A 72,089-nucleotide genomic window follows, 5' to 3' on the forward strand; every position below is an offset into this window, starting at 1 on the left:
AGAGGAAGTGCAGAGGAACTTTGAAAGCTGGCTGCAAATGAAGAGCCTACTTTGATTTCAAAGAACCAGTGCTCTGCTTTTACACTTCTATTTTACACTTTATACACTTTACATTTTTATCTCCTTGTGGTTGCACATCATCTTGTACAGTATTTTTGGCATGGTTAGAGAGTGCACATATGGTGTATTCCTCAAAAGAAATATCTGTGCTAAGTGACAGCAGGAATTATTGGTTACCCATTACGGAAACCTTTTGATTAAAAATGTACATGCTTTGGCTGCTGTTTCTAGAAGTAAGGACCCTCAAGGGATTTGACTAAAAATGTCAATTGAGGTATGACAGATAGGTTGTAAAAACATTAGCAGTGTTTCATGTTCTACAACTGTTCATTATGTTTAAACTAAAACTCTACATAGATATTGCATGACACTCCACATAATATTTAAAGGTCATTCCCAAAATGTTGGAGATTAAATAATGTTTCTTTTAGGTAAATATGCTCTGAGATTTGTCATGTGATTGATATGGGAAAAAGATAGAAAAGGTGATGAAAACAAAGTTGGAAACTGACTAGGATTTCTCAAATGTATTTTTTCACTCATTACAGAATTAGTTTCTGTGATCCAAACACAGGATTTATTTCCTACTTGTATGCAAAAAGTATAAAGATGTTACTGAGAAGACAACTATTAAAAAAACCCCTGTTGTTGGAAGTCTCATAAGAAAGTCTAGTATGATTTTTTTTGTGTCCATATGTCAGAAGAGTAGAAAATTCTATTAACACCAACAATAATAAATAAATAAACAAACAATAATAAATAAAATCCACTGTTTATTTCTTTGAATAATTTCCCCTTGGAAAACTTTAGTATGTACAATATAAACTAAACTTACAACTGCAACACTGTCAGAACTACATTGAAATTTACACATTTGTGAACGAAATAAATACCAATTTAAAGAAAAAGAACCATGTCATAAGTAGAAGCATGAAAAAAAGTTGACAGCAAGGTCTACTATATTTATGGAATGGAACTCAAAACACTGAGTAATTCCAATACCAATCAGTTTACTCTTTGTACCCTGTCAAGACAAAATATGTCCCTTATAGTTTATATGTTCTTATTCAAATGTGACCTAATATTTTCATAGAACAACGCTACTAGGCCTCTTTCAAATTTGTGTCTAATTGTTCATCAACATCAAGGAAGGAAGGAAAGAAGGAAGGAGGGAAGGGAGATACACAGCTTCTTGCTTTATACCAGTTATCATTTAAACCAACAGACATATTTATACAGCAAGACTCAAACATATTTAATATCACTTTAGCTACTTCAGTGAAGTAGTTTTGAATTCAGAAAAATTGGAAGGATGAATTCTGGCTGTTCATGCCTCCAGTGATTACAGAGGAAATGTAAAATTATGTCCTTCTGTGGTGTACTGGTGGTTTTAACACTAATGGTTGTACATCTGATTTTCCTATGTTCTGAGTTGTTTAATGTCTAGGAATTTGAGCTGGTGGGCACCAGCATGAGTCTGGCATGAGTTCTGCAAATCTTAAAAGTTGAGCATTCACAAGGTAGAGGTTCTTTGCCCATATATTTAAAGCATATTGAAGTTGTGCCCATGTAAATCAGCTTCGCCACCCGAGTACAATTGCTTCATCAAATTTTAGACAGACTTTTCATTGTGTATGTGAAAAAGAGATGCTCTGCACACTTAGAGTCTGTTAGATAGAGTGAATATGAGTCCAAATTCCTATGCATATCTGACCTTTAAAAAGGTATTAATTTATGGGTCAAGAAAATGGACAGTTAAAGTCATCTAGTATCATTGGATAGACATTTGGAAAGAATTTTGATAATTAATATGAAAATTGTTCTTTTCACTAGAAAAAGTATCAAATCAAAACAGCTTTAATATTTTCATCCAGAAAAATTCTAATAACTAGCAAGTCTTGGTATACTTCTAATATAAATTTTATTTAGATTCTGTTCAATTTCCAGTTTTGTTTACTAGTCTAAAGAGCTCTGTATTATCAAATTTCTGTTTCCCCATGGCCCTTCAGTATTTCTTTCAATTTTGAATCTCAGAGTGGACACAATATTAATTCCCTCACTGCTTAAACTAAGATAATATAAACTTCTTATTCTTATATAGTTTACTTTGTCTACCCTAAGGGTGTCTATCTAAGAGTAACATTAACTCATTAGTCACAATGAGGCACTAAGGCAATTTCCAAATGATTATCCCTCATGGCTAAATGATATTATATTAAGTCATACAATTTTATATTAATACACATTACAAAGCAGGAATCTGATCCATTCTAAGTAAGGGTAGAAGAATTTTTTTATTTAAGAAGTCAAAAAATTTGACTTAATATATTGACCTGCAGAGTAAAATCTGACATCTTAGGGTCAGTCTCTGGTAATCAGATCATAACGATACAGAGGTAATTTAGTATTCATGTTTTTCATTAAACTGAGAAAACACATTTCTTTTTACAGCCAGATAAATGTCAGAAAATATGTTTCAGCTGAGAAAAAATTTGAAGTCCTTAAGGAACTGCTGACAAGAAACAAAGCCACCCAAAAACAAATGAATAGAGCTAACAAGATTAAAATAATTTGCTTACGAATAACAAAGCAGAACTGGTTGAAATGGTGGCAAATACAATTCTCTTTTATGTAAAAGGGCACAGCATAATGCAAGTGTATAATATTTACAACAGCTGTGTTGAATGGCCCACAAACAATTCTGTCCTCACCTCTTTTGTCAGTTCCTTTTCCACCTTTAGTTGAGCAAAGACCACAGAGGTCTGTTGTATGCCAAATCTGAGGGGTAAATGCAAACAAGCAAACAATCCTGGCAGAAAAACTGAAAGGAGAGTGTGAAATGAAAGAAATCTGTGATTCATATGCAACATGTTTTTCTTCTACCCTTTAAGTAGCTGTTATTTTATACAATAAATTTGGGAAATGCCTTAAGTAAGTTAAATAGAAGTCAAGAAGGCACTTTTTTTCTTAGATGTGTACTTGTAAGCAAGCACTTTGTTTTGAATCATCTTTAAGTCACTACTCCCAAGTATAAAAATATGATAGTATGTATTTTCAGAAATCCTCCTCCCCACTCCCTGCAAAGATATTTAATAAGACCACAAATTATTATTAAATACCCACATGCTGAAAACCATTTGTATTTTTATGGAAATTAACATATCTCTAAATAGTACAACATAGCCATTCTTGACTACCATCTCTGTCACTTCATATATTATTTAGCTTTCTCAGCATAAATACTTTTACACAGTTCTCCCATTAAACTATTTGAGCTTTCAAATTCCCAGATTCTTTGAAATTAATGACAAATCATAGAGAGTGTTTGACACCTACAAAATAAAAGCAAAAGCATTCCGGAAGTCTGCCTTATAAATTCAGACCATCTTTTGTATTGAAACTTAAAGAAAATAACTAGGGGAGACATGAACACTTCAAAGAATTTTCAGCTGGTTTGAGCCCACTCCTAGATCAGGAGAAAATCTGTCTGCATGCCCCCCAAAAATACGGCAGCTACGTGCTTTTGAGAAGATTATATCTATCCCATTGACACAGAATAATGGAGTGAGGACTGTTATATAAATTTCATCCTTTTCAAGTGGTTCTTTCCAATACTTCTTCTTCCAATTCTTCCAATATACATACTTTTTTACATCTGCTTATATTTCCTTTCTTTCACAAGCCTTTAGTTTACACACATAGGAATGACTGTGGAGCCCCAAGTGTAGCATTATAGGTTTCCTATTTTGTATATAGAAGACATTTATTAATTCTCTATACTGTGAATGTTTTTCACACACAATGCTTCTGAGTCACATCTACTGTTCAACTGAAATTGCTGGTCCTACACTTTCTCCTTCACCTGTATTCACAGCATAAGTTCTATTTACTATGCTTCAGGCAAAAGAGTAGGTGAATTTCAACCTATTGTAATATCTATTCAAATCACATTTGATGTGATACTAGAGTAATTGTGTATGCAAGAATACCAAAATAAAGTACAATTTTTTAACTATTATCACTGAAGTAAGTATCTCCAATTCCCGTAGTATTTGGTCCAATATGTAATAGACCATTATGATGGTGATTTTTATCCTAACTTGGCTCAAATCACAAAGAAAAGTCTCTGAATAATGTTTTCAGGTTTGGATTACAATAGTATACTCAATTCTTTTGCCTGAGGCAGTAAAATATCCCATAATACTACTGTGCTCTTACTTTCCTTGTTAGTCGGCCATTTGTGACAAAAATATTGACAAATTAGGTATGTTTAGAAACCAGATCTCTTGGCCTATTGCTCTAAAACAAGAGGCAAAAAATTTACAGCTATAACTCTGGAATGTGCTCATATTTACATCTGAAGAAGGTAGTTGTATTTTGAACTCATGACTTAATGCTGTTTTCACACATGAAAATGCAGATGTTGAGAAAAAGTAAATAGAAATTATTTTGACCACTGTTATTATTGCTGACATTATTTTATGGCATTGTGTTATTACAAGAGGACCTGCCAACCTTAGTTTTTTTCTAAAAAGAGGCCCTTTTTGGGGATTCCCTGGGGATGGTGGAATTTTTAAGACAAACTGTGCTCTATCAGTGATGTGCTCTTATCATGAGATTAAAACAGAAGGAAGGTCCAATTGTGTGCCTGCTGTGGTTGGTGATGTAAATGCCTACAAAAGCCCATCTTTGTTACCTGAATAGAAACTAAGCACGTGCAGGTCCCTTTCATGGTGTTATGTCTTGGTATGTCATAGTTGGTTTTATTGTCTCTTCCAGGTAAACACATGCTATCCAGATATAGAATTCTTTAGTTGCTGCCTGATATTCCTGTGTAAATATACAAAGCTTAAGGTGTTGTGCCTGATCCCTGTTTTACCCAAGAGTATGCTGCTTGAAAAGGTTAACTTTGGTCATCCTACCTTCCAATGAAGAAATTTTCCAGATGCCTCATTAGCTTGTGTTATGTCAATTTCCTTACTTCAGTTTGCACAGCAGCTCAAAAGGTCTCACTTTAACAGCACTTTACCTTTTATTAAAAGACTTGTAATATCATAAATATTATAAAAAAATTTTTCAGCATTTGTTTAAAATAGGGTTTCAGTTATTTGCTTTATTAAAATAGTTTCTTAAGTGCTTCCCTCATTTTTATCTGTTTTGTTTTTTCTTTTTCAGAATAGGTGAGAACATGGCACTAAGTATTTTATACGATCCATGTGTATTGTGTATTGTGGTGATTAGCATTATATCATCCAGTATACATCCTTTCCAGCTACCTACATCGTTCATGTTGTTGAAATGTAGGCCAGGTTCTACCCAGCTTACATGAGAAAATTTGAACTCTTAAAAATGGATCTCAAAAACCACAGAACTTTTAAACCCTCTCATGGTTTTCTTACTCTACCCCTCTCACTCTATGAGAGGAGTGCTATGTGAATAGAGAGACCTTAAATGTGCTTTTGGATATTTGTACTGAGGTTCAAAATGCCATAACAGAGAGCTCTGCTTACATACATGTTGGCACTACTGATGTCTTTGACTGACGCTGACTTAAGCCTGAGAAGGGAGTTGATAACAAAAACTTCAGTGAATATCTTGTCCTTTATTTACAGAGCTGAAAAATTCATAATGGATTGAAGAAGTTGCTACAAATTTGTGAATAACTGTGGGGTGGAATTCTGTAGTACATTGCTTATCCTAGTATGCGTTCTTGGAAAATCCTTGATGAGTAGACATGCAACAGTTCATCTTTTGCATAATAAAAAATATTTTAATTTTATTAAATCCACTGTTTGTATGAGACAGCCAATCATACAGCATACAAAAGCAATTGACAGGTTAATTATGCAAGGTTTGAGTATTTGAATCACATTTTCTTATACCAAGTTTAAAATATTTTCTCTTTAGGTAATCATGTTGGCAACTGAGTGTTTTAGGAAAAAATAATAAAGAAAATTTCATAGAGAGGTTTCTTAGAGAAACAAATAATTTAAAGAGTCATAATACTTCTATTATATATTGAAGTATGCTATTTGAGGTTAATGCATCCTGAACTTTTCTTCTCCTAGTGTGATTAACAGAAGAAAATAGTAGAGGCTTCATTGAAATGGCAGTAGAACAAGAGAAATGATCCAGTAGAGGTGTGGGGAATACAGTGATTTTTCTCATCTGCACAGTCAGATGCACACAGGAAAATTATATCATGTTACCCTCACGAAATACTACTTGAGTTATATAGCTGCCTGTGTTCTGAAATTTGTGCAACAAATGGTACCAAGATGACCATGACCTCATTCCACTGAGGTGAGGAAGTATCATTCCTATTTTATAGCTAGAAAAACTGAGACAAGTGTAGACAGAATGTGTTTTACCCAAGGTTATGGCAGAAGTGCATGCGAAAGGTAGGTATGGAAAGCAGATCTCTTCACAGTCCTATTTATAGTCCAGAAATCTCAGTTTATTCTTTTTTAACCATGTTCCTGTAACCTTCTACTGACATATATACAAAGTATTATTATCTGAACAAATAAAATAAACATATGCATTTATTCTATAGTGAGTTATTCCGGTCTTGGAAATATTGCCTGAAATTTTACCCTTAGTTGTCCTGTTATCTTTTTTAATATTTTCCAATTATTTTATAGACTCAGTCGATATCATCATTATTGGCACATAAAGGGACCTTTTTGTCTATATCATCAAGAGGTACCAAAGGAAAACATATATTTACAGTGGACAAGGCCTGTGGTTCTGCACATTTACTTGCAAAATGTCACTAGTTATCCTCTTTGAAAAAAAAAAAAAATTGTGAAATAGAACTTAAATATCAATTTTTGTCTGAAACCTAATTAGATTGACACAAACACTGAATGGTTTATAAGACCATTTCCTTGGCCACACAAAACTGTGTGGGGTGAAAATAAAGTATGGTGTAATTATGGCTATGAGCTATGGATCAAGTAGTGAAGTCCACACAGGTCCTTTCTGCTCAAATGTTCCAGATTCTGAAGCCTTAGTGACAATCTGGAGGTTAATTTTTCTATTAGTGTAATCAGAACTGTCTTTTCCTTGGGGTTTCAAGTTTATCCTGTATTTAAAAAAAAAAAAAAAAAAAAAAAAGTTGATAATTACATTAACTGTATAGGTTGCATGGCTGAATAGTATAAATACACGTGTACTGCACTTACAACATTTTATAGAGTGGAGAGTAATAAAAACAAGAATGAATTAGAGAATTTGTGAGTTAGAGACATGGACATTTGTTATGAATTGGCCTTTATATGTGTGTAGCTTGCAGAAAATAACTTAGTTACAATTTCTTTATGTGATGTTTAGGCAACTTTTTCACACGTCCTTAGACTGATAGCATAAAAATTGGTTTCTCGGGGGATGTATGAAGTTTTGTAATTGGTTTTAATGCTCTCAGGTTTGGTTGCATTTACTACATCGTATGTATACACCACAGGTTTTTCTCTGATTGGTTTATTTCCACAATAAATCCTTGGCACACATCAGAAAATAACTTACATTCTCTGCATTCATTTGTACACCTTTCTGGACATTTTATGAATTTCCTCTTTTTTCTTGAATGAGCAAATGCTACACACCATTCATTAGCTAGTAGGCTGTGTCAGAATGGTAACAGCTGCAACTGAGATGGAAAAACAATTTCCATTATAAGTCTCTATATTAAATTTTCTAATGAAATATTCTCGTAAACTGATTTTGCCATCTTTGGTACTTACTGGCAGATTTTTTTCCTTGAAGATAAGAAAGAGAAAAAGAGCCAAAAAACTGACTCAGTACATTTTTTGACATACATAAAGCTGCCAGTCAGTTAGACCTATTTCCTCAGATGTAGTATGAGAGTTTTATTGCTGATGTCTACATTAACAAATAATGAAACATAAACATCAACTGTTGTCCACAGCAGACACATTTCTAGTCCAAGGTAATATCTGCTGAAATGTGCCTGGACTGTGAAGCACTGTGATGAAAAAAAAAGTGGTGGCAATAGGGCTTCCTTCAATGATGCATCCCTCACCCAAACTAAACTGCAAATATAGGCACACTGTTCCTTTTCCCATACAAATTAAAAGCACCTTCTAATCTTGCATGTTTGAAAAATCTATCCAACTTCCCAAAAGGAGCAATTTAGCATCCTGAGTTAATCTGAGTATTTGTTGGCTAAAATAATTTTTGGCAAATGAAAAGCCAGTTGCATTTCAACTAATTTCAGCTCTCTTTTGTGCTATTGTTTTCTGTATGACAGCGATAGGATGTAGGTTTAGAGGATGTAGTACTAATTTGGCTTTTTACCTTCATTAGCTTCTATTTTACTTTGTTTTCCTGTACTGGATTTTGATCATGTTACTATCTCCATTCTCACCATTTTATCATGTCCTTTTCTCTACTTCTGCAGAGAAGTATCAGTGAGGTGCTGGGAATATTAACAGAGCTGCTGTAACAGACTGGGAGTGGGAAACAAAGATAAGGACAGGACTGATGGTTATTCTCAGGTGAAGATATCGAACCTGGTTTCTCCTCAGAAGAAAGGGGCATTTACAGGTGAATTAGTTAATCTCTTCCCTTCCTTGTTCTCCTAGGAGCAGCATAAATTTCAAAAGCACAAGTCCACATGAAGAAGTTTAATACCTCAAATAACATCCTGGAAAAGTCTTAAAAATTACACTACTGTTTGTAAAATGAACTTTAAGAAATGAAAAGAACATTAGTAGTGACTCCCTGAGGGTGTGAAATAATATCCTTGCCTTTCCAGGGAGAGAAGGGCTGGAAGGAGAAATGAGAGTATTAAGTCAAGCTGAATATAGCAGTCCTGTAGTCGTAAATAAAAAAAGAGCAAAAAATGCCTGGGTTTCTTTGAGTCCAGTCACTGAAAGCAAGAATAAGTTCTATTTCTTACACTGGTAAGCTCCATTACCAGCCTTTTTTTTTGATGATTACACACTGACTTAGTCTATGGTCTTACATGGGCAGATAGTGGGATAGATAGGTGAAAAGATGAAAATCATATCTGTTGGGCCAGTGGACACATGGGAATAATTTGTCACTGAACACCTTTGTACTAAATGTCACTTGATACTAGAACTGCTCAGGTGTCACTTAACAAAAACTGCCTTTATATATGTTTGCAGGACACATAAACAGGGTTTGCATTGTTTCAGTGCTGGGAAAGCCTGCCATGTGGAATCAACCTGCAGTTCACACCTTTGACCTTAACAGTATATTGCATAATTCTTCAATTACCACATGCCATATACATCTCTAAAGAACCTTCTTAATGTAGTTCTATATATATATATAACTGTATATATATATATGGGAGCCCCTGGTGGTCTAGTGGTAAAGGCGCCGCGCTATCACCGCGGAGACCCGGGTTCGATTCCCGGTCAGGGCCACTCCCGGGCAGGTGGGGCTCGTTAGCCCTTAAAGGCAACCCACCTACGTCCTAAGGACCTCGCTGCCACCGTCCAAGCTCGCTTGGCCCCGGCAGATGAACCTTAGGATTAAAGGGTGGGCTCAGTTCCGCGCACACTGTGTCTCATCTAAAAAATCCAATGCGCAGGCTGGAAGGTGGAAAGACCTTCCCCGGATCTTCGCTCGCGAAGACTGGCCATTATTATTATTATTATTATTATATATATATGTATATCACTATACTGTGTGTGCTGCAGTACTTGTATCAGTTATTCCTGTAAAATTTGTGATTGAGTCACATCCTCCAAAACTGAGTCTCTAATACAATCTTTCCCTGGTAGGTTTGGATATTCAGTTAGATCACAATACTCTTTACAAAACAAAATAATAATATCATGGAGGCCCTGTGTACTGTATATTCTTCATAGCATACCATATAAAATTGAAGTGTTTCACTGCAAACTAGAGGTCCTCTACATTACATTTCAAGCACAAACATGACCCATTGCCAGACATACTTTCAATAGTGTAGATAAGCCTAAATTTAAGAAAATTTTTTCAGTGCTTTGGAGAACATGAGGGGAGAAATCCTGGATCTGCAAAGCTTTTGGGGTATGTGCTTCAGCTTGTGCTATTTGTGATGTTCGGCCAGGTGCACCACTGTCTTTTCCATTTACATTGAGTGCTCTGATATGCCTGATGTTGGGTTGCTGTGACTCACCCCTGAAGTTGAGGATAACTGAGGTTCTTATTAATCCTTATTAAATCTTATTAAAAAGATCCCTTGTTGCAGGTTAGAGTGAAACAATGCTGAATGACCAGTGTGTGTGTGTGTGTGTATATATATATATGTGTGTGTGTGTGTGTGTGTGTGTGTGTATATGTGTATATATATGTATGTCAGGTTTACTTTAGAGCAACTTCATTGCAATGGAAAGAAGGTATGTAGTCATTTTGGTTATTATCTATATAAAGGCAACAATATAAAAGTATAAACATATCACTTAAGAAAATATAAAAGTAAAAGAAAGAAATTATAACAGTAGATGGTGGAGAGGAAAGATACCACCACCTGTGGATCCAGAAACGAGACCTGGTTGTTCCAATTTTTAAATCTATTGGCCAAAGTGATGATCACAGTCTTGATCCATCAGGTGTGAATTAAGCCCACAAAACACAAAGTTCAATGGGTTAATACACGTTCAGGTTCAGGAGCAAAAGCCCAGGTACCTCCCCTTGGGGAGAGGTTTTACACTGTAGGGTGGAACACTGTGGATCATGTGCAGTCTTGTGGTGGAAGGCTCCAGAAATGAGTCTGGGGGCACTTAGGGGCTCTTTGGTGGTTTATGACCCCTTCTAAGACATGACCATTGTTTCTCATGCTGGCATAGCTGAGCAGTTATGCGTTCTCAGAAGGGTGAATACCTTCAGGCCTACAGGTGAATGTGAGTGTCCTGATACCTCCCCCAGAGAGGAGTTTTACACTTGAGACTGCTGTGTAAGGGAGGACGTTTGCAGGATAAAATGCATTATCCCACCTTGACAGGATCTGTTTCCTATCAGCATCTCCATCATCTGGCTCAAAAACCAGCTTATTCCTAAACAAGGTTGGTTTGTCATGATCATCTTCTGATGGTGGGTGTATACCCCCTCCATCTTGTGCAGATCAGAGGTTTCACCACTACACACACAAATATCTTCCTCCTCTTCAACTGGGGGATGCAAACTTGGCCTCAGCAAAAAACACTCAGTTGCTGGCTGATTATTTGAGTCATTAACATTTCAATCTCTCAGAGAGGTGGATAAATAAATAAGCCCTGATTTTATCATGCAGCACAGCAGCATAGCTGATGTGATCTGTAAGTAGTCTGAGCCTCACCTGCCACTAGTTTGTAAGGAGAAACATTGGACACTGCAGATTGCATAGAGGAACAGTGAATGCAAACGTTGTGTCTACATTAGTAGTGCAACAGGACAAAGCAGTGTTGAACAAAGCAGTTAATGCTGGAGAATTGATAGGTATACTGTACACACTTAGGTGGATTTAATTTCATTTTACTCTAGTCCATTTCCAGGGACTGATGTCTATTAGCAGACAGAAAGCATTTAGGTGCGCTCATGGAACACATCTTCTGGTTTAATTTCATCAGGAAGGAACCTAGGTTGTGACCTCTGAACCCAAGCTAATTTATATGTGCAATAACAAGCAGTAAGTAGGATTATCATAAGAACTGAATGAAAACTGCAGTTCTGATTAAAATTAAAATGCTAATATATACAACAATATAACACTGTGAAAGAGGATGTACTGCTTTGAGAATTAATTACATTACATACAGATTTAGCCTAAAGGTCTAAGCAACTGGTGTTGATTATTCTGAGTGGTGTTAGGTAGACTGTGGATATCTGTGCATATCCATGTCTCACTATTCCTCATTAGAAGCCAGTGTGAGTACTCTATAATCAGACAGCATTAAGAAAGTCACAACACATATTTTGGGCATATTTTCACTTTTTCATTCCTGATTACAAAATGACAGCTAACACAACTTTTTGCCTTTTACTTTTCTCTGTCATTACTTTTAGTCCAGTGACTGTTACCTAATAAATGTCGGTTTTAAGGAAAGCAAAATTCTTTCAATGTTCTGGATTTTATTTTTTTCAATAACTTAATTTGTTACTTTCTCCTCTGACAACCTGAATGCAGGAAAATAACTCAATACAAAATTTAAGTGTCCATAATATTGTCTTCTGCTGAGATTACTGTGCACATATATACCAAAGAGTAGCACACTGAACTATCAGCTAGACTCCCTTATGAAAGGAGACCTTTGTGAATTCTTTTGTTCTTAACTGCAGGTGACTCTATCTCTGAAAAGATCCTGTGATCTGATAGCTGGTTTTTCTGTGATCATGGTCAGCTTGCATAATACAACAAAGGTGGAAGATTATTGCCTTCCCCAGGGTTGCTTAAAGTTACAGTCCTGATCTCTTGACCTTTAATTTCAGCAGGTTTGATTCCTCAGGGAACCCTGGTGTGTATACTTGGAGCTAATATAGCATTTTGCTGTTCAATTTGTTGTAAGTGCTTTTGCACTGACATAGTTTTAGAAGAGCAATAGTTTCTGGGGATCTCCTGCACATCATGGAGTTAAGGAATAAAGAGCAATTGACAGCACAAAATAACCCCTAGACTCAGAGTATGCCATGGGCAACAAAATATTCTGTTATGGATATTACAAATGCTGATGTGTCACAGAACAATGGTGAAAATGTCAGAGGCTGCTTGTGTTATACTCCCCCAGCAGGGAATAGTGCAAAGATAAGACCTAAGCAAAGGCCAGTAGAGCTCAGAGAAGCGAGCTCAGAATAGAGGTTAGGAATAAATTATAAATAAATAAATTACTTTCTCCTTTTTTTCTTTTTTCTTTTCAGGTGAATAAGGGAACACTAAAAACAACAAAAGACAAAAACAAAGCCTTGTTTGTTTTCTACATTTTTCCCAAGTAAAGTAAATTAAACCCCTTCCAGTTGAAAGTTTAGCAATACATGATGTTTAGTCTAAATATTTTGGCCTGACTTGTAGTAGAAACCAGAGAGTGAACCTGAGAATCCAGAATGTAAAATATTCTGAAAACCCCAAATTACATTTTTAAATATTTTTTTAAAAACATGTCACTACTACTCTTAATCTATTATTACCACAGTTATTAGCTAGGGAAATATTCACCAAATGACACTGTTTTCAGTCAGGAATCTCAGTGTCTGCACATTGGAATTTTGGTGACCCACCAAAAGATTGGCACTAACTACCAGTGGCTTACAGCAACAGAAGGACAAACTAGCTTTATTGAACAGAACTCAGAGAAAAGTTTTTCTCATATTAGACTACTGACAAAAATTAAATAAAATTCTAAGTTTAATCTGCAGTAATGATTGTGAAACATTCTTTTACTATGGTGCGGTAAAAATGCAGTAGAGTTACAAAGGAAAATACAACAGGACATAGAAAATGATATAAATAAGTAGCAAAGGCTACAATTATTTAAATTTTTTAAAGCAATTTGAACCAAAGAATGGTAACTGGAAACAATTGTGAGATTCACTTCAGAAGTCTTAATTCAGACTAAAGAATTTATGAAGACATACCCGCAAAGGCATTGAGATGAATGTTGTTCTGCTGCCCCATTAGGCATCCCTTCATTATGTGATGCTCCATGTACGAACCCTGAGAATCACTCAAGTCTGCATGACAATACCAGTTTGTCTAAATCATCCCAGCTTGCTACTGAGGGTCGAATTCGACCCAAAAGGAGATTGTTTCTGCAAACTAACTTGCACTATACTGTTTAGTATAGTTTGGCCACTACATAGGTACAGTGATTTAAAGCACTCAGCTATTCAAATAGTAACCAATGTCAATAACAATTATTTTAGCAATAATTTACTAAGATCAAACAGTGGAAATCTTGTTGAGGCTACGCAACCTGTCTGCCTCCTTCCTCTGTTCCTGGTGGACCTAAAGTCGTGAAGTTTCTCATGCATTCTAATAGAATAAAAAGATTGCACTTTGAGTTTTATTTATTTCACAGGTCTAATGTAGGTTTTCAATTTTATTCTTGTTCTTTTCCATTCTTTTTTTTTCCTCCTTTTTTTTTTTTTAATATATACTTTGGAGTCAATAAATTAGTTGTTAATCCAAGTTTTTATGTAAAAGTTAAAATTCTAGTCTTTATGGTTATGAGGCAAAAGTTGAAAACATGTTTTGAGTGCAGTTGCAAAACCTCAAAACCAGGTGCAAAGGAAAAAGCACAGCTTTTATTATTATGTGTGAAAAAAAATCTAATTGGGTTATCTGTCTTATTTATATCTCAATGAGGCAACGTGTCAAATAACTATCTACAAATACACACAGCAAAGTAATTCATTTTTGCAGGTGTTTACTTAGTCCCTTGTGCTTCTTAAGCAGATCCACATTTGTGAAGTTCAACAAGTTTCCGAACATTAATTTAATCAAATTATTCACAGTTTTATCTTACGCATTATACAAAATGAAAACTTGTTTGTGTTTGTTCTACAGGAATATGGTTTCTAAGAAGTAAAAAAAAAACCAAAATCCAAAAAAAAACCCCAAAACAAAACAAAACAAAACAAAACAAACCACAAAAACAAAATATCTCCCCCCCCAAAAAAAACAAACACAAAGAACCCTAAAAACAAACAAACAAACAAAAACCACCCAGACACCCAGGGTTTGAGTTTATCCTTTCACCAGTTTCTTTTCTATTTGTTTGGTGCTTTCAGTGGTCAGCAGAAACAGAATGATTTGTCCTGCAGTGGTAAATCAGTCTGTGTCTACTACTGCTCTCACTGTGTTATTCTTTTAATGTAGAACTAAGACTTTAAATCTTATCCATAATCCAGCTGCCGGCATGCTGGGATGCCAGCAGCACAAAGTGGAAGAAATACCAAGTTTTCTTGTGTGATTGGGAGTTTCCAACTGAATCCATATGTCAGATATATAAACTGGGACACTTGCTCAGACTTCAAAATCTTGCAGTGCTATTAGTTTTCTCAATGTGAGTTAGTTACGTCTGACTGAACAATGTCAGCTATCCTTATTTTACTTTCAGTGGAAATCTAATTACCTGGTGATCTTAATTCTGAATTTCTAGCATACCCTGAAAATTCCATTAAAGTCCTGACGTCAGAAGAAATTTTTATTTTGCTCACAGTGGAAAATGGCCAAAATGCCACCAGTACCTACATCCACTACTCATATTTATTGTAACCCAGGATGAAAGGATTGCATTATCATCTTGCATTATTCTCCTCTTATTTACCAGTTAATAAAAAACCCTCTACATTAAAAAGAAATAAATTGCAGCAGTGTTTTTATTGTTTTCCAGTGGTTCTGTATATCTCTGCCTGGTTCTGTCAGTGATGACAAACTGACTTGGGAGGGTCTGACTATCTGAAACAACCAATTAAGTCATCCTTGTGTTGTTTAATAAGGACAAAATCAATTTCAGAATAGCTTTTGAGAACAAATGCTGAAACACTGTGTTTGCTCTAGCAATAGACTTTCAAGTGTTGGAGCTGACAGAGAGTGATCTGTGGTAAGAAAAGTTTTTATCACGAACTGACATTTCTATTGTAGCACCCGAACATATCCAAATGTTCTTGTTATTGTATAAACATAGATATTTGACAATTCTTATCTCAGAGAACTTTAATCTTTTGTCAGGCACAAAACTTCTCATTTGATCGTTGGCCACTTTCTCTTACTTTATCTCTTCTGAAAAATACCCCTAACAATTTAAGAAAAAAAAATGCTATATGGAACTGAAGACAAGTAAGTGAGAGGCTTCTATGTTCAATATATTTGGTTAAGTTTAAAAGTATTGCCTGTAATGGGTTTTAAGTAAAATCTATAAGTATTTCTCTCGGTTGCCTTGAGAAAATGCTACAAAATGAATTAACCTGCAACATAATTTTAAAATCTTATTTTCAAAGTTCTTCCTAATTTAAAAAAAAAAATAATTTTCAAACAATATCAGTATACCTGACCTTTTTTTTTCAGAAGTGATTTAATTTAATCAGTTTCTTTCCAGAGATCTACTTAGCACTGATTTCAGTCACAAGAACCTGTCTCATTTAAGAGTTGATATTAAATTTCACTCAGAAATCACCACTTTTCAGTCTGACTAATCATATCACAGATCTGATGACTGCTTAGTCAGAAATTGTCTGAAAATGTAAGTTCTTGTGATTCATCCAATTGATCCATGACACTTAACTTTCTTTAGAGTTTAACATCCCTTGTCAGCTTCTCCATACAACTATAAATCACTAAACAGAAAATTTATTTGACTTATCAGTACACATTACTTAACTGTGTTATTCAAAACTGACATCAGCTGACATACGAGAGAAAAAATGCTTGTTAGTTCTTTTTCGTTTGTTCTCCTGTTGGAATTACTGAAGTCCACTACAAAAATAAATATATCAAGCAATGAGAAGTTTCCATATGTCTGGAGGAAATGAATACAGTAGTATAAGGATCTCATTGTTCAGAAGATTTTAATTTCAATAAGTAAATCTCACAATTCCTAACTATGTATGTTTTCCTTATACTCAAACATCCAACCTTTAGCTGATATTTGTGCAGACCAAATAATGGAGTTGCAAGCATGTTTTTTTACACTCTTGATAACTTTTTAGTAAATTGTACCCCAAAATCTTCTTTTGTCTCCCTTCACCCACTTGCATTTTTCTTTTCTTGTTTCATTACAAACCCACCAGTGTCGAGATATTTTAAACATATCTATATTCTATAGATATACTATACATAGAAAGAGAGATATATTCTATAGCTCACGCTTTTCCGATATATCTCTATCATCATTTGATGACAGTCAAATGTTTCTTTCAAAAAGATTCTTGTTGAAATAAGTAAGAGTGCTGAAAAAAAAACTTTTCTGTTTCAGTTTTGGCATTCCCCCCACTATGGCTTCTATTTCTTCTAGTTTCTCTTCTGCTATTATTTTAGATCACGTCTTTCCAGTCTCAGCTGAAGATTCTTACTGACCTGAATTTTCAAACCCTGAGCTAAGCTGTGCATTGTCCGCCTGTAGTCCCCCTGTTAATTTTACAGCAGGGCGGAGGTGCTCATGATGTGTCTTGCTGTGAATGAGTGCCAGGGTCTTTGAGAGAGGACAAAATAACTAGGCACTTAATATATCTGTCCCCTTGAGACTCTCTGTAGGTGGTCAGCCATTCCAAATTACCTCTGTGGTCTGATTTTTCTTACTTGTATTGTACTGTAGTGTACAGTGTTTCAAACCAAGTCTTTGAGAATGCCTAACAACCCCACAGGGTTTATAAATACAGATCTTCATGTCATAAGGGATTGCTTTGGTCATTTAGTGTGGTCTGACACATCTACAGATTGTCTCCTAGAAAGCTCATTAAATACTCTTGACAAAATCATAACCTAATGTTCAAAAAAATATGCAGCAAATTGAAATATGAACTGGTAATATGAAGTGTTGAACTGTTGGCTTTTTTTTTTTGTTTTGTTTTGCTTTCTATATTGTCTTTCTTGCCTGCTTATTTGACATTCCTGCCTTTGCTTCATGAAAGGTAGGGCCATGGTTCTATTTAAATAAAAATCCCTTTACTCTGACATTTTTGAAATTAGAATCCAGACTCTGGAATGAAGGTCCTGTCTCATGTCCCTTTTCTTGGTTCTTAGCTTGACCTTTATTTAGCTGCAGTCTAGAACATGCTTAGAATTACTTCACAGAAAAATTAGGGTTAGTGGAGTTCTGGTGAAACCTGACCACAGCTAGATTTCCATTTCACAGGTCTACCTTTCAGGTATAATGTCATGTATCACTTGTGTGACTTGTACATAATGTACATAACTGATAAATAGACTCAATAAACAGATTTGATATTCCAGCATAAACCTTACTATGTACTTGACTAACAGGGCTATAGTGAAGGATTTCTTTACCTTCACATTTCTTTCAGGATCTACACTTCTGAAGAAAGACATATGTAAGTTTTAGTTCCAGGGACTTTGCAGACCACTTGTTTGTTCACACAATTCTAAACAAAGCTTTTAAAATTACTTGCTTTCATGTAAAATCTGTGAGTTCAACCTAGGAAAAGGTAAAATAACTCTGATGTGTCAGAAATATCAAGGAGCATTAAAATAATTGCACTTTCTATATTCTTTTGATAGTTTATGACATGAATAACAGACAGTAGATGTGAATTACTTTTACCCTTTCTATTGACCTCTGCATTCTCTGTTAGAAAAAACTGTAAATTAATGTAAAAACTCTGAAGCAATCTGAACCACTTGTTGTTTACACTTTGCATTTTTTGCAATGTTCTCTTTATTTTATTTTTTTTTCTATTAATTCTGAATTCCTTCTTTTTCAACACTGAATGTTCTTATAGATGTTGTTAGTTGCCTTAATGGACAAGTATTGTTCAGTGACTCATTCAGTTCTTGATGAATACTGCATCCTACATGTTAACCTTCCCGGGAACATACTCTCCATTTCCATCCTGATGATTGATTCTCAGTGATTGTGCATTTCCACTGTCAATATACAATATATTATCTATATTAATCATGAAATTTTTATCACTTGTAGAAGTCATAATTATTAATCTATTATTACATTTTCTAATTCTTCTTTTTTTATTTCTTAGTTCTTTTGTTTCACTTCTTTTGTGAAATATAAACTCTGGTGAAATACAGTCTAAAGTAAATTCTCCAATGACTCAGGGCCATCAATGAGTAAAAGAAACTCCATAAAGAAGTTCTGCCCTTGTTGTATTTTAATACTTGATTAACTTATGTGGAGATTATTTCTTCTTTAATTTAGAAACTGTTTAAGCTTCTTGGATCTGAAGAAGAAGGGATGATAGAAAGCAAAATTTTTGTACAAAAAGTTTCATAGGAAAAAATAGTACTTTAAATAAAGAGGTATCATCAGAAGAAAGCAAAAATACAACAACAGAAAAAAAAAAACAAATCAAAATGGAAAATCCAAGCATAAAGCAAAATAGGGTGAACCATGGAAATATAACACAACAAATGTTTTATTTTCGAGCATGCAACTGATAAAAGCTGGTTGGTGTAAGATATATATGACATACCATAACTCTTCCAGTTGGTAAGATATCAATACTTTCTTATTAAGACATCTGCTGAATGTCCTACTTTCTGAAGCTCAGCTCTAAGAGCATATGACGGGCTGCAGAGACCTCCAAAAAGTTCCATGGGTAAGTGATGGGTAAGAAACAGAATGGTAAGAAAAAACTATTTGTACTATTTTTTATTTATTTCTTTGTGGAGAGCTTTGTTTGTTCGTATGTTTTTGTTTCTGTAATCAATTTCTTCACTTTAATACAGTATGACCATCATAATACATACAAAAATCATCTGGGATTCTTTTTGCTTATTTCATTTGGGCTTGGATTAATCCCATACTTCTAGGTTAGATGAAAGGACAATTTAGCTCCTGCAGCTAAGAAGATTTGAAATCCCTCATATGTCTAAGAAATCCAAGTGAAGAATTCCTTCAACTATCTTGAAGTTTGTCTTTTTGTTATCTAAGTTATAATGTAGGCAAAGCAATGTAACAAACTTTTTCTACAGGTCTGTTCATGGGAATGTATCAGGCTAGGTTTTTCAGAAACAATTTAGTGGAATTAAGGACCCAAATCCAAGAGAAATTGAAGTCCAGATGCAGTTGATCTGTTGTCTGGTTTAGGCTTCTTTTCAAAATCTTTCACTTAAGATTCCTTGCCTACCTATTTTATTAAGATTGAATTCTGCAGTTCTTTCTCAGTGAAAACCTCCATTGCTGCTTAACTGTCAAGGCATCATGAAAAACTGTTCTCTGAAACAGTAATAGAGAAATCTGAGCATCTAGTACTGTTCTCTCATCACTAAGTTAATTATATCAAAATCAAGTGGAAAAAAAAAGAGAGAAGGGAATGTTGACCATTTGTCTGACATAAATGTTTTTCAATATTTGAATTATAATTCTGTGTTTTATTCTAGAGAATGTAGGATCAAGTTACAATGTGTGGTGGATTCCAAGACATTTCTGCACCTGGCTTCTTGGCACTATGACAAAAAGTGACAGGGCAAATCATAAAGCACAAACATGAGACCCATAAAGCAGAGGACCCAATAAATTTGATAATACTCAGACTTCAACTTGAAAATCTCTCTGGAAGATCCCTACTGGGTTTGTAATCCTCAGTAGCGAAGGTGATGAAGGAAAGCCTGAGTGTAAAATTTTCTTTGAGCAATATTGCTTAAGTTCTGTTGTGAATGACTGTAAATTGCACATAAATATGTGAATCTAAATGCTTATGTCATGCTGAATGTGTTCTGCTGCTGTTACCACCTGTAATATAAAATACAGGCTGTCTGCAGGTAGGTGTGTCTTGTTTGTTTGTATTTACTCCAGTCTTAGTGAAAAAATGAGGCTTTTTCCTCAATACTTTTGATCTTCAAAGAGTGCTTAAGGGAGTCACAAGTCTTACTTTGCCATATTTTCTGGTTTAATTGTTAATTTTTCCACACATTCTTTACAGGATCACTCTTATAAGTCTGGAGTTTCAGGACAGCCTGTCTCTCTTTAGGCAGATGTGGGGTTTTTTCCACCTTTTTCCAAGATCATGCAATGTTTATCCTTTATTTAGCACCTGTATTTTTTCCCTTGCAGGAACAATCATGTCATATCTGTGACTTGAGCTTCTTAAAGAGTAATATGACTTGAAAAGAAAGAATTTAGAAGAAAAGTAGATATGAAAAGTAAAGAGTCTATGTTCAGGTCTGCTTTTCTTTAGTGTGTGCTGTCCTTTAGAACAAGGTAATGCCCAATACAATCAAAATCTACCAGAAATTCTTTCTTTAGGACGTGCAGCATCTTTATGTTTTGTTGTTTCACTACTTGGTAGTCCCATAATTAATCCCCATTAAGCTGAGAAAATACCTTCAAAACACAAAATCTTGCAGAACCATAAACTTCACTTTCATCTGACAGCACGGGAGAATTGAGTGGACATTGAAGATACACTGAAGTTAAGAATATGGGTAATTCATGATGTACAGAACAGATTGGGTAAACAAAAGAGTTAATGTTAATTTTTCATATCCACAGTAGCTGCATTTCAAGGCTGGAATTTGCTGGGGCTTTTTTAACCAGATACCACTGATGACATTAGAGACACATGCCTGCCTAAAAGTAAACCAGCTCATGCTCTTTGATATCTCTCCAGAACGCAAACCAGAGAACACTCAGTATGTGTGACTGAGAAATCCCCTCGAACTCACATTCCTGTGATTATGAGATGATCCAGTTAGACACTGGGAAATTTGACAGCAGTACTTTTATGAATGTGAGGGGAAATGCCCTGCATGATGGATGCTGTTGCAGAAAGGTAGAGGAACTCTGAAATCATTGAGAAATGAGATCCATTAGAATCTAGATGCCAGGATTTATACTTTATTGCTATCATTTTCCAATACAAGGAAACTAAGGAGACTTTTTTCATAATATAGTCCTCATCTCAGTTCACTAGCACTACTGTCAGAATTTACCTCAAATGGCTGAAAGTTTCTGAAAGTCTCTCAAATTGAAAATCCATCTGAAAATTCTAAAGAGGGATATATCCACTCTTAAAAATAAAAAAGTAAGGTTATGAACCAGAGGAGGGGGGTTGTTGTTTGTGCATGTCCTTCTGTGCATTCAGTGATGCCCTTTAAAATGAAAAATAGGTGAATACTCTTAATAAATGATAACATGAAATACGTGTTTTATATATGACCATATTAGGATAAATATCATGACAGACTGTGAGAAAGTGAAAAAAAAGCAAGTCAAAAAATGTAGAGTCAAAAAGAATTACAGAAGAAAATGAGAAAGTACACTCTACCATACCCTCACCATTTTTTGGTGAGTAAAAGGCAAAATGTACAATTGCACAAAAGCTAATTTCACTAAATTAAATGCTCGAAATAGATCAGCTTTCATGAGGTGAGAAACCCTGTTTTAGGAGCCAGGCTACTTCTGTTGTAGATCAACAGATGAAAGTTTGATATCAATATTACTCTGTAATTGTCTATATCTGTTAGTCTTGTTTAAGTCCTGTTTTGCTATACTGAAACAAATACTCTTGTGTTCAGTTAAAACATTAACGATTATTGACGCATTAAGAAGGGAAAGATGTAATGCTAATAGAAAAGCTAGATATTGGAAACTAGTGTAATCTTTTCACACTGTAGGAAATGTAACACTTATATAAGCCAATTCAAAGTAGAGGAAAGGTCCATAAAAGAGACCAAAAAGAGTAGTGGGATTGACTGAGACATTGAGATATAGAAGGAAATTGAAATGAGAGGGAAATAGCAAAGCCATATAATAGTAAATCCTGTACAACCCCTGTGCATAGCTGCCAGAAGTGCTTGAAACAGCATGACAGCAGACAAAAGAACCAGTACCTGAATTACATAAAATTTAAAAGGAAGGAAATAAAAAATATTATACTGAGAAATAATTTATATTTTTAAGTACTGGAAAGTATTTATGACTTTAGTTTTTTTTTCCATAATCTTCTGAAAAAGATGACTCATTAGGCTAGCCATTCTTCACTGCTTTTGTTTGTCCTGTCATTTTTAACTACCTTTTTATACATTTTACGTTTTCATGTCTCAGAACTTTTAAGATGCTCCCCCTTTCCCAAACAGTGATCAAGACTAAAATTTCGACCTTCACCTTTGAGAGAATCCCATAGGATGATCTGTGTCCAGACTGCATTAGTTTTTGGGTACTGAATATCTTTCTAAAAGAGATATCTAACAGTTGTAGTACTTTGTTGCCTATGCATTTCTGAAGGTTTTGGTTTAAGGACTACCTTGCCCAAGAGACAAAAATGTATGCTTAACTTTTTTATTATTATTTTCCAAAACCAACCCCCAGAGTTGTAGGTAGAGCATTAATATTACAACTCTATAAAAAGTAGTGGTAGTTTTTTCACTGATTTCAGGGACACCGGGGCTGTAATTTCTGAGGTTACTGACTGAAAATAGGCATTATATATGTGCTTAGGAATGTGTGACTGAGGAAGATTAAATCTTATTGTCTAATAACTCTTTGGTGACTAGTAATCTTTTTCCTCAATTTTTAAGATCATTCATAATACACAGCTTAGAGAAACACAATGTTTATTTAGTCCCAGGAGATGGACAGCTATTCATACAAACATACATTCTTATTTATGCACTGACATTGCAGTCAAAACCACTTTATACAGAAATGCAAACTACATTGTCCATACAACACTTTGTTAGCATAATGCCAGCTACGTTGTCATCATAAAATTTACTGATAAAATTTATAGTATATGAAAGCTCAGTATCTGAAAAACATTCATGATCAAGGCTTATATAGAATGCCAAGAGGCTCGGTTCATCCTAATGCAGTCCAGGTACCGTCCTGGTTGTTCCAAGGACATAGACGTGAAGTGGAACTAGATAAATGGACTTAGGTAGAAGAGTACTTTAATATTATTGGCATGCAAGTGAGCACAAAAACATTCTAGTTCTCCTCAGACTTTTTATGTTCTCTATTTTCATTGCAGGTAGGGAAGTTGTCAGTACTATTCCAGTAAAAAAATAAGTATTTTATGTGAATTTAAACTACCAAAAGTAGAATCCCTTAAAGAATAGTGATACAGGGTATATTTACAGTCAGTACCTTTACTAAATTGGATGGAAAATTCCTGTATTCCATATGAGTTATTCAAGCCAATGGATATACTGTTCGACTAGGTGAGTAACAGGCAAGTCTGTTTCATCTCTATGTGCCAGAAATCTGTATTGGAGAACCAATCAATAATCTTTTCTTTCATCTTTTCCAGAAATAATTCTAGAATTGAGTGGAGCAGTCTGGGGTTACTTATAAGCAAGCTCAGTGGCAAAAATATATCACCTATAAAATTTTGCCAACAGATCTCAGGTATCTAAAAAGGTGTCCATTCACAAGGCTAATAAGAGAACCAGGATGGAATTTTATTTTATTTAATATTGAATATAAATAGGAATTTATCTATTAATGAAATTGTATTTCTGTATATTTAATGAGTAATGTCTTAAATGTGTAATTTAACATATAAACATACATGCAAAAACCATGGAGTGTTTTCCTTAAAATACTTTTAACTTTTTATTAGGAATTGACCGTAAATAATAGTTTTTTAAAAAAAGAATACTTCTCTCTCCAAGGCAGAGTTTGAATAGACATCACTCATTTGTGTCATTTCACTGTTACTTTTTGTTGTAATTAATTCCTGTGTATAGTTTGAGAGGGTTGCACATGCACTAGGCTGAGCTAAGCACACTTGCTCTGCTTTCAAAAGATTGTTTTAGACTAACAACACAGAGACAGAATAAGATAGCAGTGAAGGAATGGGTTCTACAATATAGCTTCTACTACAAATATTAATTCTGATCAAAGTTCATTAACAGTTTTTCCAGTGTGGTATACATTTTTATACATGGTTATATATATATTTTTTGTCTTTAAAAACTGTCCTGGTTTTAAAGGGCAATCCAGTTAAGCTGAGAAGAAATCAGTCATGCAAAGAAGCAAAGAGCTATAGGAGATAAGGGTGAAGAAACTTACACAATATTCAACGGGAAGGAACTACAAAAGATCAATTTTTCCATCTCATTGCAAAAGTAATTGCTAACAAATGTTTGAGCAACCTGTTCCTTAAAAAATCATCCAGGAACAGAAATTCTGCAACATTACTTGGAAATAATTTTTCAAGGATTAAATATCTTCATAGTAAGAAGTAATTTTTCTAGCATCTGACCGAATTACTCCTTATTGATGTATGGTACACTTTTCAGTACCATTTTCAGTACCATTTTTCATACCTGCAGAAAACCATTGATTTTTTTTTTTTATTCCCCTCTTCCAGATTACAAAAACCCCCATAAATTGTACATTTCCTGCTCATTTCTTTTAACCTTTTGGACCAGTACACATGTGTTTTGGTGTGAGTCTAAACCTGGAAATTTGATGATGCTTTTGGGAACTCTGAGTGAAAATTTACTTCCTATATCTTACACAGTATACTTTCTATGAACAGTGAAGGAAATAATTCCTCATACTCACACTCCAAATTCTATATCCAAAATGGAGGGTCTTTTTAAATTCCTTTTATTAGATATATTAAATTATGACCATTTATAAAGCCAAATCCCTTTAACAAAGATCAATTAAGCAATTACCATCTCTATTATTTACGAAAACTATACCAGTTTCCATAAATTTGGAGAACCAAAGAAGATAATTTAGTTACGTATTTATTTTCCCTTATATTTATTTATAATATAGTTTTATTACATGCACATGTAAAAAATTATAAAAACATATGTTACAGATATAAGAAATAATATATATGTTTATATATATGTTTACATATAAAAACATATATTTAAATTTTCGTCAAATATATTTCCTAGGTTTTCAATTTCCCACTAGGAAAATCTAAGCATTTTTAGAAAATTTCATACATATATTTATTATCTGTCACACTAAACTGAAATGCTTTGTGTTGTATTACTTGAAGGAATATGCTTATGATGCAGATGAAAAATGTAGTAAAATTTAGCAGCATTAAGTAAAATTAATTCTCATATTTGTTAAAATTTCTGAAGAAGGTCTCACAGTTAAGCCAGCATAGGAAAGACAAAACAATACCATAATTAAAAGTAAAATAGGCATGGCACAGAAGAGTGGTCAAAGTTGAATGTCATTACACTATTAAGTTTTCCCATGGTAAAATGCACTTGCCTTTAAATATTCCAACATAGGCCTGAGACACTTCGACCTCTTAGGTTACAGACTTCCTCTGCCTTAGCTGACCCTTTGTCAAGTAAAGATGAGGATATTGTCCTCCCCACTAACTGTGACTAGATATTTTTACGACATTAATTGTTTCTATGGCATCTGAGAACTCACAAAGAGCTACCACTTCAGATAATTTAAAATTTCTATTGATACAATATGGTATATTGTTTATATTACTTATTGTTTCAGGTAGTTTGTAAACTATCAGCAATTTCACTTTTTTTTTTTTTATGGAGAAGTAGCATATTTGGCCTTTTCAGTCCTCTTCTGATGATGAGTCCTGGAGAGGAGGGAAAGCTGCAACATGAAAAGAATTTTTTTTCCATATCTCCTGGACAAAACGGGCACAAGCAGGAACAGCAATGAATAGGAGTTGTGGTGGGTTGACCTTGGCTGGATGCCAGATGCCTATCCAGCCGCTCTATCACTCCCCTTCCCAGCCAGACAGGGGAGAGAGTCAGATAGAAAACAACTTGTGGGTTGTGATAAGGCAGTTTAGTAAAGCAAAACCAAAGCAGAAGTTTGCACGCGTAAAAGCATAGCAAAAGATAACAAGGTGTATTTTCTGTTTCCCATCAGCAGTGATGGTCAGCCACCTCTGAAAAGCAGGGCTTCAGCATGTGCAACAGTTCCTCAGCAGGCAGCCACTGGAGACAATGAATGCCCACCTTCCTGCTCCTGGCCTCAGCTTTTACATCTGAGCTGACGTCATATGCTATGGAATATCCCTTTGGTCAGTTTGGGTCAGCTGGCCTACCTGGGTCCCCTCCCAGTATCTTGCCCTCAGTTGAGGAAAGAATGTTACAATGCTGGTGTTGTGCTCACCAGTAGCCAAAACACCGGTGTGCTATCAACACCCTTCCAGCTACAGCACTGTGAGGGCTACTATGGGGAAATGAACTCCAGCGCAGCCAGACCCAATATTCTCTTTGCATGTATCTTCAGAGAGAAACAATTAAAACCAGGTCTTGCCATGATTATGTGTAGTTGACAAGTAAAACATTGAAGTGAAATTTTTCAATGGACTAAAATCCAGTGCTTACTTTTTCCGTGAGCTCAGTATGTGGTTTCACATCTGCAAATATAAATGGCAGTCACTGTTAATGTACAGTTGATTTTACAGCTTATTGATTTTACAGCTTGAGCAGTGCAAAAGGATGTCTCCTTTAACACTAGCCATCCTGTCATATCATATTAGGGACTTTTCCATTAGACTGTGCCAACACACAACTCCTGAAGATTCAACATCAGATGCCTGGACAGATAAAACATCAAAGACAACCACATTAACTAGTTACCTATTGCCAGTGTAGTGTTTGAACTGGCTAGCCTGCAGATGAAACCCTGCTAGAGCCAAACAGACAACAGCTGGAAGTCTCTTGGCATTTCACTGTCCACTAATTTCAATATTACCCCAAATTCTGCAGGAAGTAAGCTAATGCAGTAAAATTTAGAGAGTATTTATTTAATGAAAAGGATATTTTTATTACCCATATCCATATAGTCTGTGTTTTATCTTTTATGAGATACATGAGGTAGTCACATCCCCTTAAATCCTTTACTGTACTAACCATATCAAGATTTTCAGTTCTTGTAAAAGAACTTGTAAAACAAGTTTTTACTGATTATCTTCTACTTCATTCTGATCAAGGTCTGAGTAATCTTTCTTGTAACTTCTGAGAAATTGCAAACAATGGTAACTCTTGTCAGGTACTTTTGTTAATGTTATGCCAATATATATCCAAATATCTATTGAAAGAAAACCCCAGAAACCTATCCTATTTTAAGAACATGAAGAAGGCCATAACTTCTATGAGAATCTGCCAGGCCGAAAGAGATTGGAAAATGCTCTACACATTATTATTAGAAGAACAATGAGTTTGGATCGAGATTCCTGAATAGTTCAGCTGGATGATTTGCTGTCTTTGTTTGAAGAAGTCTGCAGTTGCACTTTTTCCTTAATGACTTGGAATAGATCTTCTCTAACAGCAACTAAAGTTTAAGAGATTTCATAAATACTGTTGAGAAAAACAACCAAACAGCATAAAAGGTAACCAAAAATAAAAAAAAAGAATTATTGAACTTTTTTGATTCTACCTTTAAAAAAAATAAGACTATCCTGAGCATTTTGAGCACCTTTTCCCAATGAGTCACTTGACAGAAAGAAAATGTTTTACAGCAAGGATTGTCTACTGAAGAACCTAATCAAAATATTATTAAACAATTACACTGCAGTAGGCTGTTTAATGAAGTGTTTTCAGTGCAGTTTGAACATTAATAGCAACAGTGTTAAGCTGCTTTGTGCTCTGTGTATCAAACAGCCTGGAGTAATGTGAGCTGACTAACAGTCAAAATAAAATCTTGAAGCACCTTTGACAGACAATATACTTGTGCCAGTCTAAATCTTGTCATGCATTATTATTGGGCATGGAAATGACAAAAAGGAATGTCAAGAGCTTCCACATAGCATATATCATAGTTAGCTCCATGATAACAAGGGGCCTCCTGCATTCTTCCTCATGGCTGTCCCATGCTCTAACAGGGATTTGAATCTGAGAAGGAATTTGAGGTTGCATATTCAGTAGCTGTGCAGAAAGAAAGTTTAGATTTCTCTTCAGATTGAGAAACTCCTGGGTGTTACATCAGTGTGTAATTTGCAGGTAGTCACCTGGGTCCCACAGAATCAATTGGTTTTAAAAGAAGAGAGAAATACTCAAGCAAAACAGGAAAAGGTCTATTTGAATCTGCTGACTAAAACTTTTCCAAAGCTCAGTGTCTCTGAGATTTGTGCTTGTTTTATAAGGGACCAATAATAGGGTATCCAGCCATCATTGAATGGCAGAGTATTTAATGATTTCAGTCCCAAAGCAATAATCTAAATTTTATTAAGAAGATTCAGTGCTACCGAATATCAGCAAAGAAGGAAATTGAATGTGAAAACACAGAGCAAAATTTGGATTTAAATCTGGACTTTCTAGACATGAGTTTTATTACTATTAACAGAAGGGGGGGGTGGGAAGATGTGAAAATTTGCAACATTCCAATAATCTTTCATGGTTGTCCTAGCTATGCAACTGAGAACAATAGTTAATGAGATATGGTGAATCATCTTTAAAGGTGATTTAAAGTTATTGTCAGCTCCCCCTCTCTGCCATCCTAAAACAGAGTTGATCTGAGAGAGACAATGTCTCTACTTCAGCTTTACCTCAGTTGAACATGTGCATCTTATCAAATGTCAATAGAAAAGTCTTTAGACCAGGATGTTGGACTTTGTGCTGAAGTATCTGAGTTGGGTCATGCTTTCTCTGCAATAACTCTGCTGCATATGGTGGGGAAAGAAACACAACTTTTCACTGGTTGACTGAGCAAGCACCTAGGGACTACCACTAGCACTGTAAAGTGGCTGGGATATTGCCTTCAAATTGAGCTTATGTTGTTATGGGTGTCTAGGTGCAGTCTGCAGCCTGGGTGTTTCAGTGTGGCATGGCTCAGAAGCCTTGCAGAAGCACCATCTGCTTCTCCTCACATTTAAGGGGAGACTGAGCTCCAATAATAATGTCTTTTAGTCCCAACCTGTTCTGCTCCTGCATCAGTGTTTCTGTACATGTGCTTTGCCAGAAATGTGTGTGGGCTTTCATATTTTTATCCCACTGCCACAGCAGGACCATAACTGTTGATGTTAAGATGAGGGTAACACGCACTGTTACTATGGTAAAATACGTCATCTTACATCAGTAAATCTTACATAGTACAGAAACTACTGTATTGTGGAGAGAGGAGCAAGTTGCATCATAGTTGTGGCAGGGTGAGAGTGTAGGAAAAGTTGGTGAGCTCTAAATCAGTTACACAGCTTACTTTATGAACTTACCCTACAGCAGCTTGTTCAGCTTCTTGTGACACGTAATCATTTTTAGTCTTCTACAAGAAAATTTAAGGTGAAGTTTGCTGAAATGCAGGCAGGTTGGTGCTGAAACATTTTTTCTCAACATCTACGGAAGACAACAAAAGTTGGAACAACATTTTGTCTCTCTTTTGCAACTTAGCAACACAATGCACTGATTACAGTAATTCTCTCTTCTAAACAACTTCTTCCTCCACTTCCAAAAATATCTTTTTCCACACACCATCAAAGTGTTTCCTAATAGCAGAGAGAGAGCCCTAGAGGGGTGGTTGCCACGAGATAATTGGATAGCATACTCCTGAGACCTGAGGTGTTGGAGGCACGGCTTAGCTGTGCTTTGCCTCAAAACACCCCAGGGATATGATACAGGCAATTGAAGTTTCTGTTCCCACTTATGCCTCATTGCCTCAAGCATGCCAGATCACTCTCATGCAAACCTTGATGGTACTTCTGTGTCTAATATAGCCTGTGCTCCCAGGTTTGCAACACAACAATTTCAACAGCAGTAGTTATAGCATGACACAATAATAGCAGACCTAGCAAAAAAAAAAAACCACATTCTCCAAACCCACAGATTTTCCTTCGCAGATGTGGATTTTTGAAAAACAAAGCATTTTATGGGAACATAGCCCAAGAAGGAAATAACCAAACTATTTATTTACTCTTCTGATCATGCCTGTTGGAGGTCTTGCACTGTCGTATAAATATTTAAATTATGCTTACATGGCCACTGGATTTGGGAACATCAGGTTGGAACTCTTGCTTCACTCTCTTTCTCTCCAAGTGTCTCTTTCCCTGTGACTAAGAGACTGTGAAAGATGTCACCACACCTGAATCCACTGTAAAGTCATCTTGAGACTATAGGCCACAGTTTTGGACTCACGAACTGAAGGGAAAATTACCTCTCCTTCAGACACTTGCCAGCTCTACAAGCAGTTCTCTTGTGACAATATTTTCTTGTGACAATATTTTCTCACCAAAAATCATGTAAAATATTAGAAGTATGATGAAGGCAATATCTAAGTTGTGTTTACCAACAAGAATTAAAACTAGAGCAGATAAAGATAAAATTTTGCATGAGGGAAAAAAATCCCATAAAATCTGGATCCACAGAATCTTCAAATTTGATGAAAAAGATAGTGAAGAAGAAGAAATGGGAGATCCAGATTTTCCCTTTTTTTTTTTTTTTTTTTTTCCTGTAAGACACCTAATCAAATTAAAAAAAAACAGAATGAAAACAGTCTGCTCTTTCTATCACTCCAGGTTTTCCAACCTCTAGGGTAAAAGGAGTTCAATATTTGTTTCCAGTAAGGTGGTTGAATTATCTTTTTCACCAAAAAAAAAGGAAAAAAAAAAAGAAAGAAAAAAAAATATTGGAAAATCTGTAAAGATGTTGTAAAAATATCCAGGGTTGATATTTCCCCAGAAACTTCATGTAATGATCTGTAATATGAAAGTTCCTGGTTGATAATGTTTTCCACAGAATTGTCTTTTCTCTTTTTTTCCTTTCCTTTCCTTTACATCCTATCTGCACAGTGAGTTTTGTTGTTGTTGTTGTTTTGTTTTCCTGACTGAAATTGTGATTATAGAGTGAGAACTGCCTTTCAGAGTGCTAATGGCAATGTCTTTAAATTACTAGACATGCAAGCACAGAGCTCTTTAAAAGCCTGAAATCTGAAACTACTCAAACTAACTGATTTTTCATCCTCAAGTGCTGGTATTACTGATGTTGGATGGTCCTCAGTACGACACAGTTTACCCTATTAGTAACATTTCACTACATAAAGACATTTTTTTCTTCTTTTGCTAATTGTGTTGATTTCTTAGTATGCATTCTTAGAAGAAAAAACAGGAGTGACTCCATGAATTGATGTAGTTAGAAAGTACAATTTGTTTCTTAAATATTGCCTGCCTTACTGTCACTAGCTAATTAAAATATTAAAGCAGATGTAACACAAAACATTCTGGATACTCTTCAAAAAAACAACCTATACTAGAAGGATGGCTGGGTAATATGTTTGCATAATGTCAACACCATACCAGTTTTTTCCTTAAGACCAGTGTCTTAAGTTTTTGCTGTTTTGTCTTGTAGTTTTTTGGTGTTTCTTTCAGACAGAAACAAAATTCAGCATAGCTTTATATCTAATTAAAAGAATAAACTGCCTCCATTAAGTGTGAACTACAACACTTAAATCTATTTGTTTGTATACTTTTGAAGTATTTATTTGTGGAAACAGTTATACACTGGAGATGTTTGGGTATGTAGGATGTATTCCCATCTATCTACCTACACAACACCTACATCCCTACTCATGTCACGTACCTATGCAAAGGGTCTGCCATTTAAAGGCTTGCAGTAACAACCCTCTAGCTACTGCCAAAAAAAAAAACTCTCAACCTGGGTAAACTCTGCTTTTATTCACGTGATATTTCTATTTCATTGGGTGATTGTCAGATAAAAAAGTTGTATTATGAGGTTTGGATGTTACTTATTAGCTGATGTCACACTTCGTTATTTGATAATGTGTTGTAAATGAGTAATCCAAAATTAGATCTTTTTTTCAAACACAGTATGTTTTGAAGACCACATCACATATAAGCAGGCAATCAAGTTAACACTAATTCTATTGACATAAATATCAGACAACCTAATTAACACATTTAATCTGCCTATGATCCTACCTTGATGTTCTAGACATTGAGTCTTCACCTGAATGGCTTATGTTACAATTTCTTTTGGTAAATAAGTATTCAAAATGAGATGCTTAACCTGTTTTACCAAACACGAATGATGCTGCTGCGACATGATTCAGTGCTTGGTCAAGAACAGAAGTAGCTTTCCTTTTCTGTGCACATGAAAAAACAAACCTCTGAATAACTGTTCTGGTGCCTGTCTGAATGACACTCAACATTCCAGTTCCAGGTAGAATCATTAAAAAGAAATATTTCCAACCTCAGAAGAGGGATTATTCCATAGATTAGAATGACATAAATGGCAGTAACAGAACTATAAGGTCTGTAATTAATAAGGGAGTTAAAATACTATCAGGTCCCCAAGAAATTTGCACCCATATATTATAGCATGTTTAAGCAGATATTTGAATTACACTATCCTAACTGCTTTTTTTAAAAAATTCAGACTAGGTTCATTATACTACTATGCTTTAATACTTGGCAGAATCTAAAGCCTACCTCATAAGCCAACATCAAGTTTAGCTGCATTGGACTTTGACACCCAGTGCATCCAAATTGTAAAAGATTGTTAAGTAAATGTGCTACTTCCATTCTTCCTCAAGAATGAACACACTACCAGCTTGGTGTGTCTTTCACTTTTTTTTTCCCCCACATATTACTTTTGTAAGCTTCACAATGAATTTATAGACTTCCAAGAGCTAACACAGGTTCTTTAATGAATTTATGGATTTTCTTTCTCAGTTGGCTCTGGAATCTCCCAGACTATTAATCTTATATGATTTCAATGTCCATGTTGACAACATAGAAAATATGTTTGCTTTCATGTTCATCCTCTGCTTTATAGGCAAAATCATGTGTTTATTTGGTTTGTCTGTTATCCCTTTAAAAATGCAAGACTTGACTGCAAGATCTACTTTGTCTTCTTTCCATCCTCATCACTGGGATGAATGACAGTCCTTCACACTTACCAGCTGTATGGTAACACTTCCAATAATTCCTTCTAGTTTAATATTACCAGTTATGAAATCGTTATAACTCTTTCTATTTAGTTTCTGACATTGTCTGTTTTTTATATTTGTTTCTGCTCAGTAAATGAAACAAATAGTCCTGACAATGTCATTATGTCAAAGCATAGAATATTTCTTACCTTTAAAATAAAATTTTAGACTATTTTATTACCTTTCAATTTTCTATTTTTTAGGATTTCTGTAGTTTTATCAGCTAATTCTATTACATTAGCCTTCTTTTTCTTTCTTGGTTTGCTTTTAGTCTCTGCTCTCCAGCATGTTTTAATTTATGAGATTATTTTCTTCATATCTTAATATTCACATTTTAAATTATTTTATCCACATAGCTATTTATTTTAAATTTCCTGGATTTAATTTCCTTAGTATGTACATTGTTTTTATGTCTTTTATGATCTTCAGAAATGACTGGTTTCTAATAATGCCCTGCCTTTGTCAGGGCCCTACCAGCCCTGAGTAATAATATTTGGATTTAGCACAGACTTTGGGGAGGGAGGAATTATATTCAGTTACAGCAAAATGAACATTACACAAAGTGCAAGCTGCAAAATCCAGTGTAAGGTTCAGGTGCAGGATCAGATGTCTTGTTCTTCAAGATATAAATTATTTGGCTAATGTTCATTATTCAAGTTCATCCTCAGAGACTGAAGTGTCCCAAAAGTGCTCCTCAGAAAAAACTGTATCCTGGACAGATCTCTAGATCTAAACACACAGTTTTGGAGCTAGTCACAAAAGCCACTAAAATAAGAGAACTTTTTAGCAATCTTCCCCTGCATGCACATTTCATGCAATTGATAAGGAATACTGTGGTTTGGTTTGCTTTTGGTGCTACATATCAGTAAGAAAGAGAGGAAAGAGACCCACTGAGGATAGTTTTCAGGCTCTGGCTTCTTGAAATTCTTTGGTAAGATCCTTGTCAGTACAATAAAAGAATCTTTTTCTCATTCGCTCAACTCCTATATGTTTGAAAGGAATATTTTATCTTTTTTTCGTACATGCTTGTAAGATTTCTATTGTTACTCTCCTCTCCTGAGAAGGATTTAAGTTTCTTCTGATGTTGTCCTTGAATGGCACACATATTTTGTCTTTTCTAAAGCTGGGCTTTTTCTATTCCTTAGGGACTGCGAAGTTATTATACTAAAAAATCCTACTGAAAAATCACCCATAGTAATTGTAAATGTTATTGCAATGTTATCATTGTTGTTTATTTATGTAACGATAAAAATAAAACTGCTGAAGAAAAAAATAATTTCTAGCCCTGGCTGTTAGCACCATGCAAATTTTTAGTGTACAACACCTTTTGTGTCCCTGTTGGTGTCTTGGAAAGACAGTGTTGTGAGAGTTCCATAGGGCCTGAAATTAAAGAGCAGGAGTAATAACTGCATTTTACCTGTGGGGACAATGAAGTGTAGAGTCTTGAAGTGACTTCTTCAAAGTCAATGACAAAACTGAAAAATAAACAAAGAATGTCTGATTCCTAATCTGAGAACTGAGCTTCTTCCTTTGAAATGCTTGATCTCACAAGTAGACCTTGACAGTCAGTGTTTACAACATTAATTCACACCCACAACACTTATCCTCCATTCTCTCTTTCTGGTTGCCATAAGTAAAAAATTTCAGAAACAAACTGCTTTGCCTGTACCTGTATGAATAAACCAGTGTTAAACAGACCTTCAAAAATCAATTTTAGGGCAGGTCTGCCTGCTTTTTTTTTTTTTTTCTGCCTGAGAGAACAGGATTTTAGGGGTGTCAACCTAAGTAACATTCTCAAACAGTTTTCAAGCTCTGTTTAAACATGGTTCAGACAGATCACAGGCTAGGAATCTTTCCCAGGATGCTACATATTTGGTGACAACTCGTATTTAACATTAAGAAAGTTTAATATTACAGAAGCAACCAGTCTTGCCTGTTTGGTCCAGGGTTAGGGAATAGATCTCATGTAGTACATTAGTACAGATTTTTTTCTTTTTTCACTGGCAAAAGCTACCGTGCAATCAAAATATAAGAATAAGCTATTTTGTGACATACATATGAAAGACAGCACTGGAAAGATTGTATTAAGACCCTGCACTCCTATTCATGTGTACCCTGTCATCTGTTTTGTCTTTCATGGTGGAAACATAAAGGGCAGGGATATAATTTGGATTCCTTATAGCCACAACAGCCACTGTAAGAATTGTTCTGCTAATAATGAAATCCTGGAAGGGTGATCAACTTCACCAGACTGCTTCTGTTTCAGCAGTCCACTTGTGATTACCTCTTCCATTTTTTTCCATTCTATTAAATTTTTCACTTAACTATGTTTTTTCATAGGGCTTTAAAAGCTCACATTAAAGAATAAACTTGTAAATTTCAGGAAACATATATACTTTAGGGGGTTTGTTTCTCTATTTTAAAATGTTACCAAGAAACTGTATAGGTATAGACAGATTCATGAATAGTCTCCTAAAGGTAGGAATAATTGCTTTTCATTCAGTAGAGGAAATACTTTCTGTCTGTGATTTTCTTGTTACAGCTGTGGATGAAAAAAGTATTCCGGACTCTTTTGCACTAAATTTAACACAACAGTGCTCATCTGTGCACAGCTAATATACTTGTGTAATCATCTAAATAATAGTGTGATGGACAGTTGTTTCCTGTGAATGTATGCTGTAGGCACCTATGTTTGGTTAAAAATTTTTATATTAGTAACTCACTGTAAAATAAAGATACTTAGACATCTACCTGCCTCATCATAGTTATGTGTGGATATGACACTTGAGGACATTGTGCCTGTTAGCTATCTTCAGGAGTATCAGAATCCTTTCAGTGTCTCAAATATCAGATTTTTTTTCTGATGTAAAGTGTACTTTATACATTTTGTACTTTAAAGTACATTTGTACTTTAAAGTACAAATATATATTAAAGTACAAATGTACTTTATACATATATGACTATATACTTTATAGACATGCATCCTACCTTTGTCTATCAGTTTTCCCTAATAATCTTTTGTTTAAATGATTGATATCTGTGACAAGCCTGCACAGGGTACACAAATTCAGCCTAACACAGCTAGATCTGCAGAGTCGCAGAACCCACGGACTCGTTCAACTCATCAGCAATAAGGGTACAATGTCCATTAAAAACAACATAACACCAGCCAAAACTAACGTCTCTTTATTCACTAGAAAGATAGTTTATGTAGGTGGAAGCTAGGAATACTGAGAATATTAACAATAGATATTGGAGGAGGTGGAAGAATTGCAGTGAGAAGAGACTATGGGTAATATGATTCTCAATGAAGTTAAATTCTGTTAAGAAATCAATCAACCACTAGTCTCTCTGGAAATTAAGCTTTCTGATTTGCTGAAGTCAAAGATTCCCAGGTGCCTAGTCTTCTGCAGTTGATAAGTCTCACTGGCTCTGTGATTAGAATACATTTAAACCCTGTCGTCATCATATGGTAGAAAGTCTCGCAGTGACTTTCTTACAGAAGAACTCAGTCTTGAGGATGTCCCCTACTCTCACTTAATAAACCACAGAATCACCAAATCATAGAATCGACCAGTTTGGAAAAGACCTCTGAGATCATGAAGTCCAACCCTTGATGCAACATTGCCATGGTTACCAGACCATAGCCACTCAGTGCCACATCCAGTCTCATCCTAAAAATGTCCAGGGATGGAGAATCCACCACCTCCCTGGGCAGCCCATTCCAATGCCTGATTACCCTCTCTGTAAAATTTTTTTCCTAATATTCAACCTAAACCTCCCTTGGCACAGCTTAAGCCCGTGCCCTCTTGCCCTACTGATAGTTGCCTGGGAGAAGAGACTCCTTTCAGGTAGTTGTAGAGAGTGATGAGGTCTCCTGTGTGCCTCCTGGTCTCCAGGCTAAATAACCCCAGCTCCCTTAGCCTCTCCTCAAAGCACTCTTCTGTTAGCTTTCAGATCCAGTTTCTTTTAAAATATGTCAAAAAGAGACAACTTGTGCAAATATATTAAAAAGCTCCCTGTTTAGAGTGCCCCGGAGCTTGTTCTTTCCTCTGTAAACGTACATTTTTCAGTGGACTGTGTTTCAAGATCTGAAAAAGCATGACTGCAACACTAAACGCATTTTTTAAAGTAGTTCAAGTTTGCTTTAAAAGACTTTGTAAAGGAGGGAATGGAAGGAACATATATCTTCTATCAAAATGTTAAAGCTGTTTAGCCACTGTTGGTTTAATGCAAATATAAAAATATTTTTTATTTTAAAAATTGAAAAAATGGCAGTTCATGATGTAGGATGAGACAAAATGTTATACATCTACAGAAGTTTCAAGGTTTAAAAAATATTGATAATGATTTATGCTCACTTTTTAAATGCAAATATTAGTATGTCAATCAGATAAAGCACCAAGTATCTAAAAGGCTACTTCTGGAAACTGCTACGGGACTCGTCTGAGATTTCTTTAACTATTCCTGACACTCTTTGCATTGTCATGTCATCTTAGCCATGGCACAACCAGCCCATACAGGCCCAAAGATTTCTTTGCATGGGCAAACACCTTGAAAAAGAACATGTGTAAAAGTAAAATTTGCCTGAGAATAGTTGGATACTTTGATGACTTTGACTTGCAGGCCTTGAAAAAGTCTTCAAGATTCAATTGTTTCCTGTAGTCTGGCTTGTCAAACAGAAATGAGATTATTGTCTCATATAAATGGGGCAATGCAATGTTATGAATTGTTAAATATTTATTTAACATCATTTGACTATAGTATGTAACAGTAAAAATCTTATGAAAATGTCCTATATGTTTTTATAGACACAAATATCCTGTTTATAATTCAAAAAGTGGCAATTAAAAGTCTGAAGAGAGTTTAAAAATTGGCTCAGAGAAAGAATATCATAATAAATTTTGTAGACTGAAAAAGTAATTTATCTATGTAAAAGCTCTTCGTTTTATCTCCATTCAAATTCTGTAGGACATTCCACTAACTTTTGATGTACTTTGCATTGTACAATGAATACTTAAAGAATACCTTTTAAATGTCTAATCTGTATTCATTTACTGTGCAACTGACTCACTACAGTTAATTAATTAACTGCGTTGGATCTGAAGCATTGAGAAGTGTGGTCTCAGAAGGTCAAAACCAGGTTGTAATTTTTTGAAAAGATTCTAATAGTCCATTAGATATGTTCACATCACATAAAAGTTTTCTGAGTTCTTCAGTATTTGCTTCTTTTCTTCTGCCCCAGTATATTGGTGGTAGTTATTGGCATAGTTCCAACTTGATTTGATTTCAATTGACAAAAATTAATGTTCATCTGTCATCATGCTGTTCTGCTGAGATGTTTTCTTTCACTGTTCCAACTATTTGTCATACTCTTGATAGTAGAGCTTCCATCTCTTTTTAAATTGTTTTGCTTAGTGCAATTGTAAGATCATTAATAATTGAAAGAGAAAGATTAATAAGTAAATAGCATAGGATACAATTTAGCTGAGTTGGAGATTCCATCAGCTGTGAGTCAACATTTACAGTTATCAAAAAATATTCATGACTGATGGAAATAAATCAGCAATTGAAATTATTCCCGAAGGATACATATCTTCTTAGAAAAAGAAGAAGAAACTTAGGGCTTCTTGAGACCACACAGTTTGGGCTGAAAAATGAACAAAAATCCCACATGTTCATATGTTTTAAAATGAAAGAGTAGTCTGCATCATATATTCACACCCCAAAATTATGACCAGACATGTAGACCTTCAGCCTTCTCAACTGTGATCAAACAATGTAAAAATTATACTTTTTTCACTCATAAGCTTAATATTTTTCAGCAGCAGTTACCTTGTGGGTTAAAAATCTTTCTGTTAATAAAATATGTTGCATGCATTGCGTACAGTTATTCCAGCAAGTAAAATAGATGGGATATAGCTCATCTTAATCCTTAAATGAAGACTTCTTTTTTTTTTTTTTTCAACAAATAACACATTCTTCAGTGTTCAGGAGGTGATAAATCAGCTTCAGTTTCCACAAAGGACATTTATCAATATGAACCCCACGAATGATACCTAAAGAACCTTCGGCTTGTTTCTATTTAGAGTTACAAAAAAACATATAATTAAAAGTCGTCTCTGAGGGATCGAGGATTAAAGGCGTGCAAACACTGCTTTGTTTCACTGTTTAATCATGCAGGTGGATAGATAAATGTTTCCTTAAATTTAATTTATTAAGGTGACTGGAAATGGAATGAATTGCAACTCATTCAAAACTATGAACCTCACCGATGCTCAGTCTTCTAGGGCAGCGAATGTCTTTCATTATTTTTCACATTATCAGTAACATAGCCATTTCTGGTGTAGGTCTCAAATACTACAAGCAATCATGATCATTACATACAGGGTAGGGAGGATACATTATCCTGATTTACCAAAACAGAAAAAGAAAAATCATAAGACTGAAAAGCTTTCAACTAAATAAGATTCAAATTATCCTGCCTTTCCTGAATATAACTGCTTTGCTAATTTGAAGTAGGTTTAGGTTTCAGATTTTCAGGTCTGGAAGACCTACTTTTATCAAACTGACTTCCTGTGTAGTACTGGGCATAAAGTTTCACCCCACAATGCTGATGCCAAGTTCACTAAACTGTCATTGAAATATAAAAATTTTGAATCAACATCTTCAGGTGATAGAGTATGTATCATATTCCTTTCAAAGTTATTACAACACTGAATGGCAAAAATACATTGATTTTTTTACATTTCCAGTAATTTCCATTTTTATTTTTCTTACTTCTCTTTCAGCCATTGAATTCTGTTAACAAAGACAACACTCTATCTCATCACTGTCTATGTATTATGTAAAGATCACTAATCTAGGTCATAATCTTTGCTGATGTAAGTAGATGGAGTTTCTCTTAGTTTCTCATGAGATGTATGTTCCAAGGACAGGGATCACTCTTGGAGCTGTCATATAATATCTTGAGAGAATTTCCTGTGGTGGTCTCACTTATGCTAAATTATAACAATGCCTTCCGAGTAAAGGTAATCAAAAATATTTTGAATTTACTAGGAAAAAGTAATTGGATTGTCTCAGAATAATTTACCTGCACAATTTGAATATGCCAAAGATTTAAAGCAAAATAATAATCATCTTTATTAGGCATTAAATTGACAGTACATGATTTTACATCCTATTTTTAGTTGTGTCAGGAAAAAGTTATCAGCTAGCCGCAGTGTCACTTCTGCCTGAGGAAACATGAAACCACAGCTCCCACTTATCAGAAGTTATGAGGTACACAGTCTGAGATGTTCTGTGTTTTCTCTGTTGACACTATTGTACAGTTTATGAATATTTAAATATTTGTTGTAGTAGTGCAGAAATACAGATAAACTCCCTTTATGTTCAGTGCCCGACAGCCTTGGAGGCTTCAATCATTGGTACTCTGTCTCAGAATTTAATTCCAATAACAAAGATTCAAGGAGACTTGTTTTAGAATAACATGTAGTCAGAAAACTCATTTGAGATGTGGGAGTCCTATTTTCTAATCTGCTTTCTGGCTGATTTGGGGTTAGCTTTCCTGTGTAATGCAGTCTAGGAACAGCATTACACTGAGAGATGTGGCTTGAGCTTTCCATCTTCCAGTATCCCTAACTCCATTTTAAACTTAACATCTTTCCAAACTACACTATCATTCACTCTGGAAGACTGACCTTACAGCATTCATTGCTTCTGGAGATTTGATTTCTGTAAAGAGTTTGTAGGTTGATCATAACTAGCAACTATTTATGCTACTTTACCAGTCTTACTGACTGCACTTATTGCCTATTCAAGAAAGAAGATGTAAGCAGTTTTCCCTGTTTATCACCTTATAATGACAAAATCATGTTCATTATCAATAAGAAACAAATCAAGTCCGACTCAAAATATAGACATAGCAGTTCGCTCTTATGAACATTTTTTAATTCATTTTATGAAAGCTTATGTTTTCCAGGTAAAAAAACCTGACATTTTCAGAATATAACAAACAAACAAACAAACAAACAAGAAGGAACATTTTATATTGGATCAGCCAGAATTTAAAATTCTTGTTTGATTTGTAGGCATGACACACACTGTTAGACTTGATTTATTACTAACTGCTTTATCAACTGTGGAAGCTGCCATATTGAATGAGCTAATTTAATCAATGTAGTATCTGTCTCATGAAAAATACAGGCTACTCAGAAAATAAAGTCCATATACTGTCAATATATATAATCCATAGATGAATATGTGGGGTGGAGTACTGTGGAGTCACAGTGGTAATACCTATGAGTTGTTAAATTCTCTGGCTGCACTCAAATATATGTTTTAACTGGAATATTTTATCTGATTTTAAATTACATAGTTTTCCATTTTCCAATTTTTAGTCCAATTTCACATACAGATATGTTGAAATATGAACATTTAATGCAACATTCCAGATCAGAAGTGCACCTTTCAACAAATTTCCACTATCCATACTTTGATTCACTTTATGGAGTATATAAATTAGATTCTCTTTTTAGAGAACTAAACTAAAAGTCCTGGTCTAATCTGTGGGTTCAGACTACACTCACACTAGGTCTTCAGGTAATACCCTTTCCTTTTCAGATGTTGGTCCATAATTCTTGTTAATTTAGATGAAGACTCCATCACTAGTACAGCTAAGAGTTCAAACCATAGGCTTGAACTACCCACAAAATGCAGTGATTCAGTCTCATTATGGAGAGTCTGAACACAAAGTAAAATAAAAATAATCTATGGATTTATGTATGAAGGATATAGGTGTCAGGACAACAAATGTGGCACCTTTTTCAAGTTCCAAGGGAATAGAAATTTCTGAGTATGTGTTGTGGTAGAGGACATATTGCAATTGTACAAGGATTCACCAGGAAACCAGCTTTTCCTCCACACCCAGACACTAAATAAAGCAGTTTGCATACATTAGAACAGGACCAAAACACTACAAAAATATGTGAGCAGACTGTACATCTGGCTGCAAGACAAGCACATAGTCAAAACACACATAGCTCCTTGACTGCACTGTTTTTCATCATGCACTTTGGTTTTGGTACTGAGCTCCATCAATGGTGTGATGCAGCCTACGATCCAAGACATTAATTTAACATTCCTTCATACCATAAGATTGCTTTGGAAGGAAAAATGTAATGCAATAATAAAGAAAAATTTTCTTTATTCTTTGGAACTACCTTCTACAAAAAGATGTCGTAAAGCACAATGAACTGCTATAACTTACCTTCATTGAAGAATTTCTCTAACTGCAGCTATTTCAATTTTTTTTGTTAAAGAATGACATTTTGAAATATTATCTTGCATCTAACTAAAGATATATGCCCTAATTCCCTAACAATATATACCATGTGGTCTACTCAGTTCTTTTTATTCTCCCTTCTTTTAATTCTGCCTTATTAAGGCAATGAAGATTACAGTGCACAACAATCACTTTTTAAATACAGTTCAATAAAAGGAATATATTTTAATTTTAAATTTCAGTGTTAACTACAGTGGTGGTGAAGAAAAAACAAAATTCATCTTTAGCTTCTGTGGTGGTCTCTTTGTGATTCAGTGTTCTGAACTGCCTAAGATGTCCCCTGTGTTGGGAGTTTTACTTCAGAGTAGGTGTAGCCTGTTCCCATTAACTGTGGGTTTTTTTAAGTTTTCATGAGAATTAACAAAGAGAGCTGTCATTATTTAACTCTATGAATTCTTGATATTTTTAATGAAGACCTACTTCCTGTTTTGCACTGCTCTGAAGATGTGTCAGAAGAATTTTGCTGGGATATGTCTGCATAAAGTATTTTCATAAAGTATTTGCATATAATTAATATTTACATTACTTTTAATGAAAATAAAAATTTAGGAAATTGACACATCTGATTTGAATTATATGAAGATAGATTGAATTTTTTTATGTTTACTTCCGTTGTTACTGCATTAATATTTCATTCTTTTTAAACAAAATAAAAATTTAAAAAAGAGAATGTGTTATGGTTATTTTGGTGGGAAATGTTTAGACAAGTTGGTAATGCAGGCAAACTGGGGTTTAACTTAATATTTCTTGAAAGCCTTCTCTTTGTTACTTGGTTAACTGCTATATTGTATTCCAACCACATCCTCTTCCTTGAATACCTAATTTATAATACATTAATTAAAGATAAAAAAGACAGCATAGCCTCCACCAAGATTACTGATTATGTTTTAAGGTTCAAAGGCTATGGGGTTTTTTGTTACACAGTCATGAAGAAACCAATAATTCATATATATTTATAAATAAACTTTTTGTGATATAAATTCAAATACAGAGAAGAATCACTTACTTAAAAAAAGAGAGACCATATTTTTGGTTTTTTAAAATCCTGTTAATGTTCTCTGGAACATAGTTTTACCTTCAGAATGCCTTTCATTAACTTAATTTCACTCACTGATTGTACTGGTTATGCAGTGGTGTCTCTGGTGATAGGTTGAGGATAGGTGTGTTGACTCTCCATAACCTCAGAATTTTTGGACTTACCCACTACCAACACATACTTCTGTTTCCAGGACAATTTGTTTTTGCAGTAATGGACAGACTTGATGCTATTCTTGTAATTAGTTCTTTTTCACAATGAAGCTGGAATATAACTCTTGAGAAAGGAAAAGCTGTTCTACCTTCTTCAATGATTGAATAGGCTTAGTTTTCATTTTTCTAAAGTCTGGTTACTTTGTTTTAAATTTTTTAATATACATTTTTTAGTATGTAGGAACAATAATAAGGGTTTCTTCTTCAAGACTTAGTGGTGCTCACGTTACCTATCCAACAATAAGCAAAATATAATTTCTACCCTATGGTTCATATGTTCCAATAAGTGTCTGCAATTAATTATTTTTGAATGATGTGAGCTGTGACAGCACATTACAAAGGAAGAAATTTAGTAGTCTTCACAAATAATCCATCAGTTGGTATAATTCAAGCTTTTAACAGATTTTGCACTGGTGTTTTTTTGCTGTGATATTTACGTTACCCTTCCACCGGGTAGAGCAAAATGGGTCATGTTCAGAGAGAAAGCCTGATGGAGAGTTGAAGAAAAGGTTACATTTTGTAACTAAGGTGTAATCACACCATTTTCCATTTAGCTAATAAAAGATTAGATATTAAGCACAAATTGTATTTAGTTCAATTTGTATTTTGTTTCTAGTTGCTGCTACTTTAAGGTAGCAGCAAAAAGAAACAAAGGCTTAGGACCCAAAGGGTATGCACTAGAGTATGCATATGGTAAATGGAAATAAAACAGATATATCTTTGTTTTCATAAAGCCTTACTTGAAGACTTGCCAAACTTTAATGTAAGTTTGTGTAAAGTCCTATTTTTTGAGGTAGACAAAAAGGAAGCTACAATACTTTAGTTGGTGGAGGGATGAAAAACATTCTACTAATTAAAAAAATGATCTATTATCATCCAGTTGTTTTGATTTTTCCAGTATAGAAGAGAGAAATTTTACAACCACAAAGCTAGACAGATTTCAAAACAATGCAAAGTGGTTCTTCATTCTCAATGCAGACTTGAGTATGTGTCACCAACACAGAGATGGTGACAGGGAGCCCTGTAGAAAAAGATTAATGACACTAGAATTTACCAGCTTGCTGCTTACACTGCACTTTCACTGTGCACGGACAAACTGTTTGTTTTCCTCTTTAGATTGCTTACCACTGCTTGATTTACTGGGCAACAGAGTGAAGACAAGTTTTTCAATAACTGTGGCACGGCTACCATTCTTCTTAGTAAGCAACTGAACTTCTTTTGGACTACTTGTTTGGGGAAAATAATGTAATACTTTGTTCTAGTAGGGTTTTTCTCATAAAACATGACCTTAGAGGATACTGTGACTGCAAATCACTTCTGATTTTGGGTATCTTTGAGATCCTTTGGCCATAAGGAAAAAAAATCTATGAGCAATGACAGGATCTGTGAAAGGATCCCTGAAAAAATTATATAGGTAGTAACACCTTTCATCTATACAGGAACAGCTACGCAAAAATAAAGAAATGGTTAATTTTGTTTTTCAGTAAGTTTAATAATGTAAAAAAGGCCTCACAAATTCCTAAGTGGTTATGGAACAAGATGACATTGACTGAAAATCTCCTATTTCGTTATTCCACTGATTTTAATTCAGATGCAGTTGAGGAAATGTATACAACTAGTGTAAACACAAGACAAGCTACTTTCTTCATATAATGTTATTTCAAGTGTAACTCCACTGATACTGAAGGAGTCACATCAAAAAAGATTTTAATCCATTCTGTCCCAATTGTAGACTCTAATTATTTACAAAACAATACAGCTCCTGGTTGCACTCCACCTTGGCAGCCCCAGTTCCTCTTTGACTCTTCTTTGCACTTCTAATGGATTTTCTGAGGTAACTGTCATTCTAGCTGGATAAACTGAGCATCCTTACAAAACACTGCAATCTTGTACCTGGAGAAAAGGTTTTTAAAAAATTACATTATTTAAGACATTTTTACAGTCAGAGGGTTGTCTGAGACATGCTTCATAATATGAATTCATCTTCCTGATTAGTCAAAAATTGGAGTTACTCAATATCAGCTCATCTCTTTGAGTGTGATTAAAGACAATGTCAAGTTTGTATTGCTCTAGCTATAAAACAAATCTGCTTTCTCCATATGGACAAAGGTGGGTTGTCGCCTGGGGAAGAGGGAGAGCTCATGTCCTCTGTGGTTCCACTAATGAATCACTCAGAAAAGCAGAGACTTGTCACTTAAGCTGAGGTTATCCAAGGTTTGACTTTGATATCATTTGCATAACACTGAAAATGAGAATCTTACTTTTTAAACATTTTTGCTTAAAATTTTCACAGTGGGTAAGCAATGTTAATATTAAGCAGCAGCAAGTGCCCCAGGCATGAAAAAGAAAAAGCAAAAAGAGATTCCATCAGCCTCTAGAGGACAGGTAAGAAGAGGGTCATTTTAGAATGACCCTACAGATACCAAGGTCAACTAAATAGAATGATAATCATGGTTTACATACTGTGAAGAAATGTATAAAGAATGGTTTTCCTTAAACTTCTGAAATTTGTTAATAGAAGTGTAGTCTATTTCCACTAGACATGAGTGGTGGAGTGAAACAAAGCTGCACTGTATATAGAAAAAAGTGTACCAGTCAAATTAGTGCAAAAATATCCAATGTTTCAAAGGTCATTAGGGTATTCTACAATGATGCCACATTTTGCAATGAGAAAGTGTTGGATTGTCACATAATTTCCATTTTGACCTTTTAGCTTGGCAAAAGAATGTCTCACTACTGGCAAAGATAATATTTTTGTGTTCTAGTATAATTTTCATGTGAAAAATAAAATCTCTTATATAAATAGTTTGATAAGAGCGCAGTGCTTTCACTACATCATCAATATCAGACTGTCAGGCTATCATCTCACAACATATTATCTGAGTAATCAAGGCCTGCATAATCATGTCACTGCAATGGCATGACTGATTCTCCATCTTTTCCTCCTACTGGGAAGGAACAATTTTCTGGACTTCCTCCCTAAACAACTTCTTCAAGCTGTTGGCCCAAACTGAGAAGCCTAGGATCAAGGTTAGCAAGATACTCAACTTTCTTTATGATGAATATATATCCTCTTAGGGTAAAAATGGGGCTCAGGTCAACTTCATATGTATTAAACTTACACAGTTTCCCAGGAAAGTATGTATCTCTGATGGAGTATCTCTTATAGGTGCTGTGTGGTATTTACTTGCTCCTAGTCATGTGCAGACATATATTTCAATATGGTGGTCCAGGTGTAACTTCAGGAAAATATTTAACTTCTGACTACTGACAGCTGATGTCCTATGACTTGCTAAACCTCTGCTTCAAAGGAGGCTCTCTACACAGCAGATTTTTGACCTGGCTCGATCTGGAATTTCTGTTCTGTTTTCCCTCTCTTGTGTTTAACCTTCTATCACCCTGCTACATTGTATACTTTTGATTTTTTGACTTTTCCTAAGTACTGCATTTACACTCTTTGGGAGCGTTTGAACCATCAGGAACTAATAAAGAGTTCTCACTGCTAAGAAAAGTTGCTGCCTTGTAAAGAGACTTATAGCCTGTTTCCTTGAAGTGAGGAGGATAAATGTATCCTTATAGGTGAATTCTCTACTCACTATTAAAAAAATTATGAGAAACACCACAATGTCATAGTCTAGTTTAAACTGTGTGAATCCTCTTGTGTTCATTAAAGAAATTGAGAGTCTGGTCATGTCCTTCAGGAAAATATTCCTATTTTTATATCCTGATTAGCCTAAGGGGCAGGAGTATTAACACTAAGTATGCTTAGCACTTCTTATCAGCTTTTTCTACATTGTTGGATAGTGAACATTCAGGATTTTTGCATGACATTCTGAGGGATACACTTTCAATATTGCCTATAGTTAACATGTATTCAACTAATTATTTAAATGAGCGTATATTAGCTGATTTTAGGAGTGAGATCCAGCTTATTGAATTTAAATGCCTTGAATGTACCTCAAATTTAGGTTTGTAGTATAAACATCCTCTTCAATTCTTGTCCTGAAAACGCAGGAAACTTTTAAGTTTAATCCTGTTGAAAGCCTCCACAGAAAGATTGATGATTTATTCAGCTTCAGCACCCTAACAGTGGAATGCATGGGATTCAAGAAAACACCTTCAAATAATAATAATGCTTGGTTTCTTGATACAGGATCAGTTGTCTTCAAGGGATGCCTATTCATTTGTTTTGCAATAATGCTGCATCAGTATTTTTAGCCAAATGTGTAATCAGTAGATCCAACAGCCCATATGGTACTCTTACATTTGCATAAGTCCCCTTACTTATACCTTGGTATAAAGCCATTCAGTCCACACTTCGAAGGTGAAAATTGAAATAAACAAGTCTGTACAGTATTCTGCACCAAATTAACTAAGCAGACATTTAAATAAACTACTAAAGAGTTCTCATTCAGATAAGATCTTAGGGCACATCCTAGTATGTTCATCACCACCCTTGGCTTTGTTAAAACTCAGTGAAAAGCAAAAAAAAATGACACTGTTAAAGGTAAACTGGATGTGGGAAGCAGCTAACTCTGAAGTTATACTTTCAGATGGTGCAAATATCAATCTGCAGCAGGCAGCATGTGAGTGGGATAGAATCATGGTAATGAGGAGCTGTGAGTAGGCTGTGGTCATCTCTTAATCTAGATCAGCACCAGCTGGAACAACACACTCAACTCTACCCATAGTCTTCTATTATATTTTGAACTCTTGAAAATTTAGACCAGTAGCTAAAATGTCTCCTACATAAATTAGAAGATACTGCAATTACATTTCCTCATGCCAGTGGTTTCATTTACTATTAATTATGGTTCAAGTGTAGCCATGGGCTAACTTAGATATGGTGTCCTAAGCTCAGTGCTGCTGTGCATGTACAGAAACAACAAAAACAATCTGTTCCTTCTTTTCTCTTAGCATTTGGTTCTCTGAAATGACTTGGTATGTTTCCCTGTATTGCAAAAAGCCAAGTGCAGGGTAAATCAACAGTACTGAGACATGAAGCAACATTCAAAACCAAGAATGACAGAGCATTTCTTGCTTGCTTAAAAATGACAAAACATGCAGACTTATTTCCACTTCTTACATTTTATTTTCAGACTTTTTTTTTCTTAATAAGCTCTTGGAAGGTCAAGGAAGGTGGGAAACCATTTTTCCTGGATAAATAAAAAGTGAAAAGATTACACCTACCCGTTTGAAATAAACATCAAAAAAAATGTATTAGCAGAATACAAAGCACTACAATGGAACAAGAAGGGGTGAAAGAAGAACCAAATTAGTCATATGTTTTTAAAAACCTAGTAAAATCAGTAGAAACTTTCCCCCTGCATCACAGTGTGTTTTTATAATATTTGTTCCAAGCTGCTAAATGCCTTATTTAATTGTTCCATACTCTTCCAAGTAACTTAATGTTTTTTAGAAAAATTTTCACCCAGATTTGGTCCAAAAAAATTTGTCAAATATTTATGTGAGAAAATATTTTTCAAAAGGGAAATTTATTCATAGATCTATGGATTTTTTAGTTTGGGTCAGTGTCGGTCCCTAGGGAAAAACTACATGGGAAATTCTAGAAGTAAATCAACAATAAAATTTCTTGTACTTAATTCTGTATCCCAAAGGACCAATTCTGAAGAAAAATTGAGAGATGTTTCTGCCATCATATTTCTTACAAATAGGTCTCTAGAGAAGGGGGAAATAAATTCATTGCTCCTTGGGGTCTGAAGCAATGAGTGGATGTAGTATTTTTAAAAACAGTACAATTGTATTTTCAAATATATTCTTGAAGAATTTCTTATCTTACCTCTGAATAAATTTATCTTGCCATTTATGCAGTTATCCACCTGACTCCACTTGTCATGTAGTCTAACGTAGCTACTAGTTAAAGGGTAAAGATAGGAGACTTCTTTTGTTTTACACTTCTGAAATGATCATTACTGAGAAGAAAATCTGTAAAAAATGAGCACATCTCTTTCCCTACCTTTACTCCCACTTTTTACAGTGAATCTATCCACTACAAGGAAACATTTTGTTTGTTACTTATTTAAGTTCCATAATTTTAAACAAAGCATTATGTTTGGAGAAAATATTTATTTTAAATATGTGTGTTCCAAAGTCCGTTCTCACATGGTAATCTTCTGGTTAAAGAACAGATATGAGTCAAGAAACTCATATATGTTTTAGTTATCACTCTGTTGCTGATTTACTGTGAGATTTTGGAAAAATTCTTTTCTCCATGCCTCCAATTCCCATATACAGAAGATGAGAATATTATTCATTAGGCTTTTTAAATTCCTTTGGAATCTCCCAAAGATGCTCAATATTATGATTAATTGTTACTATCAATATATGTATGGAGTAATAAACACTGACCACATTTAAATAGCAGAACTGTCTCTGGCATTTGTACAGTATTCAGATATGAGAAAAAGAGAAAGAACTATTTCAGATATTAATCTACTGGTATTTGAAATTTGAGAAAGAACAGAGAATGAAAAGAAATATTTTTTCTCTAGATGACTACAGCTTTTTAAAAACACAGTCCAACCAACGAAAAATTAGCCTGGTTAGTTTTATCTTTCGATTAATATCCCCACTGCTTTTAAAAGAGCACCTCAACTAAACGTATAGTTATTTAACTAAATATAGGTTACTAGGAAAGTGGATAGTTGCTCTCTGTATATACATATTACCAAAGATGCTGTGGTTATGGTTTGGACCTTTTAAAATATAATTCTGATTTCAGTATATACTAAATGAATTTCAAATAAAAGCTGACTTTATAATTTTAAAATCTTAAAATTTAAAATTTGTTTATAAAATTTAGTGGCAAGATGGTATAAGTGGTATATGAATTGGTAGCTTAAGTTTGTGACACTGTCTTTTAAAGAGTCTCCAAAATTGGATCTTTTCATACAGAATACTACTGACAGTAAATAACTCAACACCAAGAATAAAACTACCTGTATGGTTGTCTTAATCTTAATTTGAATAAGGAAGTGTCCTGCTATTGCCATTTTTTTTCTGTCCATGCTTTAAAAGTTTTGCCATTGCAGCACTGATTAACAATGACTAGAATATTAAGGATTTAGTCTAATAAACTTTTCTACTTCAAGTACAAAATGAAATACAACCATAAATGCAATTCAGCTACAGGAAATAAATATGTGACCAGTTCTTTATATTTTTTGTTTTATAATTACAGGGAATTATTCAAGTTGCTGGGAAAGAATTGTAATCAACATGTTGCAACCTTGTCTCATTCACTGATGCAGGGGAAGCAGCATTCCCACTGGCTCTACTGCACAGCTCATACATGTTTGACTTGGGCTGGGAACATAACCCTTGTTTTCAACAATCTCCTTACCATTAATAACAACCCAGAAGGCCAAGCTCTTGTCCTGGTTTGATCCTAAAATGTCAGCCTAATGATTTGCTGAACTGTTAAGTAACAATGGTTGCCAGTCATTGTGTAGATTCACGTTAAACTGGTTTCCCACTCCCAAAATACTAGAGTAAAAAAAAAAAAATTTAAAATGAGCATTGTCTCACAAGATTAACAGCTCAATGAAAACGTGCTTTATGTAAAACTGATGTTACATAAAACAAGATAAACATTGGGCCACAGGTTTCAGTAGTATTTAATGCTAAAATTGCTTCAAAATCTCGTACACATGATAAAATTACCTTTGCTGTTAAAGGAGAATAGTAAAACCATGCTGAACCTAAAAGAAATGCTGTAAGGCAAAAATGAATATTTTTAATGGAAGCATGGAAAATATCTTGGTAAGCTCAAGAGTCATGTAAGGTTGTTGGAAAAATTATACAACTTACTAGAGAGAAAATAATTACTGCCTAATGCATTCAGAAAATTAATATCATCAACCCTTCATTATGGATCCCAGCATAAAACAGTGTGTGTGTGTTTGGTTTCCATTTCACATAAAAAAGGGTTTGACAAAATTTACTCTGCAGTTTGAGTCTTTTCTCTTAGAATGAATTTGTCAGTATTAGCTATTAATAAATAATATTGAATATTAAATAACATTAAAATATCAAATGAATAGTAAATTATAAACATTAAATAAATCAATAATTAAAGACAGACTAATTGAGTGATTGGTTAAATGTGATTCCTAGGCTTAAATTATGGTTTGCTAAGTTTCATATACTTTTGTATGAAGCCTATTCAGCAATGTGAATGAGATTCATTCCCTTAGTATCTTGTATGAACTCCTCATCAGAACTACCTGAAAGTCACTATAAAGGACTGAAGTTCCTTTTTTCTCATAAACATTCAGTATCAGTGGCTTTGTTTTCACACTTTGGGGTTTTCAACCACTGGGTGATCTACTCAACACCTGGTCTATTGACACGTGACAGGATGCAAAAATCTCACAGAGAAAAAAAGTTCTAGCACAGGAGTTAATGTGGTTCTTTGACAGAGCTTTAAACTTGCTTGGAAGAGGGAAAGGGACAAAACCAGACTCCCCAATGATGGGTGATGGGATGGTCTGCCAAAACTTGAATATTAGGTCTGACACCACTAAAAAATCCAAGTTGGTGAGCAATATTAGATGAGTTATAGAGTATGGACCAGGTACAAAACCCAATCCAAAACAAACCAAAACAACAACAACAACAAAAAAGCCAGAAGCAGCTTTCTTTGACCTGCTGTAGTAGCCCGGCCATATTTCATGGTAGGCTGTTTTAGGTGACAATGCATACAGTAGTAGGTTGTATTTATCAGTGAGTGCCAACCAACAAACAGTCCAGTGTATGACTAATTGCTTTCTCCAGAAAATCTGAGTAACTCTTGCACATGTGAAGAAATATAAGAATGTTACTTTTAACATTTCCTCAGTTGTATTTTATTTCTCTCTGGGGGACCTTTGAGCTGTAACATTTTCAATCTACCGGAGGGGTTAACTTCAGGTTCCAACTACAGTTTTTATTGTTCTTCTGTCAATATAATAGCAGGGAAAGTAGAATTAAACTCATGTTTCAAAATTGTGATTGCCTCCTAGACCAGTAGGAGTAATATTGAGGACTTGGAAGAGCAATGAGGGGTGTTCTCAGATGGTGTATTTGTTTGACAGTTGCAAGAATGTATTTCATATTTCTCCGCAGCAGAAAATATTCTAAGCTTTTTAGGTGTTGTTCTTGAATGGTACAACATTGCCCAAGCATTGCTTTTTGGAGAACTATTTTTAAATTTATTATTTTTTAATCTTACACCACTTATTAAAATTCAAAATGGTGAAAGAGGAATGAAAAATTTTTATCCCAGACTTTTTTATACTTGTCTAGTCCAGATAAGCTACAGTTTAGCTAGAGAAAAAAATATATTGACAGTTGAATAAATAACTGCAAAACCATTTTGGACAGGTTGAAAATTAGCTTAGAAAAAAGATATAGGCTTCAGTTTGCTTTCATTAGTAGTGGCAAAATTCACCTCTGACTTGACTGCATATGTACCCAAAGGAAGATTAAAGATTGAGAATAACTGTGTTGTTATGTTCAAAATTTGTTGGGTAGCTTTCACTTTTGTTTATTAAAGAATAGAAAAGAAAAAAACAAAAGATAGAGGGGGAAAAAAAAAGAGAGAGCTATGTAGAGAGGAAAGAAAACTCAGTCTGTTGGGTTTAAATGTCCAGTTTGGTTTGACGAACTCTGGAGGAGGTAGAAACAGAAAGTGAGGTACCAGATTTTATCCCCTTAGGAATCCTTGTTAATGAGGTAGTCTCGAAGGTAGGTAAGATATGTTCTCATTCTAGTGTATCTTGTCCCCTCTGCCAAAATCTTTCTAAAGCTTTTGAAAACTTTCAATCACTGTTTGGAGAGAATCATAATAATGAAGTATTTTGCACAAGCTCAAACTCACAGTAGTGACTGAACTGTGGACCAAGGTGCTGAGACCATGTTCCTCTGCCCTTTAGCTTAATGGCAGAGAGAAGGATATTTTTGTAATTACTGATTATACTTCACAATTTGAAATGGAACTTTTCCACTGTTATCACAATAACAAAAGGGAACTGAGGTATAATGGAAAAAGGTGGGACGGTACATATTAGAGATGGAAAAGGGCCCTGATGTGAATGGCATTAAACCAGGACGTAGCTAGAAACTTTCTATTTTTTTTTCTGTTCTAGTAAGTCCTCCATCTGTGGAATTATAAAAAAAAAAAAAAAAAGGGACCTTGTGAAAACATGTCATTAGTTTTTTTACCTGGACAATTTTCATTTTCCTTGAAACAATCTTGTATTGCCCAACAGAAACTCATCTGTTTGGTAGTGCAATATGACCTTCTCATAAATTCTTACTATCTAGATCTACATTTTTCGAATTAATAAATGAGGAAATGAAAATATGTCGCATAATGTCTAGTGCTGAGTTTTATAGGCACTTAATAGGAATTAGAGGAAGAGAAATACAGCCTAGAACATACCTGGTGCTAGGTTTGTGGGGTAGCTGGAATTGTTCATAGTACCTACATCAAGCTTCCAAGTGAAATGCAGGGTTTTTTCAGTTTCCATGAGTTATCTATGGAAAAGTACATCATGTTCACCAGCAAAATTTGGAAAACATCACATTTCTTTTCAAGCAATTAAATCACTACTAAGGTAATTCTGTCACACTATAATACCAAGAAAATGCACAATAGTCCAGGAATTGCTTTTGGTTCTTCTTCTGTAATTTGTTTTGTATCATCAACAATACATTAACAAAGACAGCAGATATGAACCAACAATTGTTTATTGTTACTGAATGAACTGTTTTTTTAAATTTATTTACTTTGCATTATCAAAGAGGTATTAAGATCAGTAGGTCTTCTTAAGGAAGTTTAAAATACATCTTGAAAGGAAAATAGATTAATATTGATTCCCTTGAATAATAATAATAATAATAAAAAAGAAGATGCGAGAAGAAGATGCCAGATCTTTTTTCAAATGTGGGGTTGTTTTTTTACTTCTTTTTTTTTTTTTTTCTTCCTGTGGTGGTGTCTTTCCTGTCCTAGATATTTTCAATCATTTCCTAAATTAATGTCAAGGTTTGAGTCTTCAAACAAAAGTTATTGTATTATAACCTTCTTAGTAAACAGTCTTGAGGTTGTGACAATAGTAAAATTATGTCTAGATACACAACATGCTGTCGTAATGCAGATTTTTTTCCTTACAGCTATCTAAATAGAACTTGAAAGAGGAAAGTGCATATAGATATATCAGTCTAGAAGTGAGAGCTTTGCAAAACACGTTTTTAATCAGTGAAATATACATTAAACCACTAAGAAAATATACACTTATCATTCCTGAGGTAGACAGACAAGATCTGAGAATGTATCACAGGCTTTAGAAGTCTTAAGAAGAGTTATAGCAACATATTTAAGGGCATGATCCTTCTTCCAGTGTAATCAGACAGACTCTTTTTTTCCAATTATTTCAAAAAGACAGGAATTGAGACCCAAGCTTTCTTGTAACATAATTCTTTTCACACATTGCTAAATCTATGTAGTCCTACTCTTCAATGTCTACATATTGACTGCTTGTCATCATAAAAATTGTAATTTGTCATTTAACTTTTTCCTTCCTTTATGAAATTGGATTTGCTTGTAATGGCTCAGGATCAGGGATAGGGAAGAATTTGTTACAAAGGTTGTAGCAGGTGGAAAAACATCAGTGTAAAATATATGGAGGCTGAGAAGGTACAGCAAGGAACACGGAGAAAAACTTGTTATACTTTGTATTGCAGACTTCTCAATGATGACTTAGGTAGATCTAATTAGTAATCTGAAAGGAATCTACATTTCTTGTCTGGTTTGGAAAAGAAAGACTGGGCATTCAAAACTGCCTGTGCTAGATGGTCATCTCTTTGACTCTTTCCTAAACTCACCAATATATGAAGGAATTCTACTGATTTCTTTAGACTTTGCATATTCTTCCATAAAGAATATTTGTGCAGCATAGTGGAAACCTACATATGCATAGATGTGCTATATGTATGACCATTTTTGTTTGTCTAAATTGCATATTATTTTTAAAAATACAAAAAATTCAAATCTATTAAAATATTGGATTTGGTGTGATCCAAGTCTTTCTGAACAACCAGTGTGTGTAAATCAGATATACTACTTTTCAGCAAAAACATAAATGAATACACCTCAATATTTTCCCAAAATGTAAGGACTTTGTTTATATCTTTAAAGTAGAGACTGTAGCTAACCAGGCTCGTAATTCACAAACATAAAGATTTGTCTATCCCTTTTGTACTGCTTGACTTTCAACAAAATCATAACAAATAAACAGATCAATCTTCTATAAAAACTTAAACTTCATCTCAAAGTTTCTTATGGAAAAGATGTACAATCATACCACCTTTTAAAGTACCACACTTTGGATCTGCATTGAAACGTCTCAAAGGTCTCTCAAAATCAATCTGGCTGAATTTTCAAAGGAATATTTCCAGAAATACGTTAAAGTCTTTCTGTGGAATATGGGTATTCAACATCATTCCATGATTAGTTGTCTAACTCCCAAGCTCTGTCTGGGAAATGCATCTTTAAGCCGTCTCAGAAAAAGCTTTATTAAATGGTGATCTGAGCTCCCTGAGAAGTCTGGAGCTGACATTTATTCTGCTCTGAAAAGGAAAAGAGAAAAAGAAGAAAGGAAAGGGCAGAAGAGGAAGCTTCCAAGGTGCACTGGTTGCTTTTTGAAACCTAAACAGAAAGGAACTTCCATCTACAAGGAAAAAAAAATAATTTCTTTTCCTCATGTTTCTGCTGTTTGTAATGATAAGAAATAATTTAAACAGTTCCCTCTCAATTGACAGGCTGAAGATGATTTCAGTATCTGCTATGTAATCTAAGGCAAGTAAGGTGGGCTACGTATTGCAGAGGCCTGGAGGATTATTTACTAGTTAGATAGCACCCAGAGGAATGCATTATAGCAAATTTTCCTCTGAAGTCATTGCTAAATTGATAAAATTTTCATGTCAGATTTATAATGCTGCTAAAGAAATTTCAGAGTCTTTGATGGTGTGGAACTCCTTACTGCCTTTTCACTATCTCAGTGAAATCCAGCCCAAACTCTTTAGAGCAGAAAGTCTTAAGATATGCAGACATATTAAGCAGCAACAGAATATTGAGCGCATATTATATATGTCAAATTGGTGATCTATATGAAAGAAATCTTAGCTAATCTGTCCATGGTATGTCCTTTCACTTAAGAATATAAGTTATGAAACTTCATTACACAAGAGGCCTTGACATTGGTTTTTTTACTATTTATTCTCACTGACAACACTTTATGTCAATAAGGGACAGGCACTTGTCTTCAAAATCCAATTTTTTGGGAAATGGAGAAATTTTTAGCATTCAATGTCCTACTCATACAGTTCATAGTACATCTGCAAGTCTAAAATATGGTAAAGGGTGTCTGTTTAATTTGATTATAGGAGTGGTGTTAGCAGCTTGAAACTATTTTGTTTAGAGTTTATTCAGTCTCCTAAAAAAGTTCTCATCTGAATTTCTGTTGAAGATGCAGAAACAAAATATCTGAGTGTGTGGAGATCAAAATTAAAAAATAGCTCAGCACAATCTAACTAGAGTTTTGAGAACACAAGTCATCAAGTTCTCTGGGAACTTCTAAATATAAACCATTCCTAAGGGTAATGGGTGAAGTCTTGGCTTGCACAAAATCAGTGGTTCCACATACACTGGAGCCAAGACTTAATTCAATGTCATTTGCATGCTCCCATTGATGGTATATGACCATATGGACTCTGAAACAAATCTGTTCCTAATGGAACTGTTTGGCAAAAAATTTAAAGATAAGAAAATAAAGGGATATATCATCTTGGTTCAAAAGGTTGTTGTTCTGTATTTTCCACATTAGGAAAGGGAAAGATGAAAAACTGTGCGTAGGATGACAAACTTTCCCCCACATCCAGTTACAAACAGAGTATGCAAGTGAAAAGTAACAGAAGGTGAAAAGGATTGATTAAGTGAGAAAGAAGAATACATGAATTCTTTCAGCTCTGCAAAAACACAGCTTTTTCAAACATGGTGTCTCCTACTCAGGAGCATCAGTTTCTGGATTACATCCAGAATATCCCCTGGATGTAATAGGGGATATTTATGAACTTAGTTTAAACTTTATTAACTTATCTTTCAGGTCTTTCTAGCCTTCAACTCAGAACTAATATTCCCACTTCCACAAGGAGAGAAACAAATTAAAAACAAACAAAGAAAGAAAACTAAACAGAAACAAAACAAAAAAATAAACTAAACAAACCAACAAGCCAAAAAGACAAAAAAGGTTGACGAAGTAGCAGAGGTTTGTTCCTAGGTTCTCTAATTTGGTAATCATCAAAATCACCTGCAAATGCAATCTTTCATGTGCAATGTCATCATTCACTTCAAGTCATTCCACTGCTTCACAGTAAGAATAAGTTACTTGGTTTCCTGGCAGCATTGATAACTTCACATTTATGAATTTAAAGTAGTTTGATCTTGGTCTGAGTCTGCGGAGAAGCTGAAACAATATCTTCAAGAGGTATAAATTGCACTTGCCATCTGCCTCAAGACTCAGTGGGTGGTGCAACTGTGCAGCTGATTAATTAGAGGGTTTTTCCCCCAAGTTTCAAAAGTTTCAGCATTTTTACTTTGCAATTCACTATTTTGCTGTCAGTAGGCATCAAAATTTTGTGTTAGGTGTGCTGCTCTTGCAAACCATTTCTTTTTAGTTCCTCTTTTTCCAACTAGTGAATTTACCTTTCAGAACTGAGCATCATGAAACCTGTGCTGGAATCTCTGTTCAGTGTGCAGAACAGCCTATTTGACCAGGGAAACAAGAACTTGAATGCAGTCAGCTAGGAAGGTGAATTCCTTGCTGCTGAATACAAGTGCCCTCCCAGTAAATATCATGGAAAGAAAGAGAATACTGGTTGGTCTTATCTGGGAACTTACAGAAAAAAAAATTACCCTCAAACTAATTCCCATAACTGATCAGGTTATCTGAAAGTTTGCAACCATAAGCAACAATCTTGACTACAATTAAGAGGAACAGAAATCAAAGTAAAACAGCACGAGATTAGTAGCCTTTCCAAAAATTAGTGTTTCTGGCAATGGAAGGAACTTTGGGCACTAAATGTGGCTATTGCTGGCTGCACAACTTGATTTTGTTTCACCCCAGTGTAGTCAGGGCACTCAGGCATCGTACTGCAAATGTCAGGAGTACAAGAAACTTTATCTGGATTCAGAATTATCACATTAGTGGAAGAATTCTGCTCGATGGGTGCACCATTGATCTACTGAGCCACTGGCAGGGAGACTGCAGTAAAACACAGGTTGACATCTGTATCCCCCTGAGGACAGCAAGCAAAAGGTCTCCTGGGAGAATTTACAATATCTTAAAAGACCCAGGTTCATAATCTGAGCATGAGTAACTTGCATTAATGGCTGAAAAAGCAATAAAAATGGAAATTTTCAAAGGAACTTGGGAAAGGCACCGTACAATGTCACTGTGCTTCCATTTTAAAATTAGCTAGAGATTATTAGAGAAATAGTATTTAATCTCAAGAAAGAACATGGTTAAAAGTGGAATTTACTTACTGATTGTTCTAAAAAATAACAGTCTTAGAAGAAACCTTGTCTATGTGGTAGAAAATAAAATTTCAAGGAAGTGGTTCCTGGAATTAAGTCAAAATTGGAGAATAGTTTCAGCCACAGTTGAAAAAGAGAACACAAAAAGTACAAAAGTTAACAAATAACAAAATTTCCATTTCCTCACTTGAGTTTATTTATGCAGACATAATAGTGATGTATTTTTCTCACACATCTTGAATCTCTTATGACATTTATGTATCTGTTGATATGACTGAATCCATATTGTTTTGAGCAGCTAGGAATAATGATGTATGTTTATGACAGTCATCTCAACATACATTGTTGTTCTAAAGACTTACATTTCCATCAATAGTGGTAAAATGTCTCATAGTAAAAAATCTAGAAAAGCCTAAAATCCTTACATTTCTAATTTCTTGATGGCTAAACAAATAAAAAATTGTAGTGTATTGTTTCATTAGAGTTATATTACACTGTGTTCTGATATAAATGATCCCTTAACATTGTTTCATTCACAATTTGGAACCTAAATTACCGTATAAGCTGTTCATAGGAATTATATTTCTTAATGAAAGTATACTTGTGGAATTTTTAAATTGAAGAAATGGGAGAGTTAAATCTTATTTAGAATCCATATAGATTCATATGGAATGGTAAATATTTTTTATGTCAGAAATAAAGAATGAAAGAAAGAAAGAACAAACGAAAGAAAGAACGAAAGAAAGAAAGAATGTTATTTTTAATATTTTTGTAAAGAAATGGTTAAGTACAAAACACATTTAAAAGAAAGAAATAAATAATGATATTTTAAACATTGTTCTATTGAAGTTGTTAAGAACAACAAACATTCAAAAGAAAAAAAAGCAAGAAAGAAAAAGGAAGAAAAAAGGAAGAAGGAAAGCAAGAAAGAAGGAAAGAAAAAAGAAAGAAAGAAAAAAAGAAAAAATAAATAAAGAAAAAAGATAGAAAAAGAAAAAAGATAGAAAGAAAGGAAGAGAAAGAAAGAAAGAAAGAAAGAAAGAAAGAAAAAAAGAAAGAAAGAAAGAAAGAAAAAAAGAAACAAATAAAGAAAGATTAAAAAAAGAAACAAAGAAAGAAAGAAGGAAAGAAAGAATAAAAAAAGAATAAAAAAAGAAAGAGAGAAAGAAAAGAAAGAATAAAAAGAAAAAAGAAGAAAGGAGAAAGAAAGAAAAAAGAAGAAACAAAGAAAGAAAAAAGACAATGAAGAAAAGAAAGAAAGAAAGAGAAAGAAAGAATAAAAGAGAGAGAAGGAAAGAAAGACATAAAGTAAAAAAGAAAAAAAGAAAAAATAAAGAAAGTAAAAAGAAAAAGAAATAGAGAAAAAAATAAAGAGAAAGAAAGAAAGAATGAAATAAAGAAAGAGAAAGAGAGAAAGAAGGAAAGAATAAAATGAAAAAAGAAAAAAGAAAGACAAAGAAAGAAAGAAAGAGAGAAAGAGAGAAAGAAGGGAAGAATAAAATGAAAAAAGAAAAAAGAAAGACAAAGAAAGAAAGAAAGAAAGAGAAAGAGAGAAAATAGAAACAAAGAAAGAAAAAAAGAAAAACAGAAAGAAAAAAGACGAAGAAGAAAAGAAAGAATGAAAGATAAAGAAAGAATAAAACAGAAAGAAGGAAAGAAAAATAAAGAGTAAGAAAGAAAAAAAAAGAAAAAAGTAAGAATGAAAAAATAAAAAAAAAGGAAAAAAGGGAAAGAGAGAAAGAGAGAAAGAAAGAAAGAAAGAAAGAAAGAGAAAGAAAGAAAGAAAGAAAGAAAGAAAGAGAAAGAAAGAAAGAGAAAGAAAGAAAGAAAGAGAGAAAGAAAGAAAGAAAGAAAGAAAGAAAGAGAAAGAAAGAAAGAAAGAAAGAAAGAAAGAAAGAAAGAAAGAAAGAAAGAAAGGTGGGAAGGAAGGAGGGAAAGAAGGAGGGAACAAAGGAAGGAAGGAAGGAAGCAAGGAAAGAAGGAAGTTATTTTTTATATTTTTGTGTTGAAGTTTTTAGTTACAACACACATTTCAAATGCTGCCTCCAGTTAAAGCATCCCAGACTAGATGTTTATGTGTTAGAAATTACTGTATCACTTGCTTCAAGTAAAAATTTTGTCATTTTTGTCAAATGACTGCGTTGAATTTTAGATTGCCTTAGCTGTGTTTCTACAGATGACTGGTCCACCTTCCCTGAGACGTGAGGAAGTCCCTCGAAGGTCTTTTTTGTAAATATCTCTCTCACATGGGTGATAAAACACTGCAGCATTCTTTGCTATTAATTCATTACTACAAATCTTTTTATCACAATGATTGAAGTTTATTAATTTCATAGCCTTTATGGCTATGCTTGGGCAAAAAAAGATATTAAGAAGACATTCTAAAAAAGCCTCATTTGACAAAGATTTTACACACCAATAAGAATATTAATACTTTAAGTTCAGTAATTTTCCATGTTTAATAACTCTTAAGACTGTTACCATCTAAACAAGAAGCAAAAGGATATCAAGATAAAATATTAGTGAAGGTTAACTTTACCTTCTCTTGGGAGAGAAATTGAATTTTTTAAAATTAGAGTCATCCTTCTTCCCGTATTTTCCATTTCTCACTAGAAAGTGTTCTAGAAAATCTCTTGGTCACTTGGAAAAATTAATATCTTTTCTGGTTTCTATGAGAAGGAAGACAGTAAGCCATGCCAGCCAATGTACACATCTGCGAAGCCCTTTTGTGGGCTTAATCCCACTTTTAGATAACATCAAAATGAAATTGCTATGGTATTAATCTTATACCCTTGCTAATATCAAATGAGGTTAACTAAGTAATTCAAAAATCCTGCTTGAGCTCAGAGGATTAATAAGGTGCCATGACTTATTTTGAAGACTTGCCAAATTGTCATCTCCTCCATCCTTTTTTTGTGTTGAACTGATTACATTAATAACAACACAAGAGTTTGAGCTTAATCTCCAAAATTCTCAACTTTACAAAGCAAACAGTTTGCTGATCCATCAGTATTTATTAATCACACCAATTATGCTGAGGCCAAATACTATGATTACAGTGCATGGTGCTTACACCATAGAGGCAGAGAATGAATTTGTGTAACCCTTCAAAGAACAAGAGTCTCTTTTGAAAGAGCACCTATGCCTGGAGGCATCTAGTTAGAAATAACAGGTTTTTAAAATAGTCTAAAGTGTCTTGTACTAGAAAGACATAAAACAAATCAAATAAGGTTTAAGATGGTTACAAATTTGTGTGAATTTTTCCTTCTCTGTTGAAACATAATCAGTACATGATAATTACCCAAAAGTGTAAAGTTTTTCACAGCACTCTCTTGAGAAAATTAGAAGAATGGGAGACTTGCTATCTATCTACCAATCTGACTATCTACCTATCTGTCTAATCACGAATGCACTATCCTTTTGTCTTCTTAACTTTTTTTCAAGACCTGTTGAAATCAAAAGAGAATTTAGGTCTTCATCTACTCAAAAATATAAATAGCAAGCTATGAAATTACAATGAGCTGTAATATAAATATTAATTGAAGCCTTGTCCAATCCAGAAAAATATTTCTGGGCCTGCTTTTATGAAACATTCTTTCTCATAAGGACAGACTTTAATGGTACCAGGCTCAAGAGTGCAGGAAATAGGATTCCTTCTGGTGTCAATCTTAGAAAAGCTTCACATTCTTAAAAAAGAAAAAAAAATATTCTAATAAAAATATATGCAGTTTAAATCATGACTTCTGAGCTTAGTATTTTAAGCTTGAATAGATCAGAGAGCAGGAAAAACTAAATATGCATATTCATTAAGGACACAGTTTTTGTATCTGTTTGGAAATTATTTCTAATTTTGAAAAAGAGTCTTTTGCAAGTCTTTGCTATTGTTAGAACAGTTCACAACATAGAATTTGGCTATCTAAATTCTTATTCAACAGATTCTTCTTAAACAAAATCTTAGCTTAGTTTTAGCTTTCTGCAGAGTGCAAAAGATGGTAGTACCTGAAGCAAATATCCAGATATCACAGAACTGATTGATAATAGAAATAAAGACAGAAATACAATTCTTATAGTTTGCCCTGATCATGCTACTTCTCTTTCTTGGTGAATGCTAATAATATGTAAGGCATAAACACAAATAACTTTGCTAAGAAAAATGTTGCAATGATTGCAACACAAATGCAATCCTATCTCTATCATTTGCAGCTACATAAAATAACATGTTCACGAAAAGTAAGATAGAAATAGGTAAATGGTTGATCAAGACACATTACAAAATTAAAATAAACCAACTAATATAATCAAAATTGTGATGTTACTCTAGTATAATGGGAAATAAAGGACAGTACACTGCAGCTCATAATTTAAATCAAAAACGCCTCCTCATTTCACTGTTCTAATGTTTTAAAAAAAAGATATTATCAACAATCTATTGCTAAAGTTATAATCTATAAGATTGCAACTGTGAGAAGATATTTCTTACTACATTTGAAATTATTTCAAAAAGTAATATTTTGTTCATTGGTTTTTTAATGTTGGCTCACATTTCAAATGTGTTATCCCAAATGAACTTGCAAATAACTCATTTACATCTCTGCCTTTGCTTACAAAGAGCTCTCATGAGGCCTCTCCATGAACTGTCCTTTTTTTATTTATACGGTGTTTGTTCCCTGGTTTTGTTAGGAGCTGACAATTCATTACTTTTTGATCTCTCATCAGGCATCCTTGTTGAAGAAACAGAACCTTTATGGATGGTTCACCTCCTGCAGTTCTAAAACATTCTACTATTCTCTGAATTCTCCTGTTCACTGAGTGGTTTAACTAAGTGAGGAGGCAATAGCTTTGATTTACCTTTAGATTCTGACAAACAGAAGTGCCTTACAAGAACTTTTGGGAGAAGCTTTCCTGCAGTTTCAGAGATATTATTGTTTTTCTAATAATGATAAACTCATTTAATTAAAAGAGAGAACTGGGTTATAATTGCATTGACAGGTATTTAATTATTACTTTCTTTATATTGTAGTTTCTTGAACATTTATACAACTTCCTAATTAAAATTTATGTAGGCAGCAATAAACTTGAAGTATGGATGTTAGTTATTCAGCTTGTTAGTACAACTCTTGTAATAATGTCATATTTGAAAATGAAAATTCAATCTGTTTATAAAAAGTGTGGAAGAGTACATCAGAGTCACAGTTGGTATTGTTCAATGAGGGACTTTGAAACACTGGCCACCTAGTTAAAAAAAAAAGAAACCAATCCAAGTAATGGGGAATGGAAGGTTATTTAAAAGTGTAGGGTCAAACTGATACTGAGGTAATAATAATCAGGATTCATTGCCATAAAATTATGTCTTATAAAGACACTGAAACAATTTTCGGTCTGTCTACTTCTTATGTTTAAAATAATGGAGTTGTAATGTAACTGCATTTAATAAAAGGAGAGATAAACACTTAAGGCTGATCTTCTAACAGCATTATGCCAGACTCTGAAAGTAGTTATGGAAGTGTGCAAAATAAGCATTTTGTAATTTCTTTATTATTTATTCAGAATTCATATGTAGATTTCCAAAAGTACAAAAATATTACAGGACTAGTATCTAAACTAGACATGAGTTAGGTATGAAAGGACAGAATAAAGTTGATAATTTTCAAAACAAATATATTATTTATTTAGGTTCTTATCTGCCATAACAGCTTCAAAAGAAAGAAATGAAAATTTAAGATCAAAAGGCTCATGAAGAAGGCTTAATATGCTAAACATTGAGTAAAAATTACCATCCCACCAGCACTTGCTGAAACAATCCTTTTCTGCTTTCCCTCATTCTGGGTTTGGCCCTAACCACTCCTGCCATACCAATGTAAATGAGGAACCTTTTCTTATTTATGACCTTGAACATTTTCCTCACATGCCGTTGAAAAATAATGCATTCTTTATCCTTCTAGGTATTCATATTCTGAGGACTCAAGGTATTTGTGACTAGCTCTGTAAGTAATATCTTTCTATTTATCACCTAGAATTAATTTGTTGTGTGCCTTATGATTCTTGTAACACTTTGCTTATTCACCAGTAACAAGTGAAACACTTCTGTTGTTGTTGAATGCTCTTTTTCAACATTCTAAATAAAAGCCCTTGCTTTCTCACCCTTCCATTTCTTTTTCCCCAGGAATGCAGCCCTACATTGCAGCCAAATGTCAACAATTTTAAAACTTTTACTCTAAAAGTCCATATTTGCTTTTTCGTCTTTTGACCCCACGTGAAACCTGTATCACTATGGCTGTTCTCTCCCTTTGCTTCTGCAAAGTGAATATTAAAATCTGACTCACGACATTTCTTCATCAGCCCATAAGTAAAGTTATTCATTGTTTCCATTATCTCTTAGCAGAGGTCTTTGCTGTTTCTTCCCCATTAACAAGAAAAAATTGAAATCCCCCCCTTTCAAATTCCTCTTTACATTTCTTGGACATACTGTGTGAAAAATGTATTTTCTTTTTTTTTAATTAATACTCATCAGCTGATGCATTTTATAATAGGACTTATTTAATGCAAAGTCTTAAATTAGGGAAATAGTAGACTCCAGACCTTTTCCTAACTGAGAGTTTTAGCTTCTAGGTAACAAAGGACAACTTTCATTTCTTTCTCTAATTTAATTTATATGACTAGAGTAAGGAACCTATTTAAGATAGCTACTCCAAAATATTCTTATGTTCAGTGGGGAGGAATCAACACTTCCAGTGTGCAACGTGTCTCATGGTAATGAGTATGTGTAAAACAGAGCAAATGAATCATGCCCTGAAAATACATGTTTATGAAATTATATCTAATGTCCTCATCTGCACTCTCTTTCCCTTTTCCTCTTCCCACCACCATGACAGTAACATGTGACGCAACCTACTGTTCTCATTCTCACCAACTTAATGTATATTGACTGTTTGCTTGAAATACTCAGAACATATAGCTCCACCTTACCAGACAGTTTGTAGCCTCGTCTGGAGCCCATAACCTGGAAATTAGGACATTAGTTACTAGACACAGTGAAAAATGTTTGCAATGCATGTGGGTGAGGACAGAAATAATTCTGGGTCTCTCACTCTCATGGGAAGTACAAGCCACTTGTATAAAAGCTGAGTGGTGATGCCATCAACAGCCCCATATTAATGGTAATAGTTAACAGAGCTGTACTTTCCAAGGCAGCACAGTCTTGTCAGCATGTGAGTGCCCTAACCACTGCTTCTGAAATCTAACAAGGGACCACCAATGAGTGCTGCCACTGACTTAAGAAGAAAATTGGAAAATATTCTTAAACAGTATATAGAGCCATTAGACATACTTGGATAATGATGGTTGAACTGTTGCCCTTCATGCAGATATGCTGAGGTGGTAGAGTCCCATATGAGCAGGATCCCAAATTCCTCATAACTTTCAGATGTTTTGCAGGTGCTCACAGAAGTACAGTCTTAGTACATGAGGATTTTTTTTTTAATGTTAAAAACAGTTGTTTTATTAGAATTACTTGTTTTATAGAATTCCTCTTTTTGAGCTGCTTTCTCCAGCCCAAACACAGAAATCATTTGAAGAAATGTGGACTGAAAGGTATTTTGACAGTATAGGATCCACCAGTGTTTAGCAGTTAATAAACAGCCAAGAGGTATTCCTGGCAAGTTTTTAGAAATTACAATTAAAAATGAAGCTTCATCTGTGAAAGACCTTTAGCTTATGGTTGGGGTTTTTTTCCCTCTGGTCATGTAGTCTGTTCATACATTTAATTTTCATCTATGAAATAAAAACTTGTCATAGATGAGTGATCAAATCACTGAATTGTCCATTAAAGATTTTGAAACTGTCAAGACTGTGGAAATAGGAAGTCTGTAAGTACTTCAGATCGGTAGATAAATAAATAAAAAGTACACAATTTGGTCTGCTATGAAGTTCAACCACCATGGTACATCTGAAAATTTGATGAAAAGTGTATTCTTCTTTCACTCCCTCTAGTAGTTTTATGATTGAGTCTGAATAGAGATGGCTGAATATACAGTTGCTCTGAGGTCAAGAGAGTACAGGGATGATAGTTCATATAAATTATATGAATTACACTACTACATTGCAAGGATCAGTGCATTCTTAGGAAATTCTCATTGCTTAACTTTTGCACTTTCACTGCGGATATTGCATTGACACTGATATATAAGACTATGGTTAGAGCTTATCTCCCCCTAATATGATCAGTCTGATAACTTCTATTTCATTTTGACAGCTATTATACAATACAAGGCTAGTGAACCTGATCTTCATTATTTCTTCCTCATTTTCCTTTGAGCTCCTCTTTTAACTCCAAAGGGCTCATCATTCCATTTTGAGACTCCACGTAGTGAAAAAAGCAGGCAACGTCACACACAGCACAGTAAACTGCATCAAATATGTGATCCTAATATTCTGAAGATTCTACTTGCATATTTTGTAGAAAACTATACAAGCCCTGAGTCAACTGTTATACCACTTAAATGGTTGAATGACAGGTAAGATAAAGGTGTCCCACATTATGTTCTGGTACTGCATGCTTTTAGTGTCCTGAACTGCCACTGATTTCAGTGGGATTTCTGTGGACAAGGAACGAGGGAGATGTTTAAACCTTTTATTATCCTTGGTATATGAATATGTAAAAGTATATATTTTTAAGAAATTTGCATATTTTGATACTAGTAAGAAACACATATTTGGAACTTATACCCCATAAGTGACCAGCTAAATAAAGACTTACTAAAATTCTATGATTACTGTTCTCTTTTCCCTTCCCTTGTTTTTTTCCCCAGTTTTTCCTTTCCTTCTGTCGTGTTTAGTCAAATAATAGATAAGAGTGGCTATACAAAAGCAAAAAGATTCCCATTAAAAGAGAAGAACAGAGAATCACTGTTAGACATTTCCTTCTAGCATTGAGTAAAAAAAAAAAAAAAAATCCCCACTATGTTAATTTTCAATAGCAGTTTCAGTACAATCCAAAGGCATTGCTCTGGCACATTTAAATCTCTTGACAATAATAGCTGTGATTCTTCAACTATATCAATAGGTAATCACTTTTTATGTTTATCCTCCATTTATGCCATAGCTTAACATAGTTCCAGAAGGATGAGATGTTAATAGTAAGGATATAAATTACATGACTGAGAAGAAAGTTTCAAGGACAATCAGTTTTCATTGTTCAAAGCAACATTCTTTGACAAGTTAGATCTATGACAGAATAATGATCCTTATGTTGTAGCAGTGAATGGCTAGATGAGTAGGTTGGATTCTAGGCTATATTTTCCTCCAAAGGGTTTACATTTGAGACTTTTTAAACATTAGTTACTACACTGAACTGTGGTTAAAAATTTAAATATTTAATACACTTTGAGGTGAAAAATCCTAATTAAATTAACTCAGCATGGTGGCCACTGATGCCGTTGAAGTCAAAAGATCATTTCTTTAATGTAATTCTTTAAAAAGTAATTTGATTTCTGGCTATTAAGTTATGTTAGTTGATTTATGAATTAAATCAACTGATGCTGAGGCAACCCAAATTTCATAGCATAAAAAAATATAATTCTTAATCCGTGTTTTTCTTGGAATACGGAATTAAAATATTTTACTAGATTGACATTAAATATATTTTTGAAACTCTTTTACTTTGAAGAGAGGGAAAAGACAAATATACCATATATGACCCATTTATGTGTATTTAAAATATTACCAAAATTACAGAATTTTTGGCATTAAGGCAAAGTTAAAGAAAAAAAAGAGGCATCCTGTAAAATATAATGACAGGACTTTGTTAGGCATCCTTCCCTGTACCTTCTCTACTTTTGGTAGCCACAGCTGAATTCATATTTGAGGGGTCAAGTGTTCTTGTTTGAACTACAAGCATCCATTCAATGGATACACACAACAACCAGATTGTGCTAGTTGCATCTAAATATTATTTTACACTTTTGGCAAAATTAACAGCCAATCCATGCCAAAACACACAGCAGCTATATGAGCCCCGTGTCCACTACATGTGCCTGTGTCACTTAACATCACTGCTGACTCTAGCTGGCTTGTGTTTTATGTGCCCTGTGACATTTCAGATGTTTGTGCCATCCTTATCCACACCCTGGCCAACTGTGTAGACTGGCTTGTCTAAATAGTATTTCAGTGTCAGACACCTCTGTAATGTATGCCTCCATGAATGCACTGAGCTGCATGACCAGAGAGATGTGGTGACAATTGAGATGAGAAAAAAAAATAAAAAAAAATTAAAGAGGGGGGTGTTTGGCTCAGATCATCCTGTTCAGTGCACATCCTGATACTATATTTAGACTTTGCTGCCATATACCAACATACACATCCCTTCTGGACAGTTGCTTGTTCATTCACACAAACATTTTGACTCTGTCCTACCAGTTCTGGAAGAAGACAATCACAATGTGCTTCAATCACAATGTCCCTGAGATTTTGTTATGGGCAAGTATGAATACTAAAGGACTATTTTAGTGTAAAAAATTATTTTATACTGCTTTTACAAAGCCAGAAGTATTCCATTCAGATCAAGATAAACAAGAAAGAGGAGTTAGGGATTTTTTACTGTTGAGTGTTCTTTTAGGAGCACAATATTCCTGAGAAATGACTGTTCAGGTGCCTGCACTCCTTTTGCCATGAGCACAGCAGAGAGATGACCAAACATGCTCTGCCCAGGCAGCAAGAGCCCTGGCAATGACACAGACAATTTTTATTGCAGCACCTAACACATTTGTGAATTTGGTGACTTGTACCACAACAGTACAAAGTAAGAATCAGAGAAAAGAAAAGTTGGTCTGGAAAGACCTCTATAGGTAGATCGATTATACCTCTGTGACTGTTTATGGACATTTCTGAAGAATCCAATGATGGTGACTCCACAACTTCCTGAGATTATCCATTTCATCCTGTCACTAACCTTACCTTCATGAACACTTTTTAGTCTGAATCTTTCTTTCTGCAGTTTCACACAGCTATTTTTCATCTTGCATTTGTGCCTAACAAATTCAATCATGCTTTTTCTTCATCCTGTCATTTTGAATTCTAATCTCATCCCCCAGCCTGCCTGACATGTTTCTCTTCATGTTGTTTGAAAATTTAAGAGATCTACTCTTTATTGCATTATCCAAGTTATTAGAGCATATAAATAGTTTATTGATGTCTAAACATCTCTTATAAATAATGGCTTGAATGAACTGTTCCTGGAGCTCTGCAGGAAGAGAGTGTGTTGGGAAGTTTAGAGTGTGAGATCACATATGGGAAGAGAAAAACAGAAGTCATGCCCTTTCTGGCCTTCTCTTTGTACTTGCCCAACACGTTCAAACCCACGCGTTCTCCAACTAAAGTTTGGTCTTTCCCATATAACAGCCCCATGCAAGCATTCTATGTGCTATATGGATTAATTATCACAGTTGTGTGAGTATAGACTAAAGCATGTTGAGGGAAAACTGGAAGGACCTAGGATCTGGCATGACAGTTCTCAGAGCCAAACTACAGTCTTCTTTTACTGAGTTGTCAATGGCCTTGGACTCAGAAGTTGCTGACAAGTGCCTCAGATATAGATACTCAAAATTCTAACTCCTTCTGCTGTAGAGAGGAGGTCTACACCATTCAAAATCAGTCATGATTTACCTGTGAACTGGTAGACGCTTCCCTCACACAGATCTCATTGACTTGTAAAATGGTCAAATGTGATGGGATGCAATGTAATGTCCAGGAAAGCCAAATTAGATCCCAAGTCTGTAATTGTGTAGACTGGCATTTAAAAGTCTGGACTTGCATATAAACTTCTTGTTTATATGCACATAGACTTGCATATAAAACTTCTTGTATGGGTCACATCTTTGTCTATGGTTTTGTATTGATGCCCACCAATTCTGCCAGAAAAAAGGCTTTGCTCTGAAGCATATTGTCTCTGATTGTTTATGACATTCTTTAGCACTTCATATAAGTTTGGGGTTTTTTTATTAAATCCAGTTATATTACATGAAGAGGCACCCCAAAAGGATTTTACTTTTTCATGCCAATACATTTTTCTAATGCGACAGAGGCACCAACACAGTGTGTGACAGATTGGTGTTAAACTGAAAGGATGAAGGATCAAGGTCTACTCAAGTATCATGGCAAGTCTACGGGCAGTCAGTCAGGGCCAACAGTAGAACTTCCATCCTGTCCATAGGAGTGGAGGCAGCTTCAATTCCTTAAATCTTTTATACCAGTACAGGGGTGGAGCCTGCAACTATGTCCCAGTGTTCTGAACATGTTTATTCAGACTTGTAGGAATTGAAGGTAAATGAGAACTCAGGATCTGAATGCAGTCTTCAT

The sequence above is a fragment of the Myiozetetes cayanensis genome, unplaced genomic scaffold (assembly GCF_022539395.1).
Source record: "Myiozetetes cayanensis isolate MyiCay16 unplaced genomic scaffold, myiCay2020 scf2-11, whole genome shotgun sequence".
NCBI classification, from domain to species: domain Eukaryota; kingdom Metazoa; phylum Chordata; class Aves; order Passeriformes; family Tyrannidae; genus Myiozetetes; species Myiozetetes cayanensis.